The sequence below is a fragment of the Leuresthes tenuis genome, unplaced genomic scaffold (genome assembly GCF_036924035.1).
Source record: "Leuresthes tenuis unplaced genomic scaffold, fLeuTen1.0.hap1 SCAF_3, whole genome shotgun sequence".
NCBI classification, from domain to species: Eukaryota; Metazoa; Chordata; class Actinopteri; order Atheriniformes; family Atherinopsidae; genus Leuresthes; species Leuresthes tenuis.
The window spans coordinates 40,949,422-41,010,369 of NW_027325357.1; the positions used below are offsets into that span (position 1 = coordinate 40,949,422).

General features: G+C 41.1%; 1 protein-coding gene and 7 non-coding genes across 8 annotated transcripts; 5 read left to right on the plus strand and 3 right to left on the minus strand.

Annotated features, from left to right (window-relative positions):
* Positions 1–2,745: 2,745 nt before the first annotated feature.
* On the minus strand, positions 2,746–6,682 carry elf3 (E74-like factor 3 (ets domain transcription factor, epithelial-specific)). The gene is made up of 9 exons (XM_072383026.1): positions 6,512–6,682; positions 6,184–6,344; positions 5,347–5,580; positions 4,914–5,021; positions 4,693–4,824; positions 4,499–4,579; positions 4,291–4,407; positions 3,903–4,098; positions 2,746–3,380 (listed from the first exon to the last, which is right to left on the minus strand). The coding sequence occupies exons 2-9, from the start codon at positions 6,335–6,337 to the stop codon at positions 3,269–3,271; spliced, it is 1,134 nt and encodes a 377-aa protein (XP_072239127.1). The 5' UTR covers positions 6,338–6,344; positions 6,512–6,682; the 3' UTR covers positions 2,746–3,268.
* An 8,848-nt stretch (positions 6,683–15,530) lies between these two features.
* trnal-aag (transfer RNA leucine (anticodon AAG)) lies at positions 15,531–15,613 on the plus strand. Its single transcript has one exon. It is a non-coding gene; the product is annotated as a tRNA-Leu (tRNA).
* An 821-nt stretch (positions 15,614–16,434) lies between these two features.
* On the minus strand, positions 16,435–16,506 carry trnad-guc (transfer RNA aspartic acid (anticodon GUC)). The gene has a single exon. It is a non-coding gene; the product is annotated as a tRNA-Asp (tRNA).
* A 1,574-nt stretch (positions 16,507–18,080) lies between these two features.
* Positions 18,081–18,163, plus strand: trnal-cag (transfer RNA leucine (anticodon CAG)). The gene has a single exon. It is a non-coding gene; the product is annotated as a tRNA-Leu (tRNA).
* A 14,530-nt stretch (positions 18,164–32,693) lies between these two features.
* trnad-guc (transfer RNA aspartic acid (anticodon GUC)) lies at positions 32,694–32,765 on the minus strand. Its single transcript has one exon. It is a non-coding gene; the product is annotated as a tRNA-Asp (tRNA).
* A 2,237-nt stretch (positions 32,766–35,002) lies between these two features.
* trnal-aag (transfer RNA leucine (anticodon AAG)) lies at positions 35,003–35,085 on the plus strand. The gene has a single exon. It is a non-coding gene; the product is annotated as a tRNA-Leu (tRNA).
* Positions 35,086–52,804: 17,719 nt separating this feature from the next.
* trnal-aag (transfer RNA leucine (anticodon AAG)) lies at positions 52,805–52,887 on the plus strand. The gene has a single exon. It is a non-coding gene; the product is annotated as a tRNA-Leu (tRNA).
* Positions 52,888–55,651: 2,764 nt separating this feature from the next.
* trnal-aag (transfer RNA leucine (anticodon AAG)) lies at positions 55,652–55,734 on the plus strand. The gene has a single exon. It is a non-coding gene; the product is annotated as a tRNA-Leu (tRNA).
* Positions 55,735–60,948: the final 5,214 nt, after the last annotated feature.

Genomic DNA, 60,948 nt, shown 5'->3' on the forward strand with positions numbered 1-60,948 from the left:
CCTTAAGCACATGGAGTTCACATTTGTTTCTCCCCCAGGTTTTTTTTTTTTTTAACTCTACGAATACTGAAGAACAAGTCTGAGAACATAAGCAGAGACCCTTTAACGAGCACAGATTACCGTGCTCTTTTTTTTCAGAGAAATAATTGTACTAGTGTTGAATGTTTCAGTAAAATAAATGGGTTGCATAATGCCATCAATTCACAGAAACCAGTGGTCACTTTTATAAGGTACCATTGGTAATGTGTGAAGAGAGTAAGAGTTACAAGTCTGAAATATGAATAACTATAAAGCTGTTTTTTATTTTTTGGTATATGGCACGGCAATCTGGTATCTGCCCACTTCATCTCTTATTTATTCTTAATAGCCAGTCGATGATTGGCCACCTCAGCACACAACAAATCATTTCTAGAGTTTTAGACAATCTTTTAAATTAAAAAAATTTTAATGACCAACTTTCTTATAATTGACTTCAAAAGGTAAAGGCAGACGTCAGCAGTATTGCAGAATTTAACCAAAGATTAAGTGGCCAGGGAGGAGGTTGAATATATAAACTACTTCTACATAAAAAGAGATAATGAAGACTTCCTCTGTATGGCAGTCTGGAAATTCATCCTGCACTAACTTTATCTGAACACTATGCAGGAAAACCTTGTATCATACCTCAAGGGTTAATATTCCTTGTTAACTGAATTGCTCAATAAGCATTTTTGTGTCCAGCAATAATTGTCACTGTAACTAGTGCTACTGATTTAAGTGCCGACTCTTCCAGATCACATAAGTATTTCTAATTTGAAAATATATAGAAAAGAAGATAACATAAAAAATTTATCAGCTACATGGAACCAAATCACTTAGGTATACCAAAAATTCAACTTCAGTTACAATAATTCAGTTAGGAATTGTTTTGCTCAGATTTAAAAAAAAAAAAGAATAAATCAATCCTGAAATGAAATTCAAATGGCAGAGTACAAGGAGAAAGCATGAGAAATAGAAACCACATTTTAGAAGGGATGATAATTCAAAAGGAGTACACTTGTACATGTTTATGTGAAGAAGAACATGAACAAAAAAGGTTTCTGCTCTTCAAAAGTAACATTGTAGAATATTGGTTGGTCCAGAGGGAATGTGATATTTAGTCAGTCCGATGGTTCAAAATTTTTACATGACTTTCTTGGTGTTTGTAACTTAGACGCTTTTAAATTAAAGCTCAACTATTTTCTTGGTAGCTTTGATTTTCTTTTCTTTCCATGTTCTGTTGTTGTAATCAATACTGTTTTGTTTGAAGCATTTTCACTTCACTAAGTTGAAAATTTAATGCATTGAATCATTCTTAAATGCAGAATGAGCCCACAGAACTTATTTTCTGGAATTAGGTAGTCAGCCTGTTATCTGATTTTAGAATGTTTTCAAAAATTTACTGTTCTAATTTTTTGTGTGAAGATCATAGACATAGGGGAGAAAATTAAAAAGTGGTTTCATCAAACTGAGTTTGGAAGAAATGTAACGTTAAAATCTCTATGACAGTGTAAAAGTAGTTTTCCCATTATTATCAGTTTATGTTCACCCCCCATAAGTATAATTACATAACAGAAAAGCATTATTCTGGAATAATTTTAGAAGTTGTGCCAGACTTATGTTTAAACAACCCAAAGCCCTTTGTTAGTGTCAAGGAAATGTGGAGTAACTTGTATTACTATTGGAAAAGTGAAACTCAAGGTTAATGTACTGTACAACTGCAGTATCTTAATTTTTTAAAATTTCCCCCACTGCAGGGTGGATAAAGTATTTTTCTATTCTATCTCCAGTTTAATTCCATTGTATGTTTTCTGTCTCTACCTTTATTTTTCCTATACAGGTATGAGGGACAAAAACATGTCAACATAAACTTTAAGCACAGGACATTTGAAAAGGAAAGCTAGATGACAAATAAAACCAAGAAGTGTGGAGAAAGCTGTTTTGACATTTATTCTCCAAGTACGTGTAACGTTATTGGAGGGAAGGGTGTCATTGTTTCATAAAATATTCCATAATTTGGTATTGTGAGAATTGTGGCAGAGAACACTAACTTTGAATATACTAGTCTATGCAAAGTTTGTCACTTGTGAGGAGAGGATGTTTGTGAATTTTCCCATAATCTTGAATTCATGCCACACTTGATGTAGAACATCACAAAATCATTTTTTGATAAATAGCATTTTTGTGAGTCTACACACAAAAAAGGTGACTCCTACAAGCCGACTGACACTTTGATTCTTTTTTCATGAGTCTCCTTCAGGTCTTGTGTGTGGAAGGGTACATTCTAAGCATAAACTCTAATCCTAACCCTAACCCTATTATTTTTAATACAGAATGGGTGTTTTAAGGTTTAAGAGTTCCACTTTAAAAACACAGTAAACTATTGTATAGGACTATAATATATGTCAAAAAATCCCAAACTATTTAGTTAAGGCATTGTGTGATTTATTTATGATAAAAATCTTTTAAAATAATGCCATTATTTAACAAATGTCCTACATTATGAGATTTACTCCACACAAAATATAGATTTATCTGTTCAGATATAGATGAATAACAAATTGAATAATCATATTAAAACAAGCACCTCCCAAAAAACTGCAACTGATTTCTGACTTTCAACCAAGAAGAAATCATTATCATGTAAAAGTCATCTGTTGTAGTCCCTCAATTATTCTTTGCTCAAACATTGCATGAACATATTTTATAATAACTCATACCAATACATATGTCGTCTACATTTTTACTGTTAATGTATAGTAACATCACCTACATTTATTTCCCTCTGTTCTGTCTTTGCATTGTGTTTCCCAAACACATTCCCACATATGGATCCACAGCTTATTTATATTGATATGGCTGTAAGACAGACATGGGCAATAAAGAAAAAGAGACTATAACATTTCCAGAGCATTTGATCCCACAAACCAAAACAAACATCATAGACACTATGATGACAATGACTTAGTCCTTCATCAGTAATGAAACTTAAATACAAGCCACAGACCTAATTCTGTAGAATGAAAAAATTGAAACAGATAAAACATTAAAATTGGTTCATAAAACCTACAAGAGCCAAACACACTGGCTTACATTTTCTGCAACACCTTCCCTCGTAGAGGAAGTTTGTGTCTTAAACTTTTGAGGTGGGAAGTTTTTTTTCCCGCCAGACAGAATACACAGGTTTTTCTAGTTCCTGAATCACTGCTTGATTAGCTTTTTGGTTTCAATCCATTTGATGACAGATGGCTCACATGGCCATACCAATCTCATCAACCTTCCAACCACTGGAGTTCTTCCCAAATTTGTACACAAGTCTTCGGCCATCAACTCGCTCGAGAATTTCCCGCTTATAGTAATACCTGCAAAAAGAGATCATCATCAGCATTATTTAGTAGAGGCTTAAAGCCACTGTTAGTGAAAGAAAATCTTAGAAGCATCTGATAGTGTCTCACATAATATGATTTCACTGGTAAGTGAAAGAGAACTTCAATATTCAATATGTTTTGGTCAGGTCTTCTTCTCATAGGAGAAGTCTCATTTCAGGAGCTTTGTTCACTGAGCCAGCGATGACAGCTGTAATGATATGTGTTCACTGTGACTCACCAGGAGTATTTTAGTGTTTATGGCTTAAATGTAGACCAATAAGCTTGCATTACAAATTTATGAGTAAAGTTAAGATGTGTCAGGTTGTTCAAGTTCATAAAAGCATTTTTTTTCTCAGAACTGAACGTATCTGTTGTGCATTATTCCTTGCTCCAATGAACTCTGGACCACTTCTTTATAAAAACAGATTTATTTGAGAGGCAGTTACAGATGAGAGCTGAAGAAAAGCTGCAATTTTTACATGTACATTTTTTCTGTTTGTTGCTGCATGAACTCACCTCATAGCACGGCTGAGCTTCTCATATGTCATGCTGCTGTTCTTCTTCTTCTGGCCCCACATCTGAGCCACAGCCTCAGACTTGAGGAACTTGAATACACCCTCCCGACGGTCCTCCCACTTCATCAGACCCTGATTCTTCTCTGGGTGTATCAGAATATCTCTGATGAACTCCCACAAGTGGGTGCCACGAGGTGCTGCAGATAGTGGTGAACAATAAGCTAAATGTGTGCATGTGTATGAGTGTATTTGCATGAACATTAAAGGCAAACGGTTCTGCATCCATGGCTCCAAAAAGATGCAAAAATTATGCAAAGTACAACCTTTGAAACATTTCGATGGTGTGCAGGTATAGACGTTTGTTAAACAGTGTTTTACTTGATGTTTACCATGTTTGTTTTTCCTTGGATTGTCATATATGCTGCTGTGTTCTCTGCTGAGTTTAGGAGGTCGTCCCCTCGGCCGCTTAAGTCGAGATTCTCCTTCTTCTTTTTTGATGTGCACCTCTGGCAACAGAAACCACTTTAATTATGAGTCTGTTGAGAAGGGAGTACAAAGATCTTTACAAAATTACAATTATATTCTCTGTTTACTTACTTGAGATTAGTGGATATGAGAACTCTGGATCTGACTCGCTGCTGCCAGACTCTGGTGAGCTTACAAAGCCAAACATGCCACCTGAACATAAAGATGTTTCACATGTAAGCAACACAATTCCTATAAAACTGAAGAAACTCTAAAGAAGACTTAAATAAGATTATAATAACAAGAAAATATGGTGTGACACTCACTGTATTCACTATCAGACTGATTATCAGACAGGTTCTCTGTGTCCTCCAGAGCTGACATGGACTCCATGGTCATACTTGTCAGATCATAATCATCCCGGTAGTCAAATTCTTTCTTGTTAACTGCTTCATCAGCTGTAGGTAGTGAGTAGAGGCATTATACTAATGTTATCCACACAACCTCCCTGTTATACTTGTATATTGTACCATAATTTAAAATGTACCTTGACCAAATCTGATTGTGCTGAGCAAAGGGAAGCTCAGGTTGTCCAAGAAGTTGTCCAGGAGCTGACATGTTTCATTCAATTCTGGTCCTGATAGACTCTGCAGCTCTATAAAAAGTATATATGAGTATATAGATACAATTAAAAAGTCAATTTAAAAGAACAACTCAAGTTGGAACAGATTTTTTTCCACACATAGAAAGATTATGGAATGAAACCACTCTCTATGAATCTTATAAATATTTTGAAATCTCAGATTGTAACACTTTTGGGTTTATCAACATATATCTGAGAAAAAATCACATTCATCACAATAAGATCACAGAGTCTGACAGTTTTAGATCGAAACCCAGGAAAGAAAGAAAAGTTAATCTACTTACAGACAAATCTGTGACATTACATGAAAAACTATTAGATTACCGATGCAGTTTACCATATTTGGTTTTGAGTTCCTGCAAGCTCTGGTGGAGGTATTGGCCAAGCTCTGGGCCAAAGACTTCAATCATTTCTTCCTGGCTCATGTGGCAAAGGGCAGGGCCATCTATTGCACAGTACGCCAGAGTCAGGGTGCTTGCATCAAACTTGGTTCTCTCTACTTGGTCACTGATCCACTCCAAAACATGATCTGCTGTCCAGTAGTGAGGGTTGATCTGTCTGTACCACTGGCCTGAAAAGTGAGAGCCAGTAATTACTTGTTATTCTGTGCTGATGGTGTTTAGGTTACAGTTATTCTATACTCTAATTGCCCTGAGCTTTAGCAGCTAGAAGAAGCAAAAAGTCATCATCCAAACCCTCATCTGTGTCCATGCATCTACCTATATTCAATTGATTTATGTTTATCTCTTTCTCTAAACCACACAAATAATGTCATTGAAACACTTCTTGTGGAATGATGTGCAACATGTCTACATACTACATGCTGACATACAAATCTAAATCATCACCTGGTTTGGAGGTCAGATGAGTTCAGACAGATAAAGCAAATATAGCCTGACAACAAGGAGGTCACAGCATTATACTTGACTGTTGTGCCTAGTTAAACATTGGCTACCTAGTAAATCATTGAGCTGTCTGTGTCTGAATGAGGTCAAAGTTAGCTCATGTTCCTGCTGGCTAAAGTTTGAAAATAAAAATATTACATTTATGTGTTTTCAGTCTTTTGCTCATTCTGCATGAAAGATGCACTGTAAGGAACACAACCCAGGAATTACACATTTTGTACTTCTGCAGTGACAGAAGACAGAAGTGTCACAGCAGATGATCCTCTCACCACTTGAGTCAGAGCTGTAGGCTTGAAGGCTGTTCTGCAAGGTATTAATCATGGGCAACACACTGGGCTGCTGCAGCAGGACATCAGGCAAGCCGGTCTGGTACATTGTGAGGTTGGCATGAGTCAGAACGCTGCTAAGGCACGGGGATGACATCGAGGCACTGAGTGGTAGACGAGAGGTCGATTTTTGTTTACACTTTAGTAATTTTAAATAAGCAAATAAGAGCTGATTTAATAAGATTTGTATGTTGGAACATAGTCAAAAAGAATATTTGTATTTGACATGATCAATAACATTTGACTCAAAAAAATAACAGAGGAAATTTACCTGATTCCAGCACGAGCCCCAATGTGATGCAAAATAATGATAATCAGCGACAAGCCAGCGTGGTGGTATGATTTCTTTTGTATTAGTGTTCCTCAGTCTGTTCTTTGTTAAGTCCCTTTCATTGAGACAAAGATGCACCTTCAGCTGCATTTAGATACCTGTAGAGCTTTATACACTTGTGAGGGAGTGGGGGATGGACTCAGGTAAATTCAGGGGAATTCCACCTGAATGTGGCCACACCTCCATCCCTCCTCCACTTTCCTGAGAACTTGATTAACAAAACAAGTCTGTCCTGCTTTTCTGTATAAGATTTTCCCCTTGTCTCTTGAACACCATTACACGAGAGCAGATTATATTTCTTGTTACACTGTGCAAAGGTTATTTTTTATACATTTGATTTGCCTGACTAGAATTTTTCAAATCAAATTTAGATAGCAGTGCTACAATGTGCTGAAGGACCTTCACCAAACACAGATACAAACAGTGACAAAAAATTTTCAAACATGCATTTTAGTGTAATTGACTTTGTTAAAAAAAATATAAATATATAAATATGAAAATAAAAGGAATTCAATTTCTATTATATTTAGAGAGAGAGAGAGAGATACTCTGTGTTGACTTTGACATTTTTGGTGTGAAGATATTTCTATAACAATAAGAGAGAGGACGTAAACACAAAGTTAGCAGATTGTCACAGTGTCTAAGAATAGACTGTGCGACAACAACTAACAGACAACTGTAGACAGGTTTATCAGTTTTAACAGTTAAGTCTGATCAAAAGTGATAAATCAACTTTAGCCAGGCTTTTTATCACTCTTTTCAGTTAACTTCTTGTATTACAGTAAGGGAGAATATATTCCTAATTTTTGCAAAATTATTTACCGAGACATACAAAATGTTCAAGAAAGTTCGAAAGTAAGAACACAAACATACACGCCCACACCTGCACAGAGAGTTAAAGATGGGCGTGAAGATACAGATAGTGTCTGTATTGATTAAAAAAAAACACTCCATCTTCTCATGCCAACAAAAAGTCAATGCTGACACTTTGTGTTTGCTGAATGAGTTCAGCCTGTGTGTTTAGCTCTGCACTGTTGACCCTGGGAATGTGACTTATACAGTTTGTTATTCAATTGATGTCTGATTTCAGTCTCTGTGTCAGGTTTGGTTATAAAGGCCGATACAAACCATGCCTTAACGCTGCTTAGATAACAGTCATGCCACCTTGTGGCTCAATTTAGGCCACACAGCAATGCCAACAACAGCAGCTCAGCTGAAGCCAACCTGCTTGTTGACAGTGAAGGAAGCTTTTTGCATTCAACTTGGCAACTGACACATAGCATATAAAGCAAGTTATTTAGTATGAAGTGAACTCTGAAACCTCTTTTGAGATAAGGTACATGTCGGTAAGTGACTGTGTTGTGATGCTGTTTTGTGTACCCTCCACAAAATTGAAAAAAAAAAAGATTCACTATGAAGTGACAAAAATTTGCTTGAAGGAACAAAATGTCCAGAGAGTACTATAATATCATATGGACAAAGTCTGTCAGATTATACCAGACACTGACAAATATTTATCAGAGAATTATGAAAATGATTTAAGAAATATACTGTTATATATATGGTTAATAAAGTTGAATTGATTTAACTGAATACTAACCAGTAACATATATGGTAAATAACCATTAATACTTCTTAATATTGTTTACTTAGTTTTACAGTGTATGTTCACCCATTCCTATTTTTTGTTTTTGCCTCCTACCTAATGAATTTGTCTACTCCATTGATTCAGCATATAGTGTGTATGACCATTACTTTTTTTCATACATTTTAGGTTGTCACACTTAGGTGCTCTTTGACGTATAACATTTGGGCCCTTAGTCATCTGCTAACACAATACAATTTCTGCTGCCGCTACCATGAAAATTTCAAATACATATAACAGTTTCAAATATCGGTAAAATCAAGTCGGAGACTCAACTCTATTGTGGACATTTAAATATTACTGTGTGTTCACACCAAATGTGGGGTGAACTGCGCGAGTAGCGTGATTATAAGTGAATTGAATGGAAAGACATGAATGGACGCATTGCTTACAGGTACCACGATAATGTCAGATGTGTCGATACATAACTGCACTCTGGTGTGTAAGTCTGAAGTATTCTTCAGTAATCAGATTGATTTTTTTTGGGGGGCATTTTATGTGCCATTTTATGTAAATGTAATGTATTTATACAGCCCTTTATAACAATCCATTTCGGTGTATCAAAGTGCTTTACAGCAGATAATAAATAAAGAAAATAATAAGTAAAAAACAATAAAATAAAAGTAAAAGCAATAAATACAGCAAAATTGAATAAGATAAGATAAAATTGTCACCATACTACTGGGTATTAACCCTTGTATTATGTTGAAAAAAATTGCATTGATTATGTTGTGGGTCATTTTGACCCGTACTGAGTAAATCCACTCAAAATGGTCAAAAAACAGGTTAAACCAATAACAACTTTATTTTAGATTACATAAACATTTAGAAAATAGACATACAATACATTTTAATTCCACTACCATATTTAAGAACTATTTTGTTATATTGAGGAATGCAGAGGTCTTCCCTGCATCTTTAGAATTTCCCTTGGAAGTTCTGGCTTATTTGTTCTGACTGTTCCCAACAGTCAGGTTTCTCTTCTGAAGTTCATCTCCAAAGTGGTAGGATGTAAAGAAGTTGTCACATGATGTTATGACCTTGCAGCCCTTCTCTCATCTGCAGCACCAAACACATCCCCTGATTCTTCTCAGATGCTCCTCCAGGTAGCTTTCAAGTGTATACTTGCATATTCCATGCATAGGTAGATTTTGCATCACAGGCTGCCCATTTGTTGATGCTATACTTGGCAGGCTTGTTGGGCATGTACTATTGGAAAGGACAGCGCCGTCTAAATGGAACAAGGCACTCATCTACAGTAACATGGGGATCAGGATTGTACAACAAAGGTAGAATTTCAACCAATTTACCCCATACATCTCTGATCGCAGCTAGTTTGTCTCTTTCATATCAACCACCTCTGGTGTCGCAGTTGTCAAATCAGATCACACGAGATATCATGTGAAATGTCTTCAGAGACAGCGTTGCTCAAAAGATTGACCTACCATTCTCTTTGTTCCATAGACTTGCAGTTGCTTCTCCCTTTGACTTTTATGCTCCAGCTAATACCAGAATTGTAATGTAAGCATACAAATCAGTCTGAGCCAGTGGTTTCCATTAGTCTTGAAATACATGCTTCCTCTCCGAGTTAGTCATGTCCAGTATAATCCTCTGTTGGTGGGGATATGAAGAGCTGAAATGCTGATTGAATATCATCAACTCGTGTGACAGTAAATATTGTAGGACCAGGTGTCATTTTGATGAAATTGGAAGATGACAGTCTGCCTCGGCTTTGGTGTGGTGATGTTGACCATTTCATTATACCTCAAAGAGACGTGTTTATTTTGGATCTGAACAGCTTAATCAGTTTCAGTCTCACCAGAGTTACATTAATATATGTATTTTTATATTTGAAATTCAGGGGATTTTGATAATAGAAAAAAAAAAAAAAAACATACCGCCATTCCGACCATAGGAGGAAAAAAGTGTCGGAATGACGGGACGTTTGATAAAAAAATAAGTGTCACCATTCCGACATTGGCCTCCAATTGTCGGAATGGTGACACTTATTGTGTAACTCTGGTGAGACTGAAACTGATTAAGCAGAAATACAGTGTCAGTGAGCTGTTACAGCAGCCAGCTGGAGCGGAGCTCTCCACAGAGCCCATGCGTCTTTTGCACGCTGTCATCATATGCAAAAGTTATAATTGAAATTACAGATATCACGGCTACTGCACAGGACACAGTTGCGAGCACTCTGCCTTGCCTTGCCAATAGGAGAGGAGAGAAATGACAGCATAGAACGTATAAAACACAACAAAATGCAGTAAAAACGTTTATTCATGTTATTCACGCGATTTATGAATACTCACTCCAATTTTGGGAAGCGCGGATGGGCTTTGCGCATTTGGCACAAACACACAGCCGTTGTGCAAGGCTTTATACAGCCAGTTGATATCTTAAGGACCTAACTGGTCACACCTGGGAGTAAATGTCATGTAGAGATTGTTTTTACATGACATTACAGCTGAACATATAGCTTTCATCCACAAACCAACGTGGGAGAGCCCGAAGACGCATGTGCCAGACGCACATAGGCATGCGTAAAACCAATTTTGACCACTTCATGCTGTTTATTTGCTTTCTTTTAGTTAACTTTCGTTTATTTTGGATTCTTATGCGTATTATGGAGCCGTTTCGGTCCATGTTTGTAAGCCTTTTTTTCCTGGTTTAAATTTTCGGAAGTTGAAACAAGTGGCATTGGAGTGTGTGATTGAAAACAACGGTCTGCTTCTCCTCCTCCAGTTGCCGAGACTTTGTGTTTTTAATAACGCTTATCTGTAAACATGTGTTAAACATATAAATTGCATGAACAGAAAGAAGGGGCTCACCTGTTGAGTAACTCAGATTTCCATAAACGGAAAGCCTTGTCGGAATGGTGGGACGTTTGAATGTCAGAATGGTGGGATGTCGGAATGGTGGGATGTCGGAATGGTGGGATGTCGGAATAGCGGGATGTCGGAATGGTGGGATTTCGGAATGGGTGTTGCCACCCATGATACGCTGCTGATGGGATGGAGCAAGAGGTTTGTTCACTGGTTGGGGGGGGCTATCCATTCAAAGCCCAGAAGAAATAACAAGGTCCAATGTGTGCCCCAGATGGTGTGTTGGTTTATCCACGGATTGAATCAAATTAAAAGTTGCCAACAGTCTTTTGAAGTCAGTAGTGAATTGGTCAGATGGGCAACAAACATGAACACTGAAATCTCCACAGATCAGGATCTTTCGTATTTTGGGAGAATGTCAGTCAGAAACTCAGAGAACTCATGAATAAAGTCCTTATCATATTTCGGAGACAACTGATAGACAATTGCACACAACACAGGACTTGCAAACTCTACCGCAAACAATTGCACTTCAAACTATTCAATTCAATTCAATTTTATTTATATAGCGACAAATTACAACAATCGTCATCTCAAGGCACATAAATAATATAGTCCAATTCAAGCCAATTGGAATTCAATTCATTGTAATCATAATCCAATTAATTCATATAGAGCCAATTCAAACAATTATATCCTAGCTAAGGAAACCAACCGATTGCACCGAAACTTGTCTTCAGTCCAATCTCCCGTCCTGAGCATGCCTGTGGCGACTGTGAAAAGGAACGACTCCCTTTTAACAGGAAGAAACCTCTGGCAGAACCAGACTCAGGAAGGGTGGCCATCCGCCTCGACCAGCTGGGGTATGAGAAGACAGAAAAGAGAGAAGAGGGGGGGGGGAACACCATAACGCCATTCAAAGGATATCTGTTGGAACAGGGAAACACAAGTTAATAACCACAATAATGTCACATGTACATAAAATCAATTGAGAAATTAAACAGGGGGAAAAAGAGGGCAAAGTGAGGAAAGGTGTGACAGATGAGGTCCCCCAGCAGTGTAAGCCTATAGCAGCTTAACTATGGGATGTTTCAGGATTACCTGAGCCATCCCTAACTATAAGCTTTATCAAAAAGGAAAATTTTAATCCTAATCTTAAAAGTGGAAAGGGTGTCTGCTTCCCACACATTTACTGGCAGCTTATTCCACAAGAGAGGGGCCTGATAACTGAAGGCTTTACCTCCCATTCTACTTTTAGACTAGAATGGGAGGACTGTGATGCAAAAAACTAGGAGTATGTACCTGTGGGAAGAAGCCGAAATTAGAAATTGGCATTGAACACAGCAGAAAGTCCCCCTCCTTGCCCTGACACTTTCGGGGATGGATGGAAGGAGCTCAGAGAACGCCCTGTTATCACCTGGTTTAAGCTAGGTTTCAATCAACATGAGGAAATCCAAGTAATACAAAGTAAAAAAATAATTTATGATAAATGTCTTATTTGCAACGGATCTGGTGTTGATGAGAGCCATGCGAACCAAACGGCGATCAGTCTATTGGTAGGCCTGGTTAACTGGACGGAGATTCTGAAGCGCGCAGCCCCATCTGCGAAACCTCACAGGCCAGCAACAGGGACGTGTGTACTTGGCGTCTGGTACGACTGACAGTAACCATCGGTAGAAGTAATTCATGGAGCCTCGGATGTCGTATCCGGCGTAATCTCTAGAGAGACCAAACAGCATTTGGCGAGCGTTGTATGTGGAGTACGAAGCCAATTGAGCTTTCAGCCGGCATATTACTCCACCTCCCTTTCATCGTCTTCTGTGATGACTGTTGCGTGGTAACCAACAAGGTAGACGCCATAGGTGAGAGGGTATAGACGCCGTAAGAGAAGGTGGTGGTCTTTTCCCCATCGCCAAAGTCCTGTATCGGCAAATTGTCCACAAAATCGCAGATCCCCAAGAGCCTCAGGCGATCATACACCAGTAAAGATGCCACTCCAGGAGATAAAAGTGATTGAAAACAGGACAACGTAGCAGAGGTAGGTGAGAGACTCTATCACGGTCCCGGGGTGTGTCCCATAGCCAATCGGTGTATGTGAGAGGAGAAGAGAGCAAAAGAGCCATTAGGGTTGCAAATCAGCCAGTCCAGTTCTGAAAAGTGCCGTAAAAAAGCCAACTAGAGAGAGTCTTTTAGGGTTAGGCATTAGTCAAGAGTCCTTTAGGGTTAGGGTTGAATGCAGGGCAGGGGTTATATTAAAAGAACTTGCACATAGGGTTAGGGTTGGGTTAGGGTTAGGGTTAGGTGAGAGACTCTATCACGATGACCCCCCCTGACTCATCCAACGACAAGCCAGTTGAAATGGGGAGCCAAAGGTAAGGCACTGGCCGTCGCAGGTCATCCGCAGCCCTCGTCGCCTTATAATGACCAGTACCATGACATCTCCAATTAGGTAAACGACCCATAGCATAAGGTGAAAGAACATATGCATTAATGCCCATGTACACAGTCATACATGCACATCAATCCACATGTGAAACAGGAACCGGAGGAGACAGAGTCAGGGAGAGGGTGTCGGACCGGACTGTATCCCACTCCCCCGCCTTACCAGGCTGTACACTCTGCCACCTCCACTCCCTCCAAGACAGGAGGGAAGTGAAAAGGAGGAGAGGAGATAGAGTGAATGTGTGAAATCTAAAAGTGATATTATGTGGACCTGTAACAAAGGTGAGTGAAATGAGAACTGTGATTTTGGGGGTACACATCGTCAGTAGTGGACCTTGGGATCACAGGGCGTTTCGGCCATTATCACTAGACACCCTCACCCAAGGAAGGCCCCGCCGAGATTGATCAGGTCCCGGGGTGTGTCCCATAGCCAATCAGTGTATGTGAGCGGAAAAGAGAGCAAAAGAGCCATTAGGGTTGCGAATCCGCCAGTCCAGTTCTGAAAAGTGCCGTAAAAAAGCCAACTAGAGAGAGTCTTTTAGGGTTAGGCATTAGTCCAGAGTCCTTTAGGGTTAGGGTTGAATGCAGGACAGGGGTTATATGTAAAGGGGCTAGCACATAAGTGAACAAAAGAGCCATTAGGGTTACAAATCGTCCAGTCCAGTTCTGAAAAAGTGCCGTAAAAAAGCCAACTAGAGAGAGTCTTTTAGGGTTAGGCATTAGTCCAGAGTCCTTTAGGGTTAGGGTTGAATGCAGGGCAGGGGTTATATTAAAAGAACTTGTACATAAAAGCTAAGCCTTAGGTTTAGGCATTAATCCAGAGTCAAAGACTCACATCCACTAATACAGTATATAATTCACATAAATTAAGCCAGTTCAGTGTAGTCCTTGTGAGGTTTATCCAAAATTAGGCCGTAAGTTATGTAATGAACTGGTTATTACTGTATTTAGAGTAAGTATTCTGTAATTATTAACTGACAGGAAAATGTAAATGTTAATATACATGTATATAACTAATCCAAATTAAATGACCTTTCCATAATCCTAAATTTATCCATATTAAATTACTTTTAATTGCATAATATGTACGATTAAATATATGCATACATAGACATATATAACCTCAAATTGAGGACAAAGAGACTCGAAAGTATGGATAATAATTCCTTTTAATTTAAAATGACTCACGTGAATCTCAGGAAATGAAAACCGACCCGTCTCCGTTGCGGGCTGGACACACAACAGGTCCTGTGAGGCAATTAAGAGCATTCCGTTTAATTAACTCATTAACAGGTTTTCCTGAAGTAGTCCTGAGAAGTAACTTTGCAAAACATTTTATCTTTTCCAAAATTGGCCGCAATTAAGACCGAAGTCCGACGCACAACAGAAAATGGGCATGTTATAATTGGCTTTATTCTTAGACATTATAAATTCATATTATGTATTTTCCTAAATAACCTATGTTCCTAGCTGGTACTTTTCCACTCTGCTCATACTGCACAACAGATGACCTTAAATGGTCCAAGACCTTAGAAGGACATAAACAACTGGGTCAGACAAAACATCTCTATTAGGGCAGATAGGTCTGGTACATTAGATCCACACCTAAAACAGTCTCACACATACACACACATTGTTTATCACATCCAAAGAACACAACAAGGACAGCAGCTGGCCTGAGCATGGCACCCAAAACTGGCCAATTATACTCTGACAAGTGTGAATACTGCAATATACTTTACATGTGACCACTAATAAATACTATTTTAATAAACGATTTCTCCAGCTTGTTCTTGAGCTTCCAATGAAAAAACCGGGCTAACATTATGTTGTATTGCTATTCTGGCACTGTGTCGTCCAGTTTAAACATTGTTGCAGCCATTTTACATCTGAAGAGTTCTTGCTTCCAAATGATATGCCTACTATTTGTTTGCCTCAGGAGTCCTCCTAAACAACAGCCAAGACACTTGAACACCATGCAGATCCACATATTCACTCGAATGATCCCTGGTCCCGCCGACACTATTGTGCAAGAATCCCTTTTATGGTCAGGATGGCCGAGCAGTCTAAGGCGCTGCGTTAAGGTCGCAGTCTCCCCTGGAGGCGTGGGTTCAAATCCCATTTCGGACATTTCACACTTCTCCTGGATTATGGTTTTCACTGGCAAAGCAAACCACGTTTACTCCATGCGTGGCTAGCCCTATATCATCTAGTTTACAGCAACATTCTTTGTGCCGTCATGTTACTCTGAAGTCTTATGACCGCTCTGAATCGCAGGGAAGGGGCTTGGTGCATGAGAATCCTTTGTCCACAACTCAAGTTATTGTTACATATTAACATTTTGGCATGTACTCAACACCACCGTAAAACTTCCTGTTTTTCAGTCATTTTTGTGGAAAAATCGTCTGAAAACAAAACACTGGTCGTGACAAAAGACCTCGACAGATCGTCCCTGGTATGCAAAGTCCTTCTTGGCTTTGGACAAGACAAGAATGAAACCACAGGTTTTCTGTTGTTGGACAAAGTACTTGGAAGTGAGCTTTATGGAAGAGTGGTATGAAGGAGAGGTTAGGGGGAAGTCCTTGTTGGCTTTGGACAAGACAAGAATGAAACAACAGGTCTTCTGTTGTTGGACAAGGTACTTGGAAGTGAGCTTTATGGAAGAGTCTTATGAAGGAGAGGTTAGGGGGAAGATAGAGGTCCCTGCAGGCCAGGCTTCTCGTGGTGGCAATACATTTGGCGCCAAGTGAAATGCCTTCCAAAGTGCTTTGATAAAAGCAAACAAGTGTAAGATAGTTGAATATGAGATGACAGCATGTATTGAAGGCTGGATAAGAGCTGCTGGTCTTGAGTGATTTGTAAGGGAGGTGACTGTTTGCAAGAGGGAACTTGGCTGATGGTGGGTGAATTAGATTATACTTGGTGGGAGGCATGTGATAAGAGTGCTAGCTCTCCCCGTCGGGGAATCGAACCCCGATCTTCCGCGTGACAGGCGGAGATACTGACCATTATACTAACGAGGAATTTCGATGGGATAGATACAGTCGTCATTTGAAAAGACTACCATAGCCAATGAGCGAAATAAGAGTTTTGTGTCCCATTTGAGGTGCCTTTTAAAGGAATGTTTTGAATCACGCAAAGCAATTGAGAAGAAACTAGGCATGATCTGCAGCATGCAAGTGGTGAAAAGGGCTCAACAAGAATCTCATTGTACAGGAATGTGTTTCTAACATGCACTGTATATATGACAATAAACGCTTGAATCTTGAATCTTGGTGGCAACACCCAGAAATTCTGCCTTGTGGTAGATGTAGGACACTCCGCATCATCAAAACAATAAAAAGTAGAATGTTTGCTCCAGAAGAAGCTAGACTTTTTTTTTCCCTTTGCAGTGTTGATAAGTTGTAAATAGATTCTACTTTGGACCCTTATGCAGATTTTTCAAATCCCCGGTACCGTATCATAGGACAACAGGACAGGGCTTTTGACCGAAGCAAACTGGATTCATATCAGGCTATTTGAAGGGGGGCTATTCACATTTAGGCCTAAGATGGGTGAGAATATCAAAACAGTATTCTAAGTACCACATCAGACTATAATGGTGATAACACACCTATTGAAATTTCAACTTCTGCAGTCTCAGCTATTATGTAAGTAATGGGTGAGAATGCTCAGGAATTTGGAGGTGAGATGGGCATCATCATGCCTCTTGAAATTTCAACTTCTGGAGGCTGATCAGCTATTATGTAAGTAATGGGTGAGAATGCTTAGGAATTTGGAGGTGAGATGGGCATCATCATGCCTCTTGAAATTTCAAATTCTGGAGGCTCATCAGCTATTATGTAAGCAGAGGTGAGAATGCTGATCATTGATGATAGTGCTACTCTTCCTGCTCTTGTTTTCTTCTCCATTTTCCTCGTTGTGGAGTCGTTAGCGGTAACCTTCCCGTAGCAGCGACACCTCTGTGACTGAAAAGACTGCAACCACTGGCGCATCGACTCCAGCCACAATATATGGTCGGAACGACAGCCTGAAGTCATCAACAACGCTCGCTCGAGCCATCACGGCAACGACGCTTGGCCTTTAAAGTGCTGCGTTAAGGCCGCAGTTTCCCTTGGAGGCGGGGTTCAAATTCCACTTCTGACATTGCAAACTTCTCCAACAGAATGATTTTTACTGGCAAGGCAACCCAAGTTCACTCCTCGCTTGGCTATGCTACATTGTATTGCTAAACTGGCACTGTATCGTCTAGTTTAAAGATTATTGCGGCCGTTTTACATCTGAAGAGTTCTTGCTTCCAAATGCTTTTTGATAAAGCTTATAGTTAGGGATGGCTCAGGTAATCCTGAAACATCCCATGTTGCCCAAGCTGCTATAGGCTTAGACTGCTGGGGGACCTCATCTGTCACACCTTTCCTCACTTTGCTCTCTTTTTCCCCCTTTTTAATTTCTCAAATGATTTTATGTACACGTGACATTATTGTGGTTATTAAACAACTTAAACAACAGCCAAGACCCATGAACACCACGTAGACCCACATATTCACTCCAATGATCCCTGGGACCGCCGACAATAAATGCAAGTCTTTTTTTTGCAGTCAGGATGGCCGAGCGGTCTAAGGCGCTGCGTTCAGGTCGCAGTCTCCCCTGGAGGCGTGGGTTCAAATCCCACTTCTGACAAAGCAACCATCTCTGAGAGAATGGTTTTCACTGGCAAGGCAACCCAACTTCACTCCTTGCTTGGCTAGCGCTATATCATCTAGTTTACAGCAACATTCTTTGTGCCGTCATGTTACTCTGATGTCTTATGACCGCTCTGAATCGCAGGGAAGGGGCTTGGTGCATGAGAATCCTTTGTCCACAACTCAAGTTATTGTTACATATTAACATTTTGGCATGTACTCAACACCACCGTAAAACCTCTTGTTTTTCAGTCATTTTTGTGGAAAAATCGTCTGAAAACAAAACACTGGTCGTGACAAAAGACCTCGACAGATCGTCCCTTCTTGGCTTTGGACAAGACAAGAATGAAACCACAGGTTTTCTGTTGTTGGACAAAGTACTTGGAAGTGAGCTTTATGGAAGAGTGGTATGAAGGAGAGGTTAGGGGGAAGTCCTTGTTGGCTTTGGACAAGACAAGAATGAAACAACAGGTCTTCTGTTGTTGGACAAGGTACTTGGAAGTGAGCTTTATGGAAGAGTCTTATGAAGGAGAGGTTAGGGGGAAGATAGAGGTCCCTGCAGGCCAGGCTTCTCGTGGTGGCAATACATTTGGCGCCAAGTGAAATGCCTTCCAAAGTGCTTTGATAAAAGCAAACAAGTGTAAGATAGTTGAATATGAGATGACAGCATGTATTGAAGGCTGGTGTAAGAGCTGCTGGTCTTGAGTGATTTGTAAGGGAGGTGACTGTTTGCAAGAGGGAACTTGGCTGATGGTGGGTGAATTAGATTATACTTGGTGGGAGGCATGTGATAAAAGTCCTAGCTCTCCCCGTCGGGGAATCGAACCTCGATCTTCCGAGTGACAGGCGGAGATACTGACCATTATACTAACGAGGAATTTCGATGGGACAGATACAGTCGTCATTTGAAAAGACTACCGTAGCCAATGAGCGAAATAAGAGTTTTGTGTCCCATTTGAGGTGCCTTTTAAAGGAATGTTTTGAATCACGCAAAGCAATTGAGAAGAAACTAGGCATGATCTGCAGCATGCAAGTGGTGAAAAGGGCTCAACAAGAATCTCATTGTACAGGAATGTGTTTCTAACATGCACTGTATATATGACAATAAACGCTTGAATCTTGGTGGCAACACCCAGAAATTCTGCCTTGTGGTAGATGTAGGACACTCCGCATCATCAAAACAATAAAAAGTAGAATGTTTGCTCCAGAAGAAGCTAGGCTTTTTTTTTCCCTTTGCAGTGTTGATAGGTTGTAAATAGATTCTACTTTGGACCCTTATGCAGATTTTTCAAACCCCCGGTACCGTATCATAGGACAACAGGACAGGGCTTTTGACCGAAGCAAACTGGATTCATATCAGGCTATTTGAAGGGGGGCTATTCACATTTAGGCCTAAGATGGGTGAGAATATCAAAACAGTATTCTAAGTACCACATCAGACTATAATGGTGATAACACACCTATTGAAATTTCAACTTCTGCAGTCTCAGCTATTATGTAAGTAATAGGTGAGAATGCTCAGGAATTTGGAGGTGAGATGGGCATCATCATGCCTATTGAAATTTCAACTTCTGGAGGCTGATCAGCTATTATGTAAGTAGAGGTGAGAATGCTTAGGAATTTGGAGGTGAGATGGGCATCATCATGCCTCTTGAAATTCCAAATTCTGGAGGCTCATCAGCTATTATGTAAGCAGAGGTGAGAATGCTGATCATTGATGACAGTGCTACTCTTCCTGCTCATGACGGGGGCATTGTTTTCTTCTCCATTTTCCTCGTTGTGGAGTTGTTAGCGGTAACCTTCCCGTAGCAGCGACACCTCTGTGACTGAAAAGACTGCAACCACTGGCGCATCGACTCCAGCCACAATATATGGTCGGAACGACAGCGTGAAGTCATCAACACCGCTCGCTCGAGCCATCACGGCAACGACGCTTGGCCTTTAAAGTGCTGCGTTAAGACCGCAGTTTCCCTTGGAGGCGGGGTTCAAATTCCACTTCTGACAAAGCAAACTTCTCCAACAGAATGATTTTCACTGGCAAGGCAACCTAAGTTCACTCCTTGCTTGGCTATGCTACGTTGTATTGCTAAACTGGCACTGTATCGTCTAGTTTAAAGATTATTGCGGCCGTTTTACATCTGAAGAGTTCTTGCTTCCAAATGCTTTTTGATAAAGCTTATAGTTAGGGATGGCTCAGGTAATCCTGAAACATCCCATGTTGCCCAAGCTGCTATAGGCTTAGACTGCTGGGGGACCTCATCTGTCACACCTTTCCTCACTTTGCTCTCTTTTTCCCCCTGTTTAATTTCTCAAATGATTTTATGTACACGTGACATTATTGTGATTATTAAACAACTTAAACAACAGCCAAGACACACGAACAGCACGTAGACCCACATATTCACTTGAAAGATCCCTCCTCCCTCCCCTGGAGGCGTTGGTTCAAATCCCACTTCTGACAAAGCAACCTTCTCCAAGAGAATGATTTTCACAGGCAAGGCAACCCAACTTCACTCCTTGCTTGGCTATGCTATGTTGTATTGCTATTCTGGCACTGTGTCGTCCAGTTTAAAGATTGTTGCAGCCGTTTTACATCTGAAGAGTTCTTGCTTCCAAATGCAATGCCTACTATTTGTTTGCCTCAGGAGTCCTCATAAACAACAGCTAAGACACTTGAACACCATGCAGATCCACATATTCACTCGAATGATCCCTGGGCCCGCCAACACTATTGTGCAAGAATCCCTTTTATGATCAGGATGGCCGAGCGGTCTAAGGCGCTGCGTTAAGGTCGCAGTCTCCCCTGGATTTCTCCCTGATTTCTGTTGTTGGACAAAGTACTTGGAAGTGAGCTTTATGGAAGAGTGGTATGAAGGAGAGGTTAGGGGGAAGTCCTTGTTGGCTTTGGACAAGACAAGAATGAAACAACCGGTTTTCTGTTGTTGGACAAGGTACTTGGAAGTGAGCTTTATGGAAGAGTGGTATGAAGGAGAGGTTAGGGGGAAGATAGTCCCTGCAGGCCAGGCTTCTCGTGGTGGCAATACATTTGGTGCCAAGTGAAATGCCTTCCAAAGTGCTTTGATAAAAGCAAACAAGTGTAAGATAGTTGAATATGAGATGACAGCATGTATTGAAGGCTGGTGTAAGAGCTGCTGGTCTTGAGTGATTTGTAAGGGAGGTGACTGTTTGCAAGAGGGAACTTGGCTGATGGTGGGTGAATTAGATTATACTCTGTGGGAGGCATGTGATAAAAGTCCTAGCTCTCCCCGTCGGGGAATCGAACCACGATCTTCCGCGTGACAGGCGGAGATACTGATCATTATACTAACGAGGAATTTCGATAGCACAGATACAGTCGTCATTTGAAAAGACTACAGTAGCCAAGGAGCGAAATAAGAGTTTTGTGTCCCATTTGAGGTGCCTTTTAAAGGAATGTTTTGAATCACGCAAAGCAATTGAGAAGAAACTAGGCATGATCTGCAGCATGCAAGTGGTGAAAAGGGCTCAACAAGAATCTCATTGTACAGGAATGTGTTTCTAACATGCACTGTATATATGGCAATAAACGCTTGAATCTTGGTGGCAACACCCAGAAATTCTGCCTTGTGGTAGATGTAGGACACTCCGCATCATCAAAACAATAAAAAGTAGAATGTTTGCTCCAGAAGAAGCTAGACTTTTTTTTTCCCCTTTGCAGTGTTGATAGGTTGTAAATAGATTCTACTGTTATAATTGGCTTTGATCTTAGACATTATAAATTCATATTCTGTATTTTCCTAAATAACCTATGTTCCTAGCTGGTACTTTTCCACTCTGCTCATGCTGCACAACAGATGACCTTAAATGGTCCAAGACTTTAGAATGACATAAACAACTGGGTCAGACAAAACATCTCTATTAGGGCAGATAGGTCTGGTCCATTAGATCCACACCTAAAACAGCACTCACACACACACACATTGTTTATCACATCCAAAGAACACAACAAGGACAGCAGCTGGCCTGAGCATGTCACCCAAAACTGGCCAATTATACTCTGACAAGTGTGAAAACAACTTCTGTGAGATAAAGCTGAATATAAATATGACATGTTTCCGGATAACGTGGCCCGGCCTGACGGATTTCCTGCGGGAGCTCTGGCACTCCGAGTGCAGCGCTGCAATATACTCTACTTGTGACCACTAATAAATACTTTTTTAATAAACGATTTCTCCAGCTTGTTCTTGAGCTTCCAATGAAAAAATCGGGCTAACAATTGGTGCCGTGACCCGCATTGGCTGACTCTGAGACCGTGTCCGATCGAGGACTTCCGGAGCTTGCTTGGAGGGGACTCTTCTTCAGACAATTCAAGGCGCCTAAAACACAAGGTGAGCAGAAAACCTCTTGTATCAAGATATGTGAAATTTCTGCACATTGGTCATTCTAAACTAAATTGTCTGAATTAGGATGTCCTCCGATCACTAAATCAAAAGCACAAAATTTGTGTCTGCAGGTTTACTAGGTGGTCACATGTAAAGTATAAACACATAGTCTCACATAGGGAGAGTCATATGTGTCCTAGTTTAGTACAATTTGGCCAAATAAAAGACATAAATTAAGATAACATAAATTCATCCTGTCTTCTAAATGGAATAGGAATTAGATGCCAATGGGCGGGGGTCTATTAGTCCGCTATCGCGGTGTGAGTAATCTCGGTATTACTGCATGACCGGATGTGAGTAATTTCTGCGCACAAGGGCGCTTGGACCTTTATCTGCAATCGGCGGTGGGTCTGTATTACTGCACTATAGGCGGCGTGAATAATTTCTGCGCACGAGGGCGCTTGGACCTTTATCTGCAATCGGGGGTGGGTCTGTATTACTTCACAATAGACTGTGTGGGTAATTTCTGCGCACAAGGGCGCTTGGACCTCTATCTGCAATCGGCGGTGGGTCTGTATTACTTCACGTTTGGTGGTTGGACTGTAAAATCCGCAATTGGCGGTGTGTCTGTTTTTGTTTTTTTCTCTCCGCAATCGGCGGTGGTTCTGCAGATGTTGTGCATAGACGATATACTAAGGGTTTATCTCTGCATAAGGACACAGGGCTAAGTTTTATTATTTTTCATGAAAATGTGGGGTGGTTTGCTACTTGGTTGATATTTTACTGTGTTAGTGGAAGTGTATCGAGCAGTCGAGACTGATCGAGAATTCCTACACTGACACAGATCTCAAGTGGTTCTGTAAAAGGGGGGCATTGGAATAGAAAATAAAGGGGAATTTAGTTAGGGTGTTACAGAGATTGGTGAATTAAAACGAGTGAAGGGACTGGGAGAACCCCCAGCGATCAAGCGCACAGAGTAAAAGATTCTGTGTAGAAGCTTCTTGGTCGGGTCCAACACTCGGGCATTGCGCCATTCACCCATTCTGATTAACACGTGTAAAACATTTAAACATGTCACAAATCATAGTTGAGAAGTGGAAAACAGGTAAACCCGGCTCATTGGGGTCGGTATTGTTTAACACCTTGACTAGATGGATAAAAAAGGTTCCAAGAGAAGATGAAAAAGGAGTGACTGAGAGATTTGTGAACTGGATGAGAGAAATGCAAGAGAGAGGAATGTTTGGGGGGGGTGTGAAAGTGCTCCACCGCTACTACGGGATTTCTCCATGTTTTCAAAACAAGCAACAGGCAGTAAGAATCAAGCAACAGCAAAACTAAAGGAGGCAGGTTTATTCCAGAAAGCAAGGGCAGATAAAGAAAAAAAAAAAACATTTCTTGCAGACTGTCAGCATTTTTAGGAGAAGTTAAATTCTCTATTCAGACGCAGTCCTCTGCACCACTACCACAGCATGTGCCAGACACAACGTCATCTTTTCCAGGGACACATCCTACTACACTAGAAGATAAGACACCTCTTCCCAACATCACGCATGCTCAATAACAGAAGCATGCCATTTAGCAAAAGAAAAAACAGACCATTTATACAGATTCAGCATAAACAGCTTAGGCTGTACATGTGGACATGTGTAATTGGAAAAGACAAGGTTAGATATCCTTAGCTTTGTCATAAATGCTCTCACCCTAAGATTATCTCATCCCAACCCTGCTTCCTTCTTCCCCCATTCAGCCCTGAGAGTGAGGACAGATTCTGATTGATCATTGGCCTGTACTTAAAGAGTACCAGAGTTACATATAGTTATTTAGTCGAAAAATTTACAATGATAATGGAAGTTTTTACTAGAGCATTTATCATCAATTCGATCATTTATTTTTAAATAAATTTGAATGGGAGAAATACCACATTGAATGGACAATCTGAAAACCGGTTTTCAATGCAAGTATCACAGTGAAGAGATAAGAAGCAATACAAGGTCCAAAATAAATCCAGGAAGAACAGACTGTTTAAAACTAAACATTAGAACCAGTTTGTTGTTGAATTAAGATTTAACAGCTCTCTTAAAAAGTTAAAGTCAGACAAACAAACACAGCATTTAAATCTTTGATCCTTTAATTGAAAATCTGCCTGAACAAAAGATGTTCTACAAATTGAGACTTTATGATTTCCACCTGAAGCAGGTCTGAGACCGGACAGTCGGACCATATGACATATTAGAAAATATCAGGATTTAACAGCAAGGTCAGACAGATAGGTGTCAGACAGTTTCTTACCATCTTAAAGCATTAAAGGTTAGCCTTTATTGTGTTAGAGATCACAGTAACAGGACTTTTAGCTGATCTAAATACTTCTCCTCTGCTTCTTTTCACCAATTCTGAGTTAATATTTATCATCAGTATTTATATTTAATCTCATTAAACCATTTAACTATTTAACTGCAGCAGATCTATGAATCTATGGATCTGTTATCTTAACAGAGCAGCAAAATGCTTTATATAAAGGTTTAAAGTGAGTTATATAACTAGGAAATTAACAAAAACCCAGCAATAAAAGCCACAACGAGAGTCAGATATCACCAATGAGTTTCTTGAAGAAGAAAACTCTAAAAGAAATTTAAAGACAGCTGCGCTGCAGTAAGTCTGACTCATAACAAGTCAAGTCAAGGTTTGTTTTCATGGCACATTTAAAAACAGCCACAGCAACCAGAGAGCTGTACAGCTGAACAATATATTAATACTATTAGCAAATTCTAACTCTGCAGATAAATATTAATTAATCTAACTATAAACATTGAATAAATTAGTGAAATAAAAAGAGTGTTTACAGTTAAAGACATGCCTCTATACCAGACATGTGTCACTGGAAAAGGAAAGGCTTTGTGACCTCAGCAGGCACCCCGGTTAAACGCTTGAATCAATTACTCGAACTATATTATGCCATACTTGAACCAAAACAAGTTGCTATATTCAAGTGTAGAGGACATCAAAAGTGAGATGGGAGAGTAGCGAGAGGCAACAATGCGGCAGATAAGGCAGCAAAAAACAAAAGCAAGATATACTGCATTTAACCAGATGTCTCAGAAAACATTGGAGGTAAAATCACAACGAGAATTATGTTTAGAAAACATTAAAGAACTTCACGAAGCAGCGGCACCATCTGAAAAGCAAGCATGGAACGAAAAAAAATAAAAAAGGATTCCACAAGACTCTGGAGGAATCATGAAGGCAAAATAGTAGCTCCAACTGGATTACTAAATTTGCTATGTCAAGAAGCACACAGTAGAGCACACTGTGCTAGCTCAAAAGTAACAGCGCTCATTTCACAACACTGGTGGCACCCCCACCTAAAAGACACAATAAAATATTTTGTGCAATCGTGTGAAATTTGCAAGCTGTTCAATCTCAAAGCAGGACTAGACAAGTTTCCCAGTACCTGATGCCCCTTGGAAGCAGATAGTAATTGATTTTACTGACATGGGAGCAGCAAACAGGACTGAAGGTAAACGATATCTTCTAGTGGGTGTGGATCCCTTTTCTAGATTTGTAGAAGCCACACCTACTAAAACCGAAAAGGGAAAATAAGTCATTAAATGGCTTACAAGAGAAATTATTCCAAGATTTGGGGTACCAGAAGTGATAAGATCAGACAATGGTACTCACTCACTTTTCTAATGAAGAACTAAGAGAAGTAGAAAAGATGTTTGGAATTACACATAAGCTCGGTGCAGTCTCTCACCCAGCTTTACAAGGACTAGTGAAAAGAGCAAATAGAACCATCAAAAAGGCCGAACAGAAGTCTGTGCAGACACACAGTTAACCTGGGCTGAAGCTCTACGTATTGTGTTAGCCTAAGATTTACTCCAAATGTCACCATGAATGTTGTCATGTTGTCCCACATGAGGTCATGACAGGGAGGAAACACCCTGTCCATTTACAACTGCACCAACAGGCTCACCCCTTGTTGTACTACAGTATGGAAACTTGTGTGAATGTGAAACAACTGAATAACACGGTGATGAGTATATCTCAACAGGTTACATAAATACTCACCAAGGAACAGGACCAGGAAAGTGAACAAACTTAACTGGTCCTCTCCTATATGGACAGGACGCAGAAGCTACAACACATTGTGTAAAGGTATGGTTGACCGAGAATAGACTGAGTAACTGGATCCACAAGGATCACTGTACTCAGGCTCAAGATCCTGCCGAAAGAACATTAACTGAGGTCCAGACTGACTTAAGAGTCCGAGCTCTGTTGAGCCATGTATTCCTTTAACTCTCAGCAGTGATGATTTCATGAGATTCTTCATCAATAAAATTGTTTCTATCAGAGAGAAGATTAATGGAATCCTTCCCATTATTATCACTGATGTATCATCAAGTAGAGCAGCTTTAGAAGTATCTTTCGAACCTGAATTATATTTAGACAGCTTCTGTCCAGTTGATCTTTCTGAGCTAACAACAGCAATAGTCTCTTCTAAACCATCAACTTGTATGTTAGACCCAATCCCAACCAGACTGTTCAAGGAGGTTTTCCCCTTAATTGACACTTCCATATTGGATTTGATCAATTGGTCTTTGTTGATAGGATATGTACCTCAGACTTTTAAGGTTGCTGTAATTAAACCTTTACTTAAAAAACCTACTCTTGATTCAGAAGTGTTGGCTAATTATCGACCTATATCCAATCTCCCTTTTTTGTCCAAAGTTCTTGAAAAAATAGTTGCAGCTCAACTTTGTGATCATTTACATAGAAATAATCTGTTTGAAGAGTTTCAGTCAGGATTCAGAGTGCATCATAGCACAGAAACGGCACTGGTGAAAGTTACCAATGATCTCCTGTTAGCTTCTGATAGCGGACTTGTTTCTGTGCTTGTCCTGTTGGATCTCAGTGCTGCATTTGATACGATCGATCACAGCATTCTGTTACAGAGACTTGAACATGTTATTGGGATTAAAGGAACTGCATTAGGCTGGTTTAAGTCATATTTATCTGATAGATTCCAGTTTGTTCTTGTAAATGAGGAATCTTCCTCACACGTTGGAGTAAGTCATGGAGTTCCTCAGGGTTCTGTGCTTGGACCGATTCTTTTTACTTTATACATGCTTCCATTAGGTAACATTATCAGACAGCATGGCATAAATTTCCATTGCTATGCTGATGATACTCAGCTGTACTTATCTATGAAACCAGATGAAACCTACAGGTTGGTCAGGCTACAAGCCTGTCTTAAAGACATAAAGACCTGGATGACTCAGAACTGTCTGCTTTTAAATTCAGACAAAACTGAAGTTGTTCTCTTTGGACCTGAGCGCTTCAGGGAGAAATTGTCTAGTTATATAGTTACTCTAGATGGTATTTCCTTGGCTTCTAGTTCTACTGTGAGGAACCTTGGAGTTATTTTTGACCAGAATTTATCATTTGACGCACATATAAAACTGGTTTCTAGGACTGCCTTCTTTCACCTTCGTAATATTGCCAAAATCAGGAACATCCTGTCTCAAGGTGATGCAGAGAAACTAGTTCATGCATTTGTTACTTCAAGATTGGACTACTGTAATTCCTTATTATTGGGCTGTCCCACATATTCTCTGAAAAGCCTCCAGCTGATCCAAAATGCTGCAGCCAGAGTTCTGATGAGAACTAACAGGAGAGATCATGTTTCTCCAGTTTTAGCTTCTCTTCATTGGCTCCCTGTTAAATTCAGAATAGAATTTAAGATTCTTCTCCTCACATATAAAGTTCTTAATGACCGAGCTCCATCATATCTTAAAGATTTAATTGTAAGATATTTTCCTAACAGAGCACTTCGCTCCCAAACTGCAGGTTTACTTGTTGTTCCCAGAGTTTCTAAAAGTAGAATGGGAGGTAGAGCCTTCAGTTATCAGGCCCCTCTCTTGTGGAATAAGCTGCCAGTAAATGTCCGGGAAGCAGACACCCTTTCCACTTTTAAGATTAGGCTTAAAACTTTTCTTTTCGATAAAGCTTATAGTTAGGGATGGCTCAGGTAATCCTGAAACATCCCATAGTTAAGCTGCTATAGGCTTAGACTGCTGGGGGACCTCATCTGTCACACCTTTCCTCACTTTGCTCTCTTTTTCCCCCTGTTTAATTTCAAAATTGATTTTATGTACATGTGACATTATTGTGATTATTAACCTATGTTTCCCTGTTCCAACAGATATCCTTTGAATGGCGTTATGGTGTTTTTTCCCCCCTCTTTTCCCTCTTTTCTGTCTTCTCAAACCCCAGCTGGTCGAGGCGGATGGCCACCCTTCCTGAGTCTGGTTCTGCCAGAGGTTTCTTCCTGTTAAAAGGGAGTCGTTCCTTTCCACAGTCGCCACAGGCACGCTCAGGACGGGAGATTGGACTGAAGACAAGTTTCAGTGCAATCTGTTGGTTTCCTTAGCTAGGATATAAAATTTTTTTAATTAGCTCTATATGAATTAATTGGATTATGATTACAATGAATTGAATTCCAATTGGCTTGAATTGGACTATATTACTTAAGTGCCTTGAGATGACAATTGTTGTAATCTGGCGCTATATAAATAAAATTGAATTGAATTGAATTGAATTGAACTTAGGAGCCTCACCTGCTGACAAAGACTAGACCACGGGGACTAAAACTCTATCAGAGACTGAACGGACCACTGACGATGAAACCAAAGGAAAACACCACTGTGGAGACTAGACTGTAGAACCACAGTAGCAGAAACAATAAAGGTTACAATAACTCATTTTCACACCTCTCCGGTGTGCAAGTCAGACATTAAAAGCTCAAGTGACAAAGAACTACAACAATAGTCTGGACACACCCTCTCTTCCCACCACTCCACACCAGGTGACTAAAAGATCTCTGAAAAATGGCAACAATCCACTTCAATTGCAATTTATTGAGAAACAATATGTACAATCCAATCTGTGCTCAGTCATGACATGTTGGTCGAAAGAAAAGGATATGAATGGGATGAATAAAATGTTCTGTGAGAACAGTTTTAATCATGTGTTCTGGTCCATTCGAGAAATTACATGGGAGATGTCCCAAGTTGTTTAATCTGGTGCACTTAATCAATGAATCAATCAAACTTTATTTTCATAACACTTTTCATACAAGAAAATGTAGCACAAAGTGCTTCACAAGATAGAAAAAAATAAAACAAAACAGTGAAACCCAAGGCCACATACAGACACACACACACACACGCACATCTATACGCACACACACACCCACATACATCCACACATACTGGAAGGAAGAAGTAAAGATTAAGTAAAACATAATAAACTGAGGCTAGTTAGGGAAAATGGGTGGTAAAGACCCCTTTGTGGAAGTGAAGTGCTGGTAGCCTCTCCTTCCTAGTTAGCTCAGACTGCTGAACTGAGGTTCAGCCAGAAGGACAACCAAACACCAAGCAGTGACAGGATTGGACCACAAGAGACTGAGCTGCACTATACCACTCTGCACAATGTTATCATAACATTTTCACTCAAAAGAAATTGTCAGTTTTTACACTATCATTACTCATCTGTTCTCAACAGGGTCATATCTTCATATTCACATCATGTTTAAATGTCTGTACTGTATTGTTTTGTGTTTTGTGATGTTCCTCTTTGTTTAATGATTTTAAGTAGACCAATTACTAATCATAGCCAATCATAAATATGTCCATTGCCATTGGTGTGAATCGGCTGTTCGGAGCGGGACCTTAGGCACTGAAAGGTAATTAAGTGGTCGGTCGCCAAGGGGGAATGGGGCCATAGGAGAATTTTCCCGGATATCAGCCATCAGGTTTTTCGCTCCTATTCGCTGCGAACAGTGGACGATCCTGATGGTAAGGTTAATTGCCTTAAGCACTTTTTGGGTTTCAATATTTTATGAATTGTTGTAGCTTAGTTAATTATTGTTGTGTGTTGTAATGGTACTTATGGGTGAGCAGGGTCTTGCCACTGCTTAAACCACATATAGTTTTGGGCCAAAATGAACTAAGATTCTACACAGAGATTGGGTTAGGGGCCACACACACACACCAATTTTAAGACATATTGAAACATTTATTGATTTATTCCTTGCATACACGTACAGGCGTGATACTTATAGCTTTTAAGAAATGTGCTCATTGCAGAGTTATGATCAGTTGAGTAATGAAGGTTGAACTATTCTGGGAAAGAGGTTCTGTTCCCAGCATCATTATAAACACTCCTGATACAGAAAGGTTTAGCTAACGCATTACAACTATTTTACACATGCATATGCAATGAAAACTTGCTTGCTGCTGATAATCACAAAGAAGAACAGCTTACACATAACAGCTCACATAATGAAGTTGTATCAAAAGGGGGATAACAAGAATCTCCTGTCTGGTTGTGCTGCACCTCAAGGTAGTTGGCCACTTGCAGTTTGGGGACCTGCTAAGTTGGCTGCCGCTAACAGGTGTGACACAATACAGAATATAACAGTCCTACCTCAATTAGTTGACATGATTAAATCATGTCAAAAGGGGGAGTTGTTATAATTGGCTTTGATCTTAGACATTATAAATTCATATTCTGTATTTTCCTAAATAACCTAAGTTCCTAGCTAGTACTTTTCCACTCTGCTCATACTGCACAACAGATGACCTTAAATGGTCCAAGACCTTAGAAGGACATAAACAACTGGGTCAGACAAAACATCTCTATTAGGGCAGATAGGTCTGGTACATTAGATCCACGCCTAAAACAGGACTCACACATACACACACATTGTTTATCACATCCAAAGAACACAACAAGGACAGCAGCTGGCCTGAGCATGGCACCCAAAACTGGCCAATTATACTCTGACAAGTGTGAAAACAACTTCTGTGAGATAAAGCTGAATATAAATATGACATGTTTCCGGATAACGGGGCTCGGCCTGACGGATTTCCTGCGGGAGCTCTGGCACTCCGAGTCCAGCGCTGCAATATACTTTACATGTGACCACTAATAAATACTTTTTTAATAAACGATTTCTCCAGCTTGTTCTTGAGCTTCCAATGAAAAAACCGGGCTAACACTATGTTGTATTGCTATTCTGGCACTGTGTCGTCCAGTGTAAAGATTGTTTCAGCCGTTTTACATCTGAAGAGTTCTTGCTTCCAAATGCTATGCCTACTATTTGATTCCCTCAGGAGTCCTCCTAAACAACAGCCAAGACACTTGAACACCATGCAGACCCACATATTCACTCGAATGATCCCTCTGCCCGTCGACACTATTGTGCAAGAATGCCTTTTATGGTCAGGATGGCTGAGCAGTCTAAGGTCTACCCTGGAGGCGTGGCTTCAAATCCCACTTCTGACATTTCACACTTCTCCTGTAGAATGGTTTTCACTGGCAAGGCGAACCACGTTTACTCCATGCTTCGCTAGAGCTATATCATCTAGTTTACAGCAGCATTCTTTGTGCCGTCATGTTACTCTGATGCCTTATGACCGCTCTGAATCGCAGGGAAGGGGCTTGGCGCATGAGAATCCTTTGTCCACAACTCAAGTTATTGTTACATATTAACATTTTGGCATGTACTCAACACCACCGTAAAACCTCCTGTTTTTCTGTCATTTTTGTGGAAAAATCGTCTGAAAACAAAACACTGGTCGTGACAAAAGACCTCGACAGATCGTCCCTGGTATGCAAAGTCCTTCTTGGCTTTGGACAAGACAAGAATGAAACCACAGGTTTTCTGTTGTTGGACAAAGTACTTGGAAGTGAGCTTTATGGAAGAGTGGTATGAAGGAGAGGTTAGGGGGAAGTCCTTGTTGGCTTTGGACAAGACAAGAATGAAACAACAGGTCTTCTGTTGTTGGACAAGGTACTTGGAAGTGAGCTTTATGGAAGAGTCTTATGAAGGAGAGGTTAGGGGGAAGATAGAGGTCCCTGCAGGCCAGGCTTCTCGTGGTGGCAATACATTTGGCGCCAAGTGAAATGCCTTCCAAAGTGCTTTGATAAAAGCAAACAAGTGTAAGATAGTTGAATATGAGATGACAGCATGTATTGAAGGCTGGTGTAAGAGCTGCTGGTCTTGAGTGATTTGTAAGGGAGGTGACTGTTTGCAAGAGGGAACTTGGCTGATGGTGGGTGAATTAGATTATACTTGGTGGGAGGCATGTGATAAAAGTCCTAGCTCTCCCCGTCGGGGAATCGAACCCCGATCTTCCGCGTGACAGGCGGAGATACTGACCATTATACTAACGAGGAATTTCAATGGAACAGATACAGTCGTCATTTGAAAAGACTACCGTAGCCAATGAGCGAAATAAGAGTTTTGTGTCCCATTTGAGGTGCCTTTTAAAGGAATGTTTTGAATCACGCAAAGCAATTGAGAAGAAACTAGGCATGATCTGCAGCATGCAAGTGGTGAAAAGGGCTCAACAAGAATCTCATTGTACAGGAATGTGTTTCTAACATGCACTGTATATATGACAATAAACGCTTGAATCTTGGTGGCAACACCCAGAAATTCTGCCTTGTGGTAGATGTAGGACACTCCGCATCATCAAAACAATAAAAAATAGAATGTTTGCTCCAGAAGAAGCTAGAGTTTTTTTTTCCCTTTGCAGTGTTGATAGGTTGTAAATAGATTCTACTTTGGACCCTTATGCTGATTTTTCAAACCCCCGGTACCGTATCATAGGACAACAGGACAGGGCTTTTTACCGAAGCAAACTGGATTCATATCAGGCTATTTGAAGGGGGGCTATTCACATTTAGGCCTAAGATGGGTGAAAATATCAAAACAGTATTCTAAGTACCACATCAGACTATAATGGTGATAACACACCTATTGAAATTTCAACTTCTGCAGTCTCAGCTATTATGTAAGTAATAGGTGAGAATGCTCAGGAATTTGGAGGTGAGATGGGTATCATCATGCCTCTTGAAATTCCAAATTCTGGAGGCTCATCAGCTATTATGTAAGCAGAGGTGAGAATGCTGATCATTGATGACAGTGCTACTCTTCCTGCTCTTGACGGGGGCATTGTTTTCTTCTCCATTTTCCTCGTTGTGGAGTCGTTAGCAGTAACCTTCCCGTAGCAGCGACACCTCTGTGACTGAAAAGACTGCAACGACTGTCGCATTGACTCCAGCCACAATATACGGTCGGGACGACCGCGTGAAGTCATCAACACCGCTCGCTCGAGCCATCACGGCAACGACGCTTGGCCTTTAAAGTGCTGCGTTAAGGCCGCAGTTTCCCTTGGAGGCGGGGTTCAAATTCCACTTCTGACAATGCAAACTTCTCCAACAGAATGATTTTCACTGGCAAGGCAACCCAAGTTCACTCCTTGCTTGGCTATGCTACGTTGTATTGCTAAACTGGCACTGTATCGTCTAGTTTAAAGATTATTGCGGCCGTTTTACATCTGAAGAGTTCTTGCTTCCAAATGCTTTTTGATAAAGCTTTTAGTTAGGGATGGCTCAGGTAATGCTGAAGCATCCCATGTTGCCCAAGCTGCTATAGGCTTAGACTGCTGGGGGACCTCATTTGTCACACCTTTCCTCACTTTGCTCTCTTTTTCCCCCTGTTTAATTTCTCAAATGATTTTATGTACACGTGACATTATTGTGGTTATTAAACAACTTAAACAACAGCCAAGACACATGAACAGCACGTATACCCACATATTCAGTCGAATGATCCCTCCTCCCTCCCCTGGAGGCGTGGGTTCAAATCCCACTTCTGAAAAGCAACCTTCTCCAAGAGAATGGTTTTCACTGGCGAGGCAACCCAACTTCACTCCTTGCTTGGCTATCCTATGTTGTATTGCTATTCTGGCACTGTGTCGTCCAGTTTAAAGATTGTTGCAGCCGTTTTACATCTGAAGAGTTCTTGCTTCCAAATGCATTTTGATAAAGCTTATAGTTAGGGATGGCTCAGGTAATTCTTAAACATCCCATGTTGCCCAAGCTGCTATAGGCTTAGACTGCTGGGGGACCTCATCTGTCACACCTTTCCTCACTTTGCTCTCTTTTTCCCCCTTTTTAATTTCTCAAATGATTTTATGTACACGTGACATTATTGTGGTTATTAAACAACTTAAACAACAGCCAAGACACATGAACAGCACGTAGACCCACATATTCAGTCGAATGATCCCTCCTCCCTCCCCTGGAGGCATGGGTTCAAATCCCACTTCTGACAATGCAAACTACTCCAAGAGAATGGTTTTCACTGGCGAGGCAACCCAACTTCACTCCTTGCTTGGCTATGCTATGTTGTATTGCTATTCTGGCACTGTGTCGTCCAGTTTAAAGATTGTTGCAGCCGTTTTACATCTGAAGAGTTCTTGCTTCCAAATGCTATGCCTACTATTTGTTTGCCTCAGGAGTCCTCTTAAACAACAGCCAAGACACTTGAATACCATGCAGACCCACATATTCACTCGAATGATCCCTGGACCCGCCGACACTATTGTGCAAGAATCCCTTTTATGGTCAGGATGGCCGAGCAGTCTAAGGCGCTGCGTTAAGGTCGCAGTCTCCCCTGGAGGCGTGGGTTCAAATCCCACTTCTGACAATGCAAACTACTCCAAGACAATGGATTTCACTGGCAAGGCAAACCACGTTTACTCAATGCGTGGCTAGCGCTATATCATCTACTTTACAGCAACATTCTTTGTGCCGTCATGTTACTCTGATGTCTTAGGACCGCTCTGAATCGCAGGGAAGGGGCTTGGTGCATGAGAATCCTTTGTCCACAACTCAAGTTATTGTTACATATTAACATTTTGGCATGTACTCAACACCACCGTAAAACCTCCTGTTTTTCTGTCATTTTTGTGGAAAAATCGTCTGAAAACAAAACACTGGTCGTGACAAAAGACCTCGACAGATCGTCCCTGGTATGCAAAGTCCTTGTTGGCTTTGGACAAGACAAGAATGAAACCACAGGATTTCTGTTGTTGGACAAAGTACTTGGAAGTGAGCTTTATGGAAGAGTGGTATGAAGGAGAGGTTAGGGGGAAGTCCTTGTTGGCTTTGGACAAGACAAGAATGAAACAACAAGTTTTCTGTTGTTGGACAAAGTACTTGGAAGTGAGCTTTATGGAAGAGTCTTATGAAGGAGAGGTTAGGGGGAAGATAGTCCCTGCAGGCCAGGCTTCTCGTGCTGGCAATACATTTGGTGCCAAGTGAAATGCCTTCCAAAGTGCTTTGATAAAAGCAAACAAGTGTAAGATAGTTGAATATGAGATGACAGCATGTATTGAAGGCTGGTGTAAGAGCTGCTGGTCTTGATTGATTTGTAAGGGAGGTGACTGTTTGCAAGAGGGAACTTGGCTGATGGTGGGTGAATTAGATTATACTTGGTGGGAGGCATGTGATAAAAGTCCTAGCTCTCCCCGTCGGGGAATCGAAACCCGATCTTCCGCGTGACAGGCGGAGATACTGACCATTATACTAACGAGGAATTTCGATAGCACAGATACAGTCGTCATTTGAAAAGACTACAGTAGCCAAGGAGCGAAATAAGAGTTTTGTGTCCCATTTGAGGTGCCTTTTAAAGGAATGTTTTGAATCACGCAAAGCAATTGAGAAGAAACTAGGCATGATCTGCAGCATGCAAGTGGTGAAAAGGGCTCAACAAGAATCTCATTGTACAGGAATGTGTTTCTAACATGCACTGTATATATGACAATAAACGCTTGAATCTTGGTGGCAACACCCAGAAATTCTGCCTTGTGGTAGATGTAAGACACTCCGCATTATCAAAACAATAAAAAGTAGAATGTTTGCTCCAGAAAAAAGCTAGAGTTTTTTTTTCCCTTTGCAGTGTTGATAGGTTGTAAATAGATTCTACTTTGGACCCTTATGCAGATTTTTCAAACCCCCGGTACTGTATCATAGGATTACAGGACAGGGCTTTTGACCGAAGCAAACTGGATTCATATCAGGCTATTTGAAGGGGGGCTATTCACATTTAGGCCTAAGATGGGTGAGAATATCAAAACAGTATTCTAAGTACCACATCAGACTATAATGGTGATAACACACCTATTGAAATTTCAACTTCTGCAGTCTCAAGTATTATGTAAGTAATGGGTGAGAATGCTCAGGAATTTGGAGGTGAGATGGGCATCATCATGCCTATTGAAATTTCAACTTCTGGAGGCTGATCAGCTATTATGTAAGTAGAGGTGAGAATGCTTAGGAATTTGGAGGTGAGATGGGCATCATCATGCCTCTTGAAATTCCAAATTCTGGAGGCTCATCAGCTATTATGTAAGCAGAGGTGAGAATGCTGATCATTGATAACAGTGCTACTCTTCCTGCTCTTGACGGGGGCATTGTTTTCTTCTCCATTTTCCTCGTTGTGGAGTCGTTAGCGGTAACCTTCCCGTAGCAGCGACACCTCTGTGACTGAAAAGACTGCAACGACTGTCGCATCGACTCCAGCCACAATATATGGTCGGAACGACAGCGTGAAGTCATCAACAACGCTCGCTCGAGCCATCACGGCAACGACGCTTGGCCTTTAAAGTGCTGCGTTAAGACCGCAATTTCCCTTGGAGGCGGGGTTCAAATTCCACTTCTGACATTGCAAACTTCTCTACCAGAATTATTTTTACTGGCAAGGCAACCCAAGTTCACTCCTTGCTTGGCTATGCTACGTTGTATTGCTAAACTGGCACTGTATCGTCTAGTTTAAAGATTATTGCGGCCGTTTTACATCTGAAGAGTTCTTGCTTCCAAATGCTTTTTGATAAAGCTTTTAGTTAGGGATGGCTCAGGTAATGCTGAAGGATCCCATGTTGCCCAAGCTGCTATAGGCTTAGATGGCTGGGGGACCTCATTTGTCACACCTTTCCTCACTTTGCTCTCTTTTTCCCCCTGTTTAATTTCTCAAATGATTTTATGTACACGTGACATTATTGTGGTTATTAAACAACTTAAACAACAGCCAAGACACATGAACAGCACGTAGACCCACATATTCAGTCGAATGATCCCTCCTCCCTCCCCTGGAGGCGTGGGTTCAAATCCCACTTCTGACAAAGCAACCTTCTCCAAGAGAATGGTTTTCACTGGCAAGGCAACCCAACTTCACTCCTTGCTTGGCTATGCTATGTTGTATTGCTATTCTGGCACTGTGTCGTCCAGTTTAAAGATTGTTGCAGCCGTTTTACATCTGAAGAGTTCTTGCTTCCAAATGCTTTTTGATAAAGCTTTTAGTTAGGGATGGCTCAGGTAATCCTGAAACATCCCATGTTGCCCAAGCTTCTATAGGCTTAGACTGCTGAGGGACCTTATCTGTCACACTTTTCCTCACTTTTCTTTCTATTTCCCCCTTTTTAATTTCTCAAAAATTTTATGTACACGTGACATTATTGTGGTTATTAAACAACTTAAACAACAGCCAACACACATGAACAGCACGTAGACCCACATATTCACTCGAATGATCCCTGGGCCCGTCAACACTCCTCCCTCCCCTGGAGGCGTGGGTTCAAATCCCACTTCTGACAAAGTAACCTTCTCCAACAGAATGATTTTCACTGGCAAGGCAACCCAAGTTCACTCCTTGCTTGGCTATGCTACGTTGTATTGCTAAACTGGCACTGTATCGTCTAGTTTAAAGATTATTGCGGCCGTTTTACATCTGAAGAGTTCTTGCTTCCAAATGCTTTTTGATAAAGCTTTATAGTTAGGGATGGCTCAGGTAATCCTTAAACATCCCATGTTGCCCAAGCTGCTATAGGCTTAGACTGCTGGGGGACCTCACTTGTCACACCTTTCCTCACTTTGCTCTCTTTTTCCCCCTGTTTAATTTCTCAAATGATTTTATGTACATGTGACATTATTGTGGTTATTAAACAACTTAAACAACAGCCAAGACACATGAACAGCACGTAGACCCACATATTCAGTCGAATGATCCCTCCTCCCTCCCCTGGAGGCGTGGGTTCAAATCCCACTTCTGACAAAGCAACCTTCTACAAGAGAATGGTTTTCACTGGCGAGGCAACCCAACTTCACTCCTTGCTTGGCTATGCTATGTTGTATTGCTATTCTGGCACTGTGTCGTCCAGTTTAAAGATTGTTGCAGCCGTTTTACATCTGAAGAGTTCTTGCTTCCAAATCCTATGCCTACTATTTGTTTGCCTCAGGAGTCCTCTTAAACAACAGCCAAGACACTTGAATACCATGCAGACCCACATATTCACTCGAATGATCCCTGGGCCCGCCGACACTCCTCCCTCCCCTGGAGGCGTGGGTTCAAATCCCACTTCTTACATTTCACACTTCTCCTGGATTATGGTTTTCACTGGCAAGGCAAACCACATTTACTCCATGCGTGGCTAGCGCTATATCATCTAGTTTACAGCAACATTCTTTGTTCCGTCATGTTACTCTGATGTCTTAGGACCGCTCTGAATCGCAGGGCTTGGTCCATGAGAATCCTTTGTCCACAACTCAAGTTATTGTTACATATTAACATTTTGGCATGTACTCAACACCACCGTAAAACCTCCTGTTTTTCTGTCATTTTTGTGGAAAAATCGTCTGAAAACAAAACACTGGTCGTTACAAAAGACCTCGACAGATCGTCCCTGGTATGCAAAGTCCTTGTTGGCTTTGGACAAGACAAGAATGAAACCACAGGATTTCTGTTGTTGGACAAGGTACTTGGAAGTGAGCTTTATGGAAGAGTGGTATGAAGGAGAGGTTAGGGGGATGTCCTTGTTGGCTTTGGACAAGACAAGAATGAAACAACAGGTTTTCTGTTGTTGGACAAAGTACTTGGAAGTGAGCTTTATGGAAGAGTCTTATGAAGGAGAGGTTAGGGGGAAGATAGTCCCTGCAGGCCAGGCTTCTCGTGGTGGCAATACATTTGGTGCCAAGTGAAATGCCTTCCAAAGTGCTTTGATAAAAGCAAACAAGAATAAGATAGTTGAATATGAGATGACAGCATGTATTGAAGCATGTGTAAGAGCTGCTGGTCTTGAGTGATTTGTAAGGGAGGTGACTGTTTGCAAGAGGGAAGTTGGCTGATGGTGGGTGAATTAGATTATACTTGTTGGGAGGCATGTGATAAAAGTCCTAGCTCTCCCCGTCGGGGAATCGAACCCCGATCTTCCGCGTGACAAGCGGAGATACTGACCATTATACTAACAAGGAATTTCGATGGGAGAGATAGAGTCGTCATTTGAAAAGACTACCGTAGCCAAGGAGCGAAATAATAGTTTTGTGTCCCATTTTAGGTGCCTTTTAAAGGAATGTTTTGAATCACGCAAAGCAATTGAGAAGAAACTAGGCATGATCTGCAGCATGCAAGTGGTGAAAAGGGCTCAACAAGAATCTCATTGTACAGGAATGTGTTTCTAACATGCACTGTATATATGACAATAAACGCTTGAATCTTGGTGGCAACACCCAGAAATTCTGCCTTGTGGTAGATGTAGGACACTCCGCATCATCAAAACAATAAAAAGTAGAATGTTTGCTCCAGAAGAAGCTAGACTTTTTTTTTTCCCTTTGCAGTGTTCATAAGTTGTAAATAGATTCTACTTTGGACCCTTATGCAGATTTTTCAAACCCCCGGTACCGTATCATAGGACAACTGGACAGGGCTTTTGACCGAAGCAAACTGGATTCATATCAGGCTATTTGAATGGGGGCTATTCACATTTAGGCCTAAGATGGGTGAGAATATCAAAACAGTATTCTAAGTACCACATCAGACTATAATGGTGATAACACACCTATTGAAATTTCAACTTCTGCAGTCTCAGCTATTATGTAAGTAATAGGTGAGAATGCTCAGGAATTTGGAGGTGAGATGGGCATCATCATGCCTATTGAAATTTCAAATTCTGGAGGCTCATCAGCTATTATATAAGCAGAGGTGAGAATGCTGATCATTGATGACAGTGCTACTCTTCCTGCTCTTGTTTTCTTCTCCATTTTCCTCGTTGTGGAGTTGTTAGCAGTAACCTTCCCGTAGCAGCGACACCTCTGTGACTGAAAAGACTGCAACGACTGGCGCATCGACTCCAGCCACAATATATGGTCGGGACGACCGCGTGAAGTCATCAACACCGCTCGCTCGAGCCATCACGGCAATGACGCTTGGCCTTTAGACTTTTTTTTTTCCCTTTGCAGTGTTGATAAGCAAAGCATCCTACTCCAAGAGAATGGTTTTCACTGGCAAGGCAACCCAACTTCACTCCTTGCTTGGCTATGCCATTGTTATAATTGGCTTTGATCTTAGACATTATAAATTCTTATTCTGTATTTTCCTAAATAACCTATGTTCCTAGCTGGTACTTTTCCACTCTGCTCATACTGCACAACAGATGACCTTAAATGGTCCAAGACCTTAGAAGGACATAAACAACTGGGTCAGACAAAACATCTCTATTAGGGCAGATAGGTCTGGTCCATTAGATCCACGCCTAAAACAGCACTCACACACACACACATTGTTTATCACATCCAAAGAACACAACAAGGACAGCAGCTGACCCTGAGCATGTCACCCAAAACTGGCAAATTATACTCTGACAAGTGTGAAAACAACTTCTGTGAGATAAAGCTGAATATAAATATGACATGTTTCCGGATAACGGGGCTCGGCCTGACGGATTTCCTGCGGGAGCTCTGGCACTCCGAGTCCAGCGCTGCAATATACTCTACTTGTGACCACTAATAAATACTTTTTTAATAAACGATTTCTCCAGCTTTTCTTGGGCTTCCAATGAAAAAACCGGGCTAACAATTGGTGCCGTGACCCGGATTGGCTGATTCTGAGACCGTGTCCGATGGAGGACTTCCGGAGCTGGTTGGAGGGGACTCTTCTTCAGACAATTCAAGGCGCCTAAAACACAAGGTGAGCAGAAAACCTCTTGTATCAGGATATGTGAAATTTCTGCACATTGGTCATTCTAAACTAAATTGTCTGAATTAGGATGTCCTCCGATCACTAAATCAAAAGCACAAAATTTGTGTCTACAGGTTTACTAGGTGGTCACATGTAAAGTATAAACACATAGTCTCACATAGGGAGAGTCATATGTGTCCTAGTTTAGTACAATTTGGCCAAATAAAAGACATAAATTAAGATAACATAAATTCATCCTGTCTTCTAAATTGAATAGGAATTAGATGCCAATGGGCGGGGGTCTATTAGTCCGCTATCGCGGTGTGAGTAATCTCGGTATTACTGCATGACCGGATGTGAGTAATTTCTGCGCACGAGGGCGCTTGGACCTTTATCTGCAATCGGCGGTGGGTCTGTATTACTTCACGTTTGGTGGTTGGACTGTAAAATCCGCAATTGGCGGTGTGTCTGCTTTTGTTTTTTTTTTCTCTCCGCAATCGGCGGTGGTTCTGCAGTTGTTGTGCATAGACGATATACTAAGGGTTTATCTCTGCATAAGGACACAGGGCTAAGTTTTATCATTTTTCATGAAAATGTGGGGTGGTTTGCTACTTGGTTGATATTTTACTGTGTTAGTGGAAGTGTATCGAGCAGTCGAGACTGATCGAGAATTCCTACACTGACACAGATCTCAAGTGGTTCTGTAAAAGGGGGGCATTGGAATAGAAAATAAAGGGGAATTTAGTTAGGGTGTTACAGAGATTGGTGAATTAAAACGAGTGAAGAGACTTGGAGAACCCCCAGCGATCAAGCGCACAGAGTAAAAGATTCTGTGTAGAAGCTTCTTGGTCGGGTCCAACACTCGGGCATTGCGCCATTCACCCATTCTGATTAACACGTGTAAAACATTTAAACATGTCACAAATCATAGTTGAGAAGTGGAAAACAGGTAAACCCGGCTCATTGGGGTCGGTATTGTTTAACACCTTGACTAGATGGATAAAAAGGTTCCAAGAGAAGATGAAAAAGGAGGGATTGAGAGATTTGTGAACTGGATGAGAGAAATGCAAGAGAGAGGAATGTTTGGGGGGGGTGTGAAAGTGCTCCACCGCTACTACGGGATTTCTCCATGTTTTCAAAACAAGCAACAGGCAGTAAGAATCAAGCAACAGCAAAACTAAAGGAGGCAGGTTTATTCCAGAAAGCAAGGGCAGATAAAGACGAAAAAAAAAAGAACATTTCTTGCAGACTGTCAGCATTTTTAGGAGAAGTTAAATTCTCTATTCAGACGCAGTCCTCTGCACAACTACCACAGCATGTGCCAGACACAACGTTATCTTTTCCAGGGACACATCCTACTACACTAGAAGATAAGACACATCTTCCTAGCATCATGCTCAATGACAGAAGCATGCCATTTAGCAAAAGAAAAAACTGACCATTTATACAGATTCAGCATAAACAGCTTAGGCTGTACATGTGGACTTGTGTAATTGGAAAAGACAAGGTTAGATATCCTTAGCTTTGTCATAAATGCTCTCACCCTAAGATTATCTCATCCCAACCCTGCTTCCTTCTTCCCTCATTCAGCCCTGAGAGTGAGGACAGATTCTGATTGATCATTGGCCTGTACTTAAAGAGTACCAGAGTTACATATAGTTATTTAGTCGAAAAATTTACAATGATAATGGAAGTTTTTACTAGAGCATTTATCATCAATTCAACAATTAATTTATTTTAAAATAAATTTGAATGGGAGAAATACCACATTGAATGGACAATCTGAAAACCGCTTTTCAATGCAAGTATCACAGTGAAGAGATAAGAAGCAATACAAGGTCCAAAATAAATCCAGGAAGAACAGACTGTTTAAAACTAAACATTAGAACCAGTTTGTTGTTGAATTAAGATTTAACAGCTCTCTTAAAAAGTTAAAGTCAGACAAACAAACACAGCATTTAAATCTTTGATCCTTTAATTGAAAATCTGCCTGAACAAAAGATGTTCTACAAATTGAGACTTTATGATTTCCACCTGAAGCAGGTCTGAGACCGGACAGTCAGACCATATGACATATTAGAAAATATCAGGATTTAACAGCAAGGTCAGACAGATAGGTGTCAGACAGTTTCTTACCATCTTAAAGCATTAAAAGGTTAGCCTTTATTGTGTTAGAGATCACAGTAACAGGACTTTTAATTTAGCTGGTCTAAATACTTCTCCTCTGCTTATTTTTACCAATTCTGAGTTAATATTTATCATCAGTATTTATATTTAATCTCATTAAACCATTTAACTATTTAACTGCAGCAGATCTATGAATCAATGGATCTGTTATCTTAACAGAGCAGCAAAATGCTTTATATAAAGGTTTAAAGTGAGTTAGATAATTAGGAAATTAACAAAAACCCAGCAATAAAAGCCACAACGAGAGTCAGATATCACCAATGAGTTTCTTGAAGAAGAAAACTCTAAAAGAAATTTAAAGACAGCTGCGCTGCAGTAAGTCTGACTCATAACAAGTCAAGTCAAGGTTTTTTTTTTCATGGCACATTTAAAAACAGCCACAGCAACCAGAGAGCTGTACAGCTGAACAATATATTAATACTATTAGCAAATTCTAACTCTGCAGATAAATATTAATTAATCTAACTATAAACATTGAATAAATTAGTGAAATGAAAACAAAAACAGTGTTTACAGTTAAAGACATGCCTCTATACCAGACATGTGTCACTGGAAAAGGAAAGGCTTTGTGACCTCAGCAGGCACCCCGGTTAAAAACTTGAATCAATTACTCGAACTATATTATGCCATACTTGAACCAAAACAAGTTGCTATAGTCGAGTACAAAGGACATCAAAAGGGAGATGGGAGAGTAGCGAGAGGCAACAATGCGGCAGATAAGGCAGCAAAAACAAAAGCAGGGTATACTGCATTTAACCAGATGTCTCAGAAAACATTGGAGGTAAAATCACAACGAGAATTATGTTTAGAAAACATTAAAGAACTTCACGAAGCAGCGGCACCATCTGAAAAGCAAGCATGGAACGAAAAAAAAAAAAAAAAGGATTCCACAAGACTCTGGAGGAATCATGAAGGCAAAATAGTAGCTCCAACTGGATTACTAAATTTGCTATGTCAAGAAGCACACAGTAGAGCACACTGTGCTAGCTCAAAAGTAACAGCGCTAATTTCACAACACTGGTGGCACCCCCACCTAAAAGACACGATAAAATATCTTGTGCAATCTTGTGAAATTTGCAAGCTGTTCAATCTCAAAGCAGGACTAGACAAGTTTCCCAGTACCTGATGCCCCTTGGAAGCAGATAGTAATTGATTGTACTGACATGGGAGCAGCAAACAGGACTGAAGGTAAACGATATCTTCTAGTGGGTGTGGATCCCTTTTCTAGATTTGTAGAAGCCACACCTACTAAAACCGAAAAAGGAAAAGAAGTCATTAAATGGCTTACAAGAGAAATTATTCCAAGATTTGGGGTACCAGAAGTGATAAGATCAGACAATGGTACTCACTCACTTTTCTAATGAAGAACTAAGAGAAGTAGAAAAGATGTTTGGAATTACACATAAGCTCGGTGCAGTCTCCCACCCAGCTTTACAAGGACTAGTGAAAAGAGCAAATAGAACCATCAAAAAGGCCGAACAGAAGTCTGTGCAGACACAGTTAACCTGGGCTGAAGCTCTACGTATTGTGTTAGCCTAAGATTTACTCCAAATGCCACCATGAATGTTGTCATGTTGTCCCACATGAGGTCATGCCAGGGAGGAAACACCCTGTCCATTTACAACTGCACCAACAGGCTCACCCCTTGTTGTACTACAGTATGGAAACTTGTGTGAATGTGAAACAACTGAATAACACGGTGATGAGTATATCTCAACAGGTTACAGAAATACTCACCAAGGAACAGGACCAGGAAAGTGAACAAACTTAACTGGTCCTCTCCTATATGGACAGGACGCAGAAGCTACAACACATTGTGTAAAGGTATGGTTGACCGAGAATAGACTGAGTAACTGGATCCACAAGGATCACTGTACTCAGGCTCAAGATCCTGCCGAAAGAACATTAACTGAGGTCCGGACTGACTTAGGAACCTCACCTGCTGACAAAGACTAGACCACGGGGACTAAAACTCTATCAGAGACTGAACGGACCACTGACGATGAAACCAAAGGAAAACACCACTGTGGAGACTAGACTGTAGAACCACAGTAGCAGAAACAATAAAGGTTACAATAACTCATTTTCACACCTCTCCGGTGTGCAAGTCAGACATTAAAAGCTCAAGTGACAAAGAACTACAACAATAGTCTGGACACACCCTCTCTTCCCACCACTCCACACCAGGTGACTAAAAGATCTCTGAAAAATGGCAACAATCCACTTCAATTGCAATTTATTGAGAAACAATATGTACAATCCAATCTGTGCTCAGTCATGACATGTTGGTCGAAAGAAAAGGATATGAATGGGATGAATAAAATGTTCTGTGAGAACAGTTTTAATCATGTGTTCTGGTCCATTCGAGAAATTACACGGGAGATGACCCAAGTTGTTTAATCTGGTGCACTTAATCAATCAATCAATCAATCAAACTTTATTTTCATAACACTTTTCATAAAAGAAAATGTAACACAAAGTGCCTCACAAGATAGAAGAAAATAAAACAAAACAGTGAAACCCAAGGCCACATACAGACACACACACACACGCACATCTATACGTACACATACACCACATACATCCACACATACTGGAAGGAAGAAGTAAAGATTAAGTAAAACATAATAAACTGAGGCAGAGCTGCTCTAAGTAAGGTAAAGCACAGAGCTTTGAACTGCACGATTAAAGGTCTAATTCATGTCAAGAAAAAACAAGAAGGATCCTGAACAATTTAGCTAACATTCCAAAACTGCTACGAGCAAAGAAAAATATTACAAAATAATATCAAGAATCTGGGCCCTTAGGTCAAAGCATGAATGCAAGGTAACAGTGATCAATAACCAACCAAAGATCTGATGTCTGACAACACAAGCGCGATGCTGTGGCACTGCTAAGGAAAAAGTTAGCAGCACAAGGCCACATGGCTCATCTAAAAAATAAATAAATGAGGAATTAAGACAAATAGAAAAATAGAATAAACCTTTGTCTTTGATTCTAATTTGTATGGAAACATGTTATTGTATCATGTGATGTTATAAGAAACTCTGTTGAATGCCACACTGTTGGTACCACATGAAGTGTTTCTAATTCAAATGAAAAAAAAAATTAAAAATTAAAAATTAATGCTGATCCTGAACTGTCTGTGGATGGCTCAGCATCACGAAACACAGCCACTGGTAAGAATTAAATAGAATTTAGTATAAAGTAACAAGTGAGAATTAAGCAGATCGTGCTGAAATTTTATCAAAAACACTCTGAGTTGAATTAAGAGGACAGACACTATTTATCCCAAAAAAAGGTTAATCAGTTACTCATTAAGAAGAAATGGCTGCTTTCTTGATGCTGTGCTGCTCCCAAAATTAAATCTAACCACAAACATTTCTGTCCTGCAGCAGCAACACAGGAGCAGAAACTGCAGTGGAAGAGTTCAGCAGAACTAACATACGGATGAGACTAAGTCTCATCGGGGGGGTGGGGACACAACAATTAATCATAGTTTACTAACACTTCTCAAGTTTTTCCCAAAATTCTGTGAGTCGTTGTCTTCCTTTTGTCTTTTGTTCTATGTTGTCTTGTGTTTTGTCTTTGTCTTGCTGTTTTCTCTAAATGGTTTCAAGTTTTTCCACAGAAAAAGTTGATGGTACTGGATTTCACATTAATGCTGTACAGCAGGTTGGTGAGTATTACGGTACTGTCCTAAAACATGGTTTCTATCAACTGGCCAGTTGTTTTGTTTTTCATTTAATTTATTTTATTTTATTTTATTTTATTTTATTTTATTTTATTTTATTTTATTTTATTTTATTTTATTTTATTTTATTTTATTTTATTTTATTTTATTTTTTATTATTTATTTGTTTTTGTTTGGGGTTCATATGAAAACTTAATTGGTCGACCAATGAATACTGGGATTAAACCTGTTAAAAGGGAATTCCTGAATATAGAACATTGTGAAAATGACATGTTGTGCTGCTCGGTTCTCTCTCCTGCTAACATTCATCCACAGCTTAAATTAACTGCATCAGCAGCAGAATCTCTACAGGACTCACAGCCAAGTGACTGACAAGACGTCAGTCTGAAATTCTGGGAGGCATGATCATCATGCCAAGATAATGGTTGAACAACCACACAACCTTCAACCACTGTCAACAAAATAATCTGAATGCTCTCCTGAATTGTCCCAAAGAAAAAGATTAGTTAGGGAAAACGGGTGGTAAAGACCCCTTTGTGGAAGTGAAGTGCTGGTAACCTCTCCTTCCTAGTTAGCTCAGACTGCTGAACTGAGGTTCAGCCAGAAGGACAACCAAACACCAAGCAGTGACAGGATTGGACCACAAGAGACTGAGCTGCACTACACCACTCTGCACAATGTTATCATAAAATTTTCACTCAAAAGAAATTGTCAGTTTTTACACTATCATTACTCATCTGTTCTCAACAGGGTCATATATTCATATTCACATCATGTTTAAATGTCTGTACTGTATTGTTTTGTGTGTTGTGTTTTGTGATGTTCCTCTTTGTTTAATGATTTTAAGTAGACCAATTACTAATCATAGCCAATCATAAATATGTCCATTGCCATTGGTGTGAATCGGCTGTTCGGAGCGGTACCTTAGGCACTGAAAGGTAATTAAGTGGTCGGTCGCCAAGGGGGAATGGGGCCATAGGAGAATTTTCCCGGATATCAGCCATCAGGTTTTTCGCTCCTATTCGCTGCGAACAGTGGACGATCCTGATGGTAAGGTTAATTGCCTTAAGCACTTTTTGGGTTTCAATATTTTATGAATTGTTGTAATTTAGTTAATTATTGTTGTGTGTTGTAATGGTACTTATGGGTGAGCAGGGTCTTGCCACTGCTTAAACCACATATAGTTTTGGGCCAAAATGAACTAAGATTCTACACAGAGATCGGGTTAGGGGCCACACACACACACTAATTTTAAGACAGCATTCTTTGTGCCGTCATGTTACTCTGATGTCTTATGACCGCTCTGAATCGCAGGGAAGGGGCTTGGTGCATGAGAATCCTTTGTCCACAACTCAAGTTATTGTTACATATTAACATTTTGGCATGTACTCAACACCACCGTAAAACCTCCTGTTTTTCAGTCATTTTTCTAACATGCACTGTATATATGACAATAAACGCTTGAATCTTGAATCTTGGTGGCAACACCCAGAAATTCTGCCTTGTGGTAGATGTAGGACACTCCGCATCATCAAAACAATAAAAAGTAGAATGTTTGCTCCAGAAGAAGCTAGACTTTTTTTTTCCCTTTGCAGTGTTGATAAGTTGTAAATAGATTCTACTTTGGACCCTTATGCAGATTTTTCAAACCCCCGGTACCGTATCATAGGACAACAGGACAGGGCTTTTGACCGAAGCAAACTGGATTCATATCAGGCTATTTGAAGGGGGGCTATTTACATTTAGGCTTAAGATGGGTGAGAATATCAAAACAGTATTCTAAGTACCACATCAGACTATAATGGTGATAACACACCTATTGAAATTTCAACTTCTGCAGTCTCAGCCATTATGTAAGTAATGGATGAGAATGCTCAGGAATTTGGAGGTGAGATGGGAATCATCATGCCTATTGAAATTTCAACTTCTGGAGGCTGATCAGCTATTATGTAAGTAGAGGTGAGAATGCTTAGGAATTTGGAGGTGAGATGGGCATCACCATGCCTCTTGAAATTTCAAATTCTGGAGGCTCATCAGCTATTATGTAAGCAGAGGTGAGAATGCTGAATATTGATGACAGTGCTACTCTTCCTGCTCTTGTTTTCTTCTCAATTTTCCTCGTTGTGGAGTCGTTAGCGGTAACCTTCCCGTAGCAGCGACACCTCTGTGACTGAAAAGACTGCAACGACTGGCGCATCGACTCCAGCCACAATATATGGTCGGAAAGACAGCGTGAAGTCATCAACAACGCTCGCTCGAGCCATCACGGCAACGACGCTTGGCCTTTAAAGTGCTGCGTTAAGACCGCAGTTTCCCTTGGAGGAGGGGTTCAAATTCCACTTCTGACATTGCAAACTTCTCCAACAGAATGATTTTTACTGGCAAGGCAACCCAAGTTCACTCCTTGCTTGGCTATGCTACGTTGTATTGCTAAACTGGCACTGTATCGTCTAGTTTAAAGATTATTGCGGCCGTTTTACATCTGAAGAGTTCTTGCTTCCAAATGCTTTTTGATAAAGCTTATAGTTAGGGATGGCTCAGGTAATCCTGAAACATCCCATGTTGCCCAAGCTGCTATAGGCTTAGACTGCTGGGGGACCTCATCTGTCACACCTTTCCTCACTTTGCTCTCTTTTTCCCCCTGTTTAATTTCTCAAATGATTTTATGTACACGTGACATTATTGTGGTTATTAAACAACTTAAACAACAGCCAAGACCCATGAACACCACGTAGACCCACATATTCACTCGAATGATCCCTGGGCCCGCCGACAATAAGTGCAAGTCTTTTTTTTGCGGTCAGGATGGCCGAGCGGTCTAAGGCGCTGCGTTCAGGTCGCAGTCTCCCCTGGAGGCGTGGATTCAAATCCCACTTCTGACAAAGCAACCTTCTCCAAGAGAATGGTTTTCACTGGCAAGGCAACCCAACTTCACTCCTTGCTTGGCTAGCGCTATATCATCTAGTTTACAGCAACATTCTTTGTGCCGTCATGTTACTCTGATGTCTTATGACCGCTCTGAATCGCAGGGAAGGGGCTTGGTGCATGAGAATCCTTTGTCCACAACTCAAGTTATTGTTACATATTAACATGTTGGCATGTACTCAACACCACCGTAAAACCTCCTGTTTTTCAGTCATTTTTGTGGAAAAATCGTCTGAAAACAAAACACTGGTCGTGACAAAAGACCTCGACAGATCGTCCCTGGTATGCAAAGTCCTTCTTGGCTTTGGACAAGACAAGAATGAAACCACAGGTTTTCTGTTGTTGGACAAAGTACTTGGAAGTGAGCTTTATGGAAGAGTCTTATGAAGGAGAGGTTAGGGGGAAGATAGAGGTCCCTGCAGGTCAGGCTTCTCATGGTGGCAATACATTTGGTGCCAAGTGAAATGCCTTCCAAAGTGCTTTGATAAAAGCAAACAAGTGTAAGATAGTTGAATATGAGATGACAGCATGTATTGAAGGCTGGTGTAAGAGCTGCTGGTCTTGAGTGATTTGTAAGGGAGGTGACTGTTAGCAAGAGGGAACTTGGCTGATGGTGGGTGAATTAGATTATACTTGGTGGGAGGCATGTGATAAAAGACCTAGCTCTCCCCGTCGGGGAATCGAACCCCAATGTTCCGCTTGACAGGCGGAGATACTGACCATTACAGTAACGAGGAATTTCGATGGGACAGATACAGTCGTCATTTGAAAAGACTACCGTAGCCAAGGAGCGAAATAAGAGTTTTGTGTCCCATTTGAGGTGCCTTTTAAAGGAATGTTTTGAATCACGCAAAGCAATTGAGAAGAAACTAGGCATGATCTGCAGCATGCAAGTGGTGAAAAGGGCTCAACAAGAATCTCATTGTACAGGAATGTGTTTCTAACATGCACTGTATATATGACAATAAACGCTTGAATCTTGAATCTTGGTGGCAACACCCAGAAATTCTGCCTTGTGATAGATGTAGGACACTCCGCATCATCAAAACAATAAAAAGTAGAATGTTTGCTCCAGAAGAAGCTAGACTTTTTTTTTTCCCTTTGCAGTGTTGATAAGTTGTAAATAGATTCTACTTTGGACCCTTATGCAGATTTTTCAAACCCCCGGTACCGTATCATAGGACAACAGGACAGGGCTTTTGACCGAAGCAAACTGGATTCATATCAGGCTATTTGAAGGGGGGCTATTCACATTTAGGCCTAAGATGGGTGAGAATATCAAAACAGTATTCAAAGTACCACATCAGACTATAATGGTGATAACACACCTATTGAAATTTCAACTTCTGCAGTCTCAGCTAATATGTAAGTAATGGGTGAGAATGCTCAGGAATTTGGAGGTGAGATGGGCATCATCATGCCTATTGAAATTTCAACTTCTGGAGGCTGATCAGCTATTATGTAAGTAATGGGTGAGAATGCTTAGGAATTTGGAGGTGAGATGGGCATCATCATGCCTCTTGAAATTTCAAATTGTGAAGGCTCATCAGCTATTATGTAAGCAGAGGTGAGAATGCTGATCATTGATGACAGGGCTACTCTTCCTGCTCTTGTTTTCTTCTCCATTTTCCTCGTTGTTGAGTTGCTAGCGGTAACCTTCCCGTAGCAGCGACACCTCTGTGACTGAAAAGACTGCAACGACTGGCGCATCGACTCCAGCCACAATATATGGTCGGAACGACAGCGTGAAGTCATCAACAACGCTCGCTCAAGCCATCACGGCAACGACGCTTGGCCTTTAAAGTGCTGAGTTAAGACCGCAGTTTCCCTTGGAAGCGGGGTTCAAATTCCACTTCTGACATTGCAAACTTCTCCAACAGAATGATTTTTACTGGCAAGGCAACCCAAGTTCACTCCTTGCTTGGCTATGCTACATTGTATTGCTAAACTGGCACTGTATCGTCTAGTTTAAAGATTATTGCGGCCATTTTACATCTGAAGAGTTCTTGCTTCCAAATGCTTTTTGATAAAGCTTATAGTTAGGGATGGCTCAGGTAATCCTGAAACATCCCATGTTGCCCAAGCTGCTATAGGCTTAGACTGCTGGGGGACCTCATTTGTCACACCTTTCCTCACTTTGCTCTCTTTTTCCCCCTGTTTAATTTCTCAAATGATTTTATGTACACGTGACATTATTGTGGTTAATAAACAACTTAAACAACAGCCAAGACACATGAACAGCACGTAGACCCACATATTCACTCGAATGATCCCTCCTCCCTCCCCTGGAGGCGTGGGTTCAAATCCCACTTCTGACAAAGCAACCTTCTCCAAGAGAATGGTTTTCACTGGCAAGGCAACCCAACTTCACTCCTTGCTTGGCTATGCTATGTTGTATTGCTATTCTGGCACTGTGTCGTCCAGTTTAAAGATTGTTGCAGCCGTTTTACATCTGAAGAGTTCTTGCTTCCAAATGCTATGCCTACTATTTGTTTGCCTCAGGAGTCCTCTTAAACAACAGCCAAGACACTTGAACACCATGAAGATCCACATATTCACTCGAATGATCCCTGGGCCCGCCGACACTATTGTGCAAGAATCCCTTTTATGGTCAGGATTGCCGAGCAGTCTAAGGCGCTGCGTTAAGGTCGCAGTCTCCCCTGGAGGCGTGGGTTCAAATCCCACTTCTGACATTTCACACTTCTCCTGGATTATGGTTTTCACTGGCAAGGCAAACCACGTTTACTCCATGTGTGGCTAGCGCTATATCATCTAGTTTACAGCAACATTCTTTGTGCCGTCATGTTACTCTGATGTCTTAGGACCGCTCTGAATTGCAGGGAAGGGGCTTGGTGCATGAGAATCCTTTGTCCACAACTCAAGTTATTGTTACATATTAACATTTTGGCATGTACTCAACACCACCGTAAAACCTCCTGTTTTTCAGTCATTTTTGTGGAAAAATCGTCTGAAAACAAAACACTGGTCGTGACAAAAGACCTCGACAGATCGTCCCTGGTATGCAAAGTCATTGTTGGCTTTTGACAAGACAAGAATGAAACCACAGGATTTCTGTTGTTTGACAAAGTACTTGGAAGTGAGCTTTATGGAAGAGTGGTATGAAGGAGAGGTTAGGGGGAAGTCCTTGTTGGCTTTGGACAAGACAAGAATGAAACAACAGGTCTTCTGTTGTTGGACAAGGTACTTGGAAGTGAGCTTTATGGAAGAGTGGTATGAAGGAGAGGTTAGGGGGAAGATAGTCCCTGCAGGCCAGGCTTCTCGTGGTGGCAATACATTTGGTGCCAAGTGAAATGCCTTCCAAAGTGCTTTGATAAAAGCAAACAAGTGTAAGATAGTTGAATATGAGATGACAGCATGTATTGAAGGCTGGTGTAAGAGCTGCTGGTCTTGAGTGATTTGTAAGGGAGGTGACTGTTAGCAAGAGGGAACTTGGCTGATGGTGGGTGAATTAGATTATACTTGGTGGGAGGCATGTGATAAAAGACCTAGCTCTCCCCGTCGGGGAATCGAACCCCGATGTTCCGCGTGACAGGCGGAGATACTGACCATTATACTAACGAGGAATTTCGATGGGAGAGATAGAGTCGTCATTTGAAAAGACTACCGTAGCCAATGAGCGAAATAAGAGTTTTGTGTCCCATTTGAGGTGCCTTTTAAAGGAATGTTTTGAATCACGCAAAGCAATTGAGAAGAAACTAGGCATGATCTGCAGCATGCAAGTGGTGAAAAGGGCTCAACAAGAATCTCATTGTACAGGAATGTGTTTCTAACATGCACTGTATATATGACCATAAACGCTTGAATCTTGAATCTTGGTGGCAACACCCAGAAATTCTGCCTTGTGGTAGATGTAGGACACTCCGCATCATCAAAACAAAAAGAAGTAGAATGTTTGCTCCAGAAGAAGCTAGACTTTTTTTTTTCCCTTTGCAGTGTTGATAAGTTGTAAATAGATTCTACTTTGGACCCTTATGCAGATTTTTCAAACCCCCGGTACCGTATCATAGGACAACAGGACAGGGCTTTTGACCGAAGCAAACTGGATTCATATCAGGCTATTTGAAGGGGGGCTATTCACATTTAGGCCTAAGATGGGTGAGAATATCAAAACAGTATTCAAAGTACCACATCAGACTATAATGGTGATAACACACCTATTGAAATTTCAACTTCTGCAGTCTCAGCTATTATGTAAGTAATGGGTGAGAATGCTCAGGAATTTGGAGGTGAGATGGGCATCATCATGCCTATTGAAATTTCAACTTCTGGAGGCTGATCAGCTATTATGTAAGTAATGGGTGAGAATGCTTAGGAATTTGGAGGTGAGATGGGCATCATCATGCCTCTTGAAATTTCAAATTGCGAAGGCTCATCAGCTATTATGTAAGCAGAGGTGAGAATGCTGATCATTGATGACAGGGCTACTCTTCCTGCTCTTGTTTTCTTCTCCATTTTCCTCGTTGTTGAGTTGTTAGCGGTAACCTTCCCGTAGCAGCGACACCTCTGTGACTGAAAAGACTGCAACGACTGGCGCATCGACTCCAGCCACAATATATGGTCGGAACGACAGCGTGAAGTCATCAACAACGCTCGCTCAAGCCATCACGGCAACGACGCTTGGCCTTTAAAGTGCTGAGTTAAGACCGCAGTTTCCCTTGGAAGCGGGGTTCAAATTCCACTTCTGACATTGCAAACTTCTCCAACAGAATGATTTTTACTGGCAAGGCAACCCAAGTTCACTCCTTGCTTGGCTATGCTACATTGTATTGCTAAACTGGCACTGTATCGTCTAGTTTAAAGATTATTGCGGCCATTTTACATCTGAAGAGTTCTTGCTTCCAAATGCTTTTTGATAAAGCTTATAGTTAGGGATGGCTCAGGTAATCCTGAAACATCCCATGTTGCCCAAGCTGCTATAGGCTTAGACTGCTGGGGGACCTCATCTGTCACACCTTTCCTCACTTTGCTCTCTTTTTCCCCCTTTTTAATTTCTCAAATAATTTTATGTACACGTGACATTATTGTGGTTATTAAACAACTTAAACAACAGCCAAGACACATGAACAGCACGTAGACCCACATATTCACTCGAATGATCCCTCCTCCCTCCCCTGGAGGCGTGGGTTCAAATCCCACTTCTGACAAAGCAACCTTCTCCAAGAGAATGGTTTTCACTGGCAAGGCAACCCAACTTCACTCCTTGCTTGGCTATGCTATGTTGTATTGCTATTCTGGCACTGTGTCGTCCAGTTTAAAGATTGTTGCAGCCGTTTTACATCTGAAGAGTTCTTGCTTCCAAATGCTATGCCTACTATTTGTTTGCCTCAGGAGTCCTCTTAAACAACAGCCAAGACACTTGAATACCATGCAGACCCACATATTCACTCGAATGATCCCTGGGCCCGCCGACACTATTGTGCAAGAATCCCTTTTATGGTCAGGATTGCCGAGCAGTCTAAGGCGCTGCGTTAAGGTCGCAGTCTCCCCTGGAGGCGTGGGTTCAAATCCCACTTCTGACATTTCACACTTCTCCTGGATTATGGTTTTCACTGGCAAGGCAAACCACGTTTACTCCATGCGAGGCTAGCGCTATATCATCTAGTTTACAGCAACATTCTTTATGCCGTCATGTTACTCTGATGTCTTAGGACCGCTCTGAATTGCAGGGAAGGGGCTTGGTGCATGAGAATCCTTTGTCCACAACTCAAGTTATTGTTACATATTAACATTTTGGCATGTACTCAACACCACCGTAAAACCTCCTGTTTTTCAGTCATTTTTGTGGAAAAATCGTCTGAAAACAAAACACTGGTCGTGACAAAAGACCTCGACAGATCGTCCCTGGTATGCAAAGTCATTGTTGGCTTTTGACAAGACAAGAATGAAACCACAAGATTTCTGTTGTTTGACAAAGTACTTGGAAGTGAGCTTTATGGAAGAGTGGTATGAAGGAGAGGTTAGGGGGAAGTCCTTGTTGGCTTTGGACAAGACAAGAATGAAACAACAGGTCTTCTGTTGTTGGACAAGGTACTTGGAAGTGAGCTTTATGGAAGAGTGGTATGAAGGAGAGGTTAGGGGGAAGATAGTCCCTGCAGGCCAGGCTTCTCGTGGTGGCAATACATTTGGTGCCAAGTGAAATGCCTTCCAAAGTGCTTTGATAAAAGCAAACAAGTGTAAGATAGTTGAATATGAGATGACAGCATGTATTGAAGGCTGGTGTAAGAGCTGCTGGTCTTGAGTGATTTGTAAGGGAGGTGACTGTTAGCAAGAGGGAACTTGGCTGATGGTGGGTGAATTAGATTATACTTGGTGGGAGGCATGTGATAAAAGACCTAGCTCTCCCCGTCGGGGAATCGAACCCCGATGTTCCGCGTGACAGGCGGAGATACTGACCATTATACTAACGAGGAATTTCGATGGGAGAGATAGAGTCGTCATTTGAAAAGACTACCGTAGCCAATGAGCGAAATAAGAGTTTTGTGTCCCATTTTAGGTGCCTTTTAAAGGAATGTTTTGAATCACGCAAAGCAATTGAGAAGAAACTAGGCATGATCTGCAGCATGCAAGTGGTGAAAAGGGCTCAACAAGAATCTCATTGTACAGGAATGTGTTTCTAACATGCACTGTATATATGACAATAAACGCTTGAATCTTGAATCTTGGTGGCAACACCCAGAAATTCTGCCTTGTGGTAGATGTAGGACACTCCGCATCATCAAAACAATAAAAAGTAGAATGTTTGCTCCAGAAGAAGCTAGACTTTTTTTTTTCCCTTTGCAGTGTTGATAAGTTGTAAATAGATTCTACTTTGGACCCTTATGCAGATTTTTCAAACCCCCGGTACCGTATCATAGGACAACAGGACAGGGCTTTTGACCGAAGCAAACTGGATTCATATCAGGCTATTTGAAGGGGGGCTATTCACATTTAGGCCTAAGATGGGTGAGAATATCAAAACAGTATTCTAAGTACCACATCAGACTATAATGGTGATAACACACCTATTGAAATTTCAACTTCTGCAGTCTCAGCTATTATGTAAGTAATGGGTGAGAATGCTCAGGAATTTGGAGGTGAGATGGGCATCATCATGCCTCTTGAAATTTCAACTTCTGGAGGCTGATCGGCTATTATGTAAGTAATGGGTGAGAATGCTTAGGAATTTGGAGGTGAGATGGGCATCATCATGCCTCTTGAAATTTCAAATTGTGAAGGCTCATCAGCTATTATGTAAGCAGAGGTGAGAATGCTGATCATTGATGACAGTGCTACTCTTCCTGCTCTTGTTTTCTTCTCCATTTTCCTCGTTGTTGAGTTGTTAGCGGTAACCTTCCCGTAACAGCGACACCTCTGTGACTGAAAAGACTGCAACGACTGGCGCATCGACTCCAGCCACAATATATGGTCGGAACGACAGCGTGAAGTCATCAACAACGCTCGCTCAAGCCATCACGGCAACGACGCTTGGCCTTTAAAGTGCTGAGTTAAGACCGCAGTTTCCCTTGGAAGCGGGGTTCAAATTCCACTTCTGACATTGCAAACTTCTCCAACAGAATGATTTTTACTGGCAAGGCAACCCAAGTTCACTCCTTGCTTGGCTATGCTACATTGTATTGCTAAACTGGCACTGTATCGTCTAGTTTAAAGATTATTGCGGCCATTTTACATCTGAAGAGTTCTTGCTTCCAAATGCTTTTTGATAAAGCTTATAGTTAGGGATGGCTCAGGTAATCCTGAAACATCCCATGTTGCCCAAGCTGCTATAGGCTTAGACTGCTGGGGGACCTCATCTGTCACACCTTTCCTCACTTTGCTCTCTTTTTCCCCCTGTTTAATTTCTTAAATGATTTTATGTACACGTGACATTATTGTGGTTATTAAACAACTTAAACAACAGCCAAGACCCATGAACACCACGTAGACCCACATATTCACTCGAATGATCCCTGGGACCGCCGACAATAAGTGCGAGTCTTTTTTTTGCGGTCAGGATGGCCGAGCGGTCTAAGGCGCTGCGTTCAGGTCACAGTCTCCCCTGGAGGCGTGGGTTCACATCCCACTTCTGACAAAGCAACCTTCTCCAAGAGAATGGTTTTCACTGGCAAGGCAACCCAACTTCACTCCTTGCTTGGCTAGCGCTATATCATCTAGTTTACAGCAACATTCTTTGTGCCGTCATGTTACTCTGATGTCTTATGACCGCTCTGAATCGCAGGGAAGGTGCTTGTTGCATGAGAATTGTTTTTCCACAACTCAAGTTATTGTTACATATTAACATTTTGGCATGTACTCAACACCACCGTAAAACCTCCTGTTTTTTTGTCATTTTTGTGGAAAAATCGTCTGAAAACAAAACACTGGTCGTGACAAAAGACCTCGACAGATCGTCCCTGGTATGCAAAGTCCTTGTTAGCTTTGGACAAGACAAGAATGAAACAACAGGTTTTCTGTTGTTGGACAAGGTACTTGGAAGTGAGCTTTATGGAAGAGTGGTATGAAGGAGAGGTTAGGGGGAAGATAGTCCCTGCAGGCCAGGCTTCTCGTGGTGGCAATACATTTGGTGCCAAGTGAAATGCCTTCCAAAGTGCTTTGATAAAAGCAAACAAGTGTAAGATAGTTGAATATGAGATGACAGCATGTATTGAAGGCTGGTGTAAGAGCTGCTGGTCTTGAGTGATTTGTAAGGGAGGTGACTGTTTGCAAGAGGGAACTTGGCTGATGGTGGGTGAATTAGATTATACTTGATGGGAGGCATGTGATAGAAGTCCTAGCTCTTCCCGTTGGGGAATCGAACCCCGATCTTCCGCGTGACAGGCGGAGATACTGACCATTATACTAACGAGGAATTTCGATGGGAGAGATAGAGTCGTCATTTGAAAAGACTACCGTAGCCAAGGAGCGAAATAATAGTTTTGTGTCCCATTTGAGGTGCCTTTTAAAGGAATGTTTTGAATCACGCAAAGCAATTGAGAAGAAACTAGGCATGATCTGCAGCATGCAAGTGGTGAAAAGGGCTCAACAAGAATCTCATTGTACAGGAATGTGTTTCTAACATGCACTGTATATATGACAATCAACGCTTGAATCTTAAATCTTGGTGGCAACACCCAGAAATTCTGCCTTGTGGTAGATGTAGGACACTCCGCATCATCAAAACAATAAAAAGTAGAATGTTTGCTCCAGAAGAAGCTAGACTTTTTTTTTCCCTTTGCAGTGTTGATAAGTTGTAAATAGATTCTACTTTGGACCCTTATGCAGATTTTTCAAACCCCCGGTACAGTATCATAGGACAACAGGACAGGGCATTTGACCGAAGCAAGCTGGATTCATATCAGGCTATTTGAAGGGGGGCTATTCATATTTAGGCCTAAGATGGGTGAGAATATCAAAACAGTATTCTAAGTACCACATCAGACTATAATGGTGATAACACACCTATTGAAATTTCAACTTCTGCAGTCTCAGCTATTATATAAGTAATGGGTGAGAATGCTCAGGAATTTGGAGGTGAGATGGGCATCATCATGCCTATTGAAATTTCAACTTCTGGAGGCTGATCAACTATTATGTAAGTAATGGGTGAGAATGCTTAGGAATTTGGAGGTGAGATGGGCATCATCATGCCTCTTGAAATTTCAAATTGAGAATGCTCATCATTGATGACAGTGCTACTCTTCCTGCTCTTGTTTTCTTCTCCATTTTCCTCGTTGTGGAGTCGTTAGCGGTAACCTTCCCGTAGCAGCGACACCTCTGTGACTGAAAAGACTGCAACGACTGGCGCATCGACTCCAGCCACAATATATGGTCGGAACGACAGCGTGAAGTCATCAACAACGCTCGCTCGAGCCATCACGGCAACGACGCTTGGCCTTTAAAGTGCTGCGTTAAGACCGCAGTTTCCCTTGGAGGCGGGGTTCAAATTCCACTTCTGACATTGCAAACTACTCTACCAGAATTATTTTTACTGGCAAGGCAACCCAAGTTCACTCCTTGCTTGGCTATGCTACGTTGTATTGCTAAACTGGCACTGTATCGTCTAGTTTAGAGATTATTGCGGTCGTTTTACATCTGAAGAGTTCTTGCTTCCAAATGCTTTTTGATAAAGCTTATAGTTAGGGATGGCTCAGGTAATCCTGAAACATCCCATGTTGCCCAAGCTGCTATAGGCTTAGACTGCTGGGGGACCTCATCTGTCACACCTTTCCTCACTTTGCTCTCTTTTTCCCCCTTTTTAATTTCTCAAATGATTTTATGTACACATGACATTATTGTGGTTATTAAACAACTTAAACAACAGCCAAGACACATGAACAGCACGTAGACCCACATATTCACTCGAATGATCCCTCCTCCCTCCCCTGGAGGCGTGGGTTCAAATACCACTTCTGACAAAGCAACCGTCTCCAAGAGAATGGTTTTCACTGGCGAGGCAACCCAACTTCACTCCTTGCTTGGCTATGCTATGTTGTATTGCTATTCTGGCACTGTGTCGTCCAGTTTAAAGATTGTTGCAGCCGTTTTACATCTGAAGAGTTCTTGCTTCCAAATGCTATGCCTACTATTTGTTTGCCTCAGGAGTCCTCTTAAACAACAGCCAAGACACTTGAATACCATGCAGACCCACATATTCACTCGAATGATCCCTGGGCCCGCCGACACTATTGTGCAAGAATCGCTTTTATGGTCAGGATGGCCGAGCAGTCTAAGGCGCTGCGTTAAGGTCGCAGTCTCCC

Coding starts and splice junctions, on each gene's coding strand:
- elf3 (XM_072383026.1), bottom strand. CDS start 6,337: ATGTCATCCCCGTGCCTTAGCAGCGTTCTGACTCATGCCAACCTCACA. Junction 4,825..4,913: donor CACAATCAGATTTGGTCAAG/GTACATTTTAAA, acceptor CACTACCTACAG/CTGATGAAGCAGTTAACAAG. Junction 4,099..4,290: donor TCCAAGGAAAAACAAACATG/GTAAACATCAAG, acceptor CACTATCTGCAG/CACCTCGTGGCACCCACTTG.